At 39.7% G+C, this 72,089-nt stretch overlaps 2 protein-coding genes, 1 long non-coding RNA gene and 1 pseudogene across 3 annotated transcripts; 2 read left to right on the top strand and 2 right to left on the bottom strand.

The window, feature by feature from the left end:
- The window catches only part of LOC108901165 (NLR family CARD domain-containing protein 3-like), a 7,157-nt pseudogene extending 428 nt beyond the window's left edge, over window positions 1-6,729 (top strand).
- Window positions 6,730-6,991: 262 nt separating this feature from the next.
- On the top strand, window positions 6,992-10,598 carry LOC108901149 (uncharacterized). Its single transcript, XR_001963844.2, has 4 exons — window positions 6,992-7,049; window positions 7,871-7,930; window positions 9,054-9,177; window positions 9,322-10,598. It is a non-coding gene; the product is annotated as an uncharacterized LOC108901149 (long non-coding RNA).
- Window positions 10,599-23,310: 12,712 nt separating this feature from the next.
- LOC108901159 (cingulin-like protein 1) lies at window positions 23,311-32,197 on the bottom strand. Its single transcript, XM_051072767.1, has 16 exons — window positions 31,917-32,197; window positions 30,673-30,768; window positions 29,852-30,022; window positions 29,653-29,757; window positions 29,413-29,471; window positions 28,853-29,000; window positions 28,661-28,765; window positions 28,419-28,571; window positions 27,989-28,156; window positions 27,723-27,896; window positions 27,201-27,290; window positions 27,032-27,115; window positions 26,666-26,784; window positions 26,448-26,556; window positions 25,674-25,837; window positions 23,311-25,435 (listed from the first exon to the last, which is right to left on the bottom strand). Exons 1-16 carry the CDS (start codon window positions 31,926-31,928, stop codon window positions 25,315-25,317), a joined length of 1,878 nt encoding a protein of 625 aa, XP_050928724.1. The 5' UTR covers window positions 31,929-32,197; the 3' UTR covers window positions 23,311-25,314.
- A 1,339-nt stretch (window positions 32,198-33,536) lies between these two features.
- Window positions 33,537-71,771, bottom strand: LOC108901147 (uncharacterized). The gene is made up of 8 exons (XM_018702555.2): window positions 71,757-71,771; window positions 71,330-71,443; window positions 55,885-55,998; window positions 52,424-52,539; window positions 43,464-43,581; window positions 42,265-42,455; window positions 42,102-42,186; window positions 33,537-34,243 (listed from the first exon to the last, which is right to left on the bottom strand). The coding sequence occupies exons 1-8, from the start codon at window positions 71,769-71,771 to the stop codon at window positions 33,686-33,688; spliced, it is 1,311 nt and encodes a 436-aa protein (XP_018558071.2). The 3' UTR covers window positions 33,537-33,685.
- Between the last annotated feature and the right edge of the window lie 318 nt (window positions 71,772-72,089).

Here is a 72,089-nt window from a genome sequence, read left to right as displayed (position 1 = left end):
TCTAGAAGAAACAATTAACTGAGAATGTTTCTATATTGTGTCAGTGTGTGAATTATACTATTACTCATGTTTAGGTTTTGTCTATTAAAATAAACATGATGCAGTTTTATTTTTTCACCACTAGGTGGTGCCAAATCATCACCAATGACCTTAATGGAGCCTGGAGTGAACCACATGAATCTTTATGAATAAAAGTGTAAATGTAATTTTTTTTTTTTTTTTTTTTAGATATAACACTGCAACTCAAACATTTCTACCACATGAAAACAGTCAGATGAGTGTTTTTAGTGTTTGTTGTCACAGCTCTGTTTGTTTTTTATTTCACTGACAGGAGTGTTGTACATCCATGAGGAGACGCCATGAGACTTCAGAGACAGCCCTCTTTAAAGACAGAGTAAGTCAATTCAATTTACTCTGGGGAAAACATAATCAGTTGGTAAAACTCTCAAGTTTTATCATCCCTGATGAAGTTGAAACCTGAGCCTCCCTCATCCTCTTGTCATCTCCAGGATCTTTCAGCCTGAACCAGAAGCTGAATATCGGCTAGATCCTGAGCTCAGCTGTTTGTCCTTGAAAAGCAAATCTGAACCTCTTCTGTTTAAAGATGCATTGCCCTGTTGTGAACAGAGGTGAGCTGTTGCTAACGTTCATGTTTTAAAGCAGGCTATCACCATAAAGTTGTTTAGTTCTGAATCCGGATCAGAGTCCTTGCAAAGAACCAAAGTAGACTGCAGTAAAGAACTACAGTAGAGTCCAGTTGGGTCTGAACGTTGCTGGTTTGTGTTAGATTTAGTTTAAACCTGATGGTTTTCTCACCAGCTTGTTTTCTCTCTGCTGAGTATTCCCATTGATCATAACTGTTTTCATCTTGTTCATTTACTATGGACTAACTAGACTAAGGAATAACTTTCCTTGTCTACATCTACAGCCTCCATCAGAGACCACAATCCTGTGAACCAGATCCTGGACCTGATCTGGAACCAAGCTGTGTGTCCTTGAAGAGCAAGGCTGAACCTCTTCTGTTTAAAGATGAACTCCCCTGTACTGAAGAAAGGTGAGCTGTTTAATTCACTGTTCATGCAGAATATTTTAATCTCTGGCTTAAAGACATGAATGTGACAGACGTAACGTGAGTTAATTCTTCATGATTCCTTTACAGAGTCGACCTGGAGAGCTCAGAGGAACAAAGTGGTCCGCCTGTACAGCAGGAGCAAACACAACTGGACTCCACATTTATGGTCTGTACATATAACAACTGCACTTTTTAGACCAGTGGGTTTTCAGTCTGTCCAACATTGATCCGATGTTTGGCTCAATGGTTTTAGTTTGATTGTGTCATTCATAAAGTATTCTGTTCCAGATGCTGGAGTTGAACATCATAACTTTTATGAAGAATGAGCTGAAGAAGATGCAGAAGGTTCTGAGTCCAGATTACCCAGAATGCTTAGAGAGCCAGAGGGAGGATGAGGAGGTGTTGGATGGTGAGGATAAAGAGCAGAGGAGGAGCAGCAGAGAAGCGTTTCTGAAGATCACACTAAACTTCCTGAGGACTATGAAGGAAGAGAAGCTGGCTGATTGTCTGCAGAGCAGTAAGAGGATTTCTTATATCCCTCTTCATTTCTGATCTTGGAAATATGTTTAATGTTTGATTTGAAAAATAATGATTGGTTAGTTGTCCCAGTCCAATCAAACCCCACAGAACATGGATTAAAAAATCAAGTCAAGTTCAGTCAGTTTGGTCAAACAGTTCAGAACACCTCAGCAAAAGCAAAAAAGGTTTTAAACTCAGATGTCCAGGATGCAGATACAAACCAAACCAGGAAATTCCAGAAAGACTATTTAATTATTTATTATTATGATTAAATCCACTGTGACCTTAATCGATTACATCTGATGAAGGTACCTTACACCTTGAGACACCTCATTGTCACTTTAAAGAACCTTTTAGACCTTCCTTTGGTAGGTATTAGGCTTCACATTTCAGTGTCTTTCTCAAGTTTAAAACCAAAAATCTCAAAATTTCAGTTGTATAACTAGTTTATCTAATTGGTCCCAGTCTACAAACAAGAAAGGCAGTATTTTTGGTTTCTGAATAAAGGAAGCAATAACATTTAAAGTTAAGTGGTCATATTTTCTTGGCTGTATAGTTTACAGTGTTATTTGTTCTTTCAGGATCTCCTGCTATGTGTCAGCTTAACCTCAAATCTAATCTGAAGGAGAAGTTCCAGTGTGTGTTTGAAGGGATCTCTAAAGCAGGAAACCCAACGCTTCTGAATCAGATCTACACAGAGCTCTACATCACAGAGGGAGGGACTGGAGACGTCAATGATGAACATGAGGTCAGACAGATTGAAACAGCATCCAGGAAACCAGACAGACCAGAGAGAACAATCAGACAAGAGGACATCTTTAAACCCTCTCCTGGAAGAGATGAACCAGTCAGAACAGTGATGACAAAGGGAGTGGCTGGCATTGGGAAAACAGTCTTAACACAGAAGTTCACTTTGGACTGGGCTGAAGACAAAGCCAACAAGGACATACAGTTCACATTTCCATTCACTTTCAGAGAACTGAACGTGCTGAGAGAGAAAAAGTTGAGCTTGGTGCAACTTGTTCATCATTTCTTTAATGAAACCAAAAAAGCAGGAATCTGCAGGTTTGAAGAGTACCAGGTCGTATTCATCTTTGACGGTCTGGATGAGTGTCGGCTTCCTCTGGATTTTCACAACAATGAGATCCTGACTGATGTTACAGAGTCCACCTCAGTGGATGTGCTGCTGACAAACCTCATCAGGGGGAAACTGCTTCCCTCTGCTCGCCTCTGGATAACCACACGACCTGCAGCAGCCAATCAGATCCCAGGTGAGTGTGTTGACATGGCAACAGAAGTCAGAGGGTTCACTGACCCACAGAAGGAGGAGTACTTCAGGAAGAGATTCACAGATGAGAAGCTAGCTAAGAAAATCATCTCTCACATCAAGACATCACGAAGCCTCTACATCATGTGCCACATCCCGGTCTTCTGCTGGATCACTGCTACAGTTCTGGAGGATGTGTTGAAAACCAGAGAGGGAGGAGAGCTGCCCAAGACCCTGACTGAGATGTACATCCACTTCCTGGTGGTTCAGTCCAAACTGAAGAACGTTAAATATGATGGAGGATCTGAGACAGATCAACACTGGAGTCCAGAGAACAGAAAGATGATTGAGTCTCTGGGAAAACTGGCTTTTGAGCAGCTACAAAAAGGAAACCTGATTTTTTATGAATCAGACCTGACAGAGTGTGACATTGATATCAAAGCAGCCTCAAAGTACTCAGGGGTGTTCACACAGATCTTTAAAGAGGAGAGAGGACTGTACCAGGACAAGGTGTTCTGCTTCGTCCATCTGAGTGTTCAGGAGTTTCTAGCTGCTCTTCATGTCCATCTGACCTTCATCAGCTCTGGAGTCAATCTGCTGTCAGAAAACAAGTCAACCTTCCAGAAGTCTGAAACAAGAAGCAGTGAATATGCACAGACTCACTTCTATCAGAGTGCTGTGGACAAGGCCTTACAGAGTCCAAATGGACACTTGGACTTGTTCCTCCGCTTCCTCCTTGGTCTCTCACTGCAGACAAATCAGACTCTCCTACGAGGTCTGCTGAAACAGACAGGAAGTGACCCAGAGACTGATCAGGGAACAATCCAGTACATCAAGAAGAAGATCGAGGAGAACCCCTGTCCAGAAAGAAGCATCAACCTGTTCCACTGTCTGAATGAACTGAATGACAGTTCTCTAGTGGAGGACATCCAACAGTACCTGAGGTCAGGAAGTCTTTCCACAGATAAACTCTCTCCTGCTCAGTGGTCAGCTCTGGTCTTCATCTTACTGTCATCAGAAAAAGATCTGGATGTGTTTGACCTGAAGAAATACTCTGCTTCGGAGGAGGCTCTTCTGAGGCTGCTGCCAGTGGTCAAAGCCTCCAAGAAAGCTTTGTAAGTGTGTGGAAATTTGCATTTATCCCAGAGTGCCTTAAATGTGGTAATACTGATTCAAATAGATGAATTTCCTTTCATGTTTTCTGTTATTATTTCCTCCTCAGGCTGAGTGGCTGCAACCTCTCAGGGAGAAGCTGTGAAGCTCTGTCCTCAGTTCTCAGCTCCCAGTCCTCTAGTCTGAGAGAGCTGGACCTGAGTAACAATGACCTGCAGGATTCAGGAGTGAAGTTGTTGTTTCCTGGTCTGGAGATGTCAACAATGTACACTGGGAATCTCTCAGGTCAGACCAGTTCTCCCTGTTTTTTTTTTTTTTTTTACTGTGCTGGTTGGATTGATTTACTTGTCTCAAAATGTCCCAGTCATAATGTTAGAATCACTGCAGAGATCTGACATGTAAGGCCTATACTTATTAATTTTTTAATAGGTTTGTCTCCAAAATCATCACCTTTTTGCGGTTTTGTTATCTTACTGATAGCCTGTTCTGTGGTGTGATACACCTAAACATATAGGTAAAAACTATATCTATTATCTGCTGCTGTAATACAGCTGTCAGGGGTCACAGGGACACAGCCACAATAAAGTGGCGATTCTTGGAGGGGTCAGGTAAAACAATATACAAATGATATACTTTATTTGACCAAAACTGAATTGAGGCATTAATTTCAAGCATTTCTTGAATTTACTAATACCACTTAGTTAAGAATCAGGGAGTTATGTAGTTGTTATAGCCACTGGTAAAACAATATGCTGCTGGGATGCTTTTATGTGTGACTAAATTTACTTTTATTTTTTACTTCAAGCACTGTTGGATTTGATTGATACTTTTGGCAATTTCAAGTCTCTACAAAGTTGTAAGATGTAATACACTAGTATTTGCTATATGTGTTGTTTGTATATTTGCAGGCTGTCAGGCTGCCTGATCACAGAGGAAGGCTGTGTCTCTCTGGCCTCAGCTCTGAGTTCCAATCCCTCCATCTGAGAGAGGTGGACCTGAGCTACAATCACATAGGGGACTTAGGAGTAAAGCTGCTGTCTCAGGATCCATGCTTGAGACTTGACGATCTCAGGTTAGAAATTTATGCTGTCAAGAATAGTGTGGACACATTGAACATAACAAAGAGAAACTGTTTTTTCTGACTTCATGTTATTACCCCCCTCTTATCTTTCAGAGTTGACCCCAAAGGAGTCCAGTGGTTGCAACCAGGTTTGAGGAAGTGTAAGTGTGCTTTTTGTTGTTGCTGTGATTAAAATGGTTCCCCAAAGCTGGGCTAACTTTTGTTATCCAATTTTCACTTGACTTTTGGATCGCTGATTTCATTAATAACCAGAAACTGTTAATGATTGCTTGTCGTTCTCTCAATCAGATTTCTGTCAGCTCACACTGGACCCAAACACAGCACACAAATTCCTCAAACTGTCCGAAAGCAACAAAAGGTGACCGATCTGAGGAAAGAGCACCCATATCCTTATCACCCAGACAGATTTGACTACTGGCCCCAGGTCCTGTGTGAAAATGGTCTGACTCGTCGCTGTTACTGGGAGGTTGAGTGGGTTGGAAAGGTTTATATCGCAGTGAGTTACAGAGGAATTGGAAGGCATGGAGACAGTGATGGCTCTAAGTTTGGAGGGAACGATCAGTCCTGGTGTCTGACCTGCACTGATGGGGGATACAATGCCTGGCACAACAACAGTGGGACCCCATCCCTCTTCCCTCCCCCTCGTGTGTCTCTAACAGAGTAGGAGTGTATGTGGACTGTCCTGCTGGGATTCTGTCCTTCTACAGAGTCTCCTCCGACACATTGATCCACCTCCACACTTTCAACGCCACATTCACTGAACCTCTTCATCCTGGGTTTGGGTACGGGGTGAAGTTAAACTCCTCAGCATTTCTGTGCCCACTGTAGACCAGGACCAGTTGTAGCCAGAAATCTTAATGTGGTTCCATTAAGACAGGGACACAAATAACGACTGTTGAGCCGAGAATAAATATGATTTGGGCGTGATGATTGATGGGACCATATTGGACACAAAATCATATGGAGTGTGGTATGTTAAGATTCTATTGATCTGATCTGAGCTCTGAGAACCCCCTTTGGAGTCACGTTTGATGTAGACTGTCTTTTCTGGACCCTCTAGATGACCTGGAGAAGAGATGATGTAAGTCCAATGTTTACATATCTTAAACCTGCTAACGATTAATGCGCTACAGTAGAAAAGTTTTTGATGGTAGAAAAATACGTTGGCATTTTTTTTTTCTGCCATATGACTTAACTTGGAAGTCTGCACTATACTTAAATTTATATTAAGTGGATGATATAGTAGTGTTCAGTTCAATGAACAGTGCCTCCAGTGGTCAGTGAGTAACTGCAACATATTAGCTGACAGTATGTTACTTAAACTTGACATTACGCCTCTGTTTGCAGTCAATAAGTGTTTCCTTGTGTTGCATGTTTGTTAACTTTTGTGATATGAGTAAAAGAACAAGTAAATACAATGTACCTCACTAGTGTTAATGAAGCTATTTTGATTACTGATAAATGTAATTGTAACTCAGTTGGCAGATGACTTCATTATACTCCCCAAGAGTTTATATTCCTGTTAGTTATTAAATATTAATGTAAATTTAAATATATACTGGCAATTTACTTTGAGTTTTACATCTAAGTCCATTTTACACCCAAGATCTCTTGTGTTAGTCATGGGTACAACTTGTACTACATGTCCTGGACAAATAAAGATATATAAAAAAAGAATGTCTATGAGTCGTTTGTACAGTTAAATAGTTTCTTCAGATATTATAATTAAATTGGAGCTGTGAATCTGTAAATTACTCCCAAAAGATTATTTTACACCTGACAAATTAAAGAAATACCTGAATAAACTGTTACATACAAACTTGAAAAGATCACAAACACCTACCCCCCCCCCCCCCCCGCACAGTGGACTTTCCCTGGCGTTGTACGTTCCAACCCCCCTACTGTATAAATACCGTTGGTATCCTCCACATCCTGTTTGCCAGTCGGTCCTTCCACCAGGCGCCGGTAAGAATCGGAGCGCACGGAACAAATATTTGGTAAGTGCTGCTTAAAATATCAACACATTAATTACAATTTCAGTGTTTCTGTGTGTTCAATGTGTCAGTGCAGTTTTTTTCGTTGTTAAAAAGTGATTTAAGGCAAAACGTGATTCTTTCCTTCGCTAATTTTGTACGCTTTAGCTTAGCTAGCATCATAGCCTAGCCTAGCTACACTTGTTTTTAGCCTAGCCTAGCTACACCTATTTGTAGCCTAGCTTAACCCAGCCACTCGTGCTTCCAGTCTTTCTGTTATGGGAAAGTTAAGAAAAACATTTGTGATTTTTCTCCAAAAGCCAAACTGTTCTTCACAAAGATAGAGAAGGCCAGTTTTTACCCTCGAATTTAACCCTTGAACCAGTTCAGTACTGTCTGATTAGTCCATACTGGCTTATGATACTGACGGTCTTGTGAAAGATTTAACGTACATTTGCACAATCTTAAGGGTTTTTGTTATTTTTGTCGGCGTTAGCTCCGATCCACAGTTGCCTGTGTCATTGTGCTTAATAAAAGTTGTGTCGAAACCAGCTGGCGTCTCCTAACATTGTGACTCTGTGCCCCTCCACAATGTATGAGCTGAGATTACAGTTAGAAATCATTACACCAAACTTTAAGCTTTTAAAGTCAAAGTTATGCTTTCAGATTTGTGTTACATTGCTTTTCTCTTTTAGTACAGTCAAGTTTTATTTGTAATTGTCAAGGTGTTACTGTTTAGTTTTCACTGTTGTGTTCTCCTACACTGTGTGGGTTTTAGTGGTAAAAAGTTGCCATTACTATTTTCTTTTAGTGTGCTAATCAAGTGTTGTACTTGTGTTTTCCAGATATATTTGTTCAGCTGCTGCAGATTGGACAGACACCAACATCACCTTACACACCAACAGGTATGTGTCCAAAATATTTACCCAGTTTGAAAAATATATGTTGATGAATTGCTGTTGCTGAATTATTTATGTCAGCAATCACCTTCTGTCATTTAGTGTCACTGGGTAAATTCCAGCTCAAACCTTGGTATTTAATGGATTTAATAAGAACTGATTATTCTTGCCTATTAAATCAGAAAAAAGTACCAACTGTAATCGCTCAGAGCTCAAGGTGACGTTCTCAGATGTCTTCTTTCTCTTAATCAACAGTATTTACTATTTATCATATGACAAAGAAAACTTAAATTCTCACCTCTCAAGCCTTCAAGTCTTAAAGCAAATATTTGGCATTCTTGGTTTAAAAAAATATACATCTGAATTGTTGTCAATGTTTTGTCTGAAGACAAATTGACTGTGGCTCTCCTCACCTTCTCACCAGACAATATCAAATACATTAGAACCAACCAATGCTAAATTTTGTGTCTTGGATTGTTATTGTCAAGGATCAGTCAAAATAGTGCTGAAAAATATCTTAACTTCAGTTTGATTGTACATGATCTGAAATTCTTAATTATGTGTATGTGCTAGACACACCAGACTACACCATACAAAACAATATCAATTCTATGAGTAAAATATTGTAGTAAGTCGTTCATAAGTGTATTAACTTTAATTGTTAGTCAGAGTATGATTTAAAAATTTCTTTATAGTATATAACAGCCAGTTCTACACTTACTTTTATTAATTAATTTTATTAATTTTTCACGTAAGCTGCTGTTAAGAACTTCCTAAATTTGGTTATTCATTAAACAAAAACAACACAAAACAAAGACATTTTAAATATGTATTAAGAAGAAGGTTGAATTTTATATAAATGTTTGCTTCAGTGATTAGCTGATAGACAAACAATTAATAATCATTTTACTTTTTCCCAAATATTTGTTGTTTTTTGGTTCTTCAGGAGGTGATGACAGTCAACTGTGCATTTTCTGAAACAGCCTCTAATGTTTGTTAAATGTTCCTTTTTCAGCTGTAATGTTGAATTACACATTGAGTTACATTTCTCTGTGTTTTCATGGTTAAACTGTTGATGAGAAATAAGTAGTAGTGTATTAATCATTTTCCTTTGTGTGATCTCCTCCAGGTGTCACCACCGTCCATGACGTCGTCCACGATTGCCAAAACGTTGTCCATGACTGGCGAGACCTGGTCCATGATCGCAGAGACTATGTCAAGCATCAGAAACCATCAAAAAATGCCATAATATGGTAAGGCATAAAAATGTTTTGTTAAAATGTTCTGGTTCAGCTGTAATGTTGAATATTTATCTGCGATTTCATGGTTAAACTGTTGATGAGGAATAGGTAGTAGCGTATTGATCATTTTCCTTCATATGTTTCTCTTTCCTCCAGGTGTCACTGCTTCCTCCACAACATCATCCACAATCGCAGAGACATGGTCCATGATCAGAGAGACATTGTTGAGGATGAGGGAGACATTGTCCATATTGTAGAGACCTTTTCAAAAATGAGAGAGACGTTGTCTGCAATCAGAGACACTGCCCATGTTCGGAGAGACCTTGTCCATGATCTCAGAGTGCCCTCGTACAATGAAGACATTCTTTGAGACCAGGACAGAGTCCTCCAGGTAATTCACAAACACATTTACATCAACTGTCCAACACAGAGCACTGACAAACTGTTTATGCTCAGTATTTTATCTACAGTCTGAATAGTTCATAATTTGTCACAAAATAGACTTAACCCATTAATGACGTTTATTTACATAGTTCATGTAAGAACAGTTCTAAGAAAAAAAGGAATTTAAGGAACTATCTTAAAGCAGCCATCTTAATTTTGTTTTCCACAGATACAGATATTTGATATTTGTTTGTCCTTTTGTTTTGGCATTTTGCTATTTCAAACAGCGCAATATTAGACTCAAATTGAATCTATTGCTGTGTATATAGTCATGCTAAATACTGCTCATATTGTATATAATTTTTATATTCTATATATATATTAATTGTACTATTTTTGCTGCTGCAACACTGAATTTGCCCACTGAAGGACTAATAGAGGATTATCTTACTCTTACACAAATAAATAGTTCTGAGCACTGAATATTTTGCCAGTGTGTTTAATATTGTACAAAAGTAAATATTTTTAGCCAGAGGTTAGGGTTAGGCTTACAGTTTTTAGCTACTTTTAGCCAGAGACAGAGCCTGCAGAGACAGAATATGTTTATCACAAAAACTGTTCAAGTCCTGAAACTTTATTAAAAATAGAATTGAAGAACTAAAATGTTTAATAATCCCTCAAATACCTCTATTACTACATATAACTTTTCCTATTCTTACTGCTTGTGATATTACAAATCACCTCTTAGATTTGAGAGACAGCATGGCATTTTCTGAGATTGAACACATAGTAAGGCATGTTTTGACTATTTTTGATGCCATACCATACTATGACATTTTTTTTGACCATTTATCATGCTCTATTATAGTATGACCTTTTTTGACACCATATACTGTAACAGTTTTTTGATGGTTTTGTTCATATTTTTTTTGTGTTGTCATATATCATCTTGTTTTATACCTTGTTTATATCATATCTTTTTAAATTTTTGCTTCTGTACCACTGACTTTTTTTTCGCTGATTATCTTAGTCTTACTCAAATAAATACTTCTGAACATGAAATCTGTCATGGAGTCTGTTTAATAGTTTGAAAGTGAATATTTCTAGCCAGGGGCCAGTTATAGCTGGAGGTTAGGGTTAGCCACCATTAGCCAGAGATTAGTGTTAGGTTACAGTTTTGTTTTTTAAACCACTTGTAGCTGGAGGTTAGGGTTAGGGTTATGGCTTTTAAACACCATTATCCAGAGGCTAGGGTTAGACACCATTAGCCAGAGGTTAGGGTTAGGGTTACAGTCTTTTAAAGCACTTGTAGCTGTAGGTTAGGGTTAGGGTTATGGCTTTTAAACACCATTAGCCAGAGGCTAGGGTTAGGGTTATGGCTTTTAAACACCATTAGCCAGAGGCTAGGGTTAGGGTTATGGCTTTTAGACACCATTAGCCAGAGGTTAGGGTTAGGGTTACAATCTTTTAAACCACTTGTAGCTGGAGGTTAGGGTTAGGGTTATGGCTTTTAGACACTGTGTTAGCCAGAGGTTAGGGTTAGGGTTACAGTTTTTTAGCCACTTAAAGCCAGAGGTTAGGGTTAGGGTTAGGGTTAGGGTTATGGCTTTTAGACACCATTAGCCAGAGGTTAGGGTTAGGGTTACAATCTTTTAAACCACTTGTAGCTGTAGGTTAGGGTTAGGGTTATGGCTTTTAAACACCATTAGCCAGAGGCTAGGGTTATGGTTATGGCTTTTAGACACATTAGCCAGAGATTAGGGTTAGGGTTACAATCTTTTAAACCATTTGTAGCTGGAGGTTAGGGTTAGGGTTATGGCTTTTAGACACCATTAGCCAGAGGTTAGGGTTAGGGTTACAGTTTTTTAGCCACTTAAAGCCAGAGGTTAGGGTTAGGGTTACAGCCTTTTAAACCACTTGTAGCTGGAGGTTAGGGTTAGGGTTATGGCTTTTAAACACCATTATCCAGAGGCTAGGGTTAGACACCATTAGCCAGAGGTTAGGGTTAGGGTTACAGTCTTTTAAAGCACTTGTAGCTGTAGGTTAGGGTTAGGGTTATGGCTTTTAAACACCATTAGCCAGAGGCTAGGGTTAGGGTTATGGCTTTTAAACACCATTAGCCAGAGGCTAGGGTTAGGGTTAGGGTTAGGGTTATGGCTTTTAGACACCATTAGCCAGAGGTTAGGGTTAGGGTTAGGGTTATGGCTTTTAGACACCATTAGCCAGAGGTTAGGGTTAGGGTTACAATCTTTTAAACCACTTGTAGCTGGAGGTTAGGGTTAGGGTTATGGCTTTTAGACACTGTGTTAGCCAGAGGTTAGGGTTAGGGTTACAGTTTTTTAGCCACTTAAAGCCAGAGGTTAGGGTTAGGGTTAGGGTTATGGCTTTTAGACACCATTAGCCAGAGGTTAGGGTTAGGGTTACAATCTTTTAAACCACTTGTAGCTGTAGGTTAGGGTTAGGGTTATGGCTTTTAAACACCATTAGCCAGAGGCTAGGGTTATGGTTATGGCTTTTAGACACCATTAGCCAGAGGTTAGGGTTAGGGTTAGAGTTTTTTAGCCACTTAAAGCCAGAGGTTAGGGTTAGGGTTACAGCCTTTTAAACCACTTGTAGCTGGAGGTTAGGGTTAGGGTTATGGCTTTTAAACACCATTATCCAGAGGCTAGGGTTAGACACCATTAGCCAGAGATTAGGGTTAGGGTTACAGCCTTTTAAACCACTTGTAGCTGGAGGTTAGGGTTGTGGCTTTTAGCCAGAGATTTTATTCTCAATTATACATTTAAATTGCAAGCTGCAAGTAGACAATAGTAGGCATTTTTGCATTACAAAATCAATTTGTGATATTAGCTTGAAAATAGACAAACTCAAACGTGAAGATACAAAGCTTTATTGAGTCTGTTCTACACAACATTTAACAAACCACAGCAAAGACAGACAATGTTTAACCAGACACTTTTATTCTCTCACCCCATATATAATGGAGCACGTCAGGATACTTATACATCTCAAAACATCTTTAAGAACATTTGACTACTTTAGTTGTCCTCTTCAGGTGATGTGGTCTTCTCCTCCTCCTCCTCCTGCAGAGACAGAACATGTTAGTCACAAAAACTGTCCAAAGCTTCAAGTCCCGTAACTTAAAATTGAAGAAGAATAATACCTCTATTACTACATGTAACTCTTCCTGTCGTCGACATTGAACACACAGTATACTATGACATTTTTGGATCCGTTTTTGATGCCATACTATACTATGACATTTTTTGATGGTTTTTGACGCCATACTATACTATGACATTTTTGGACCGTTTTTGATGCCATACTATACTATGACATTTTTTGGATGGTTTTTGATGCCATACTATACTATGACATTTTTTGACCGTTTTTGATGCCATACTATACTATGACATTTTTTGGTGGTTTTTGACGCCATACTATACTATACTATGACATTTTTTGGATGGTTTTTGATCGCCATACTATACTATGACATTTTTGGATGATTTTTGATGCCATACTATACTATGACATTTTTTGACAGTTTTTGATGCCATACTATACTATGACCATTTTTTGGTGGTTTTTGACGCCATACTATACTATGACATTTTTTGACCAATTTTCAGGCCTTACTATACTATGACATTTTTTGGTGGTTTTAGACGCCATACTATACTATGACATTTTTTGGTGGTTTTTGACACCATACTATACTATGACATTTTTGGACTGTTTTTGACACCATACTATACTATGACATTTTTTGACCGTTTTTGATGCCATACTATACTATGACATTTTTTGATGGTTTTTGATGCCATACTATACTATGACATTTTTTGGTGGTTTTTGATGCCATATCTATACTATGACATTTTTTGGTGGTTTTTGACACCATACTATACTATGACTTTTTTTTACCATTTTTGACGCCATACTATACTATGACATTTTTTATGGTTTTTGACACCATATCATATTATAACATTTTTTGACCAATTTTCATGTCTTACTATACTATGACATTTTTTCATGGTCTTTGACGCCATCTTTATGCCCCACTTTTCTAAGAAATTTTGATGCCTTCATCTAGTATGAGATTACTTTGACTATCACATCTTGCTTGTAATATTGCTGATTACTATTATATTGCTATTAATACAGAATCTTTACATATTATTTTAATATTGCAGATTACTTCCATTATTATACTTTTCTGATAAACTGAACACTGAAGATAAACAATTTAATGTCAGCGTGCTGTGTTGTGTTTGATGTAAAGCTGTTTGTGAATTACCTGGAGGTCTGTGTCCTGGCCTCAAAGAACTTCTTCATTGTACGAAGACACTCTGTGATCGCAGACAATGTCTTTGGGATTGTGGACGATGTCTCAGAGATCAGAGATCTACAATCGTGGACGATGTTGTGGACGAAGTGGTGACATGTGGAGGAAAGAGAAACATATGAAGGAAAATGATCAATACACAACTACCTTTTCCTCGACAGTTTAACCATTAAAACACAGATAAACATTCACCATTACAGCTGAACCAGAACATCTGATGGTTTTACATGCCTTAGTATGACGACATTTAAAAAAAAATTTTTATGCTTTACTGTGGCGTTTTTGGACATTTACGACCACATAGTATACTGTGGCATTATTTATCTCTTATTATAAGATGACATTTTTACTCCTTTTTTGGATTACAATTACTTCTGCATTGCTTTTATATTACAGAATTACTGTTTCTACTAATATTTTTTGCTGCGTGGGGCACACACAATTTAGTAATAACCTACTGTACAATGAAAATAAAGCCTATTCTATTCTATTCTATTACTTTTACCATTACATATTACTTTTCTTGTTACGTATTACTTTTAATGTCGTAGACTACACCTAGTAACACGTTACTTTGACTATCACATCTTATTTCTGATATTACTAATTACCTTTACATTACTTCTATTGATGCAAATTACATCTATAATTATACTTTGCTGATATACAGTATTGAATACTGTAGATAGACAGTTTAATGTCAGTGCTCTGTGCTGGACAGTTGACATAAAGCTATGTGTGAATTACCTGGAGGCCTCTGTCCTGGTCTCAAAGAGCTGCTTCTTGTACGAAAACACTGTGTGATCGTGGACTACGTCTCTGTGATCGCGGACAATGTCTCTGAGATTATGGACAATATCTCTGCGACCATGGGCAATGTCTTTGTGATCGTGGACGATGTCTCGGAGATCATAGACGATGTCTCTGTGATCATCGACAATGCCTCTATGATCGCGGTCATGCCGTCGAATCGAGGAACCACAGTGTCTCTACCGATTCTTGCGCAGAGCTCTGCGAAGCATTGGACAATGTCTCTGATCATGGACAACGTCTCTCTCGTCTTTGACAAGGTCTCTGCGATCGTGGACAATGTCTCTGATCGTGGACAATGTCTCCCTCATCCTCAACAATGTCTCTCCGATCATGGACCATGTCTCTGCAATCGTGGACGATGTTGTGGACAAGGTGGTGACACCTGGAGGAAATCAAAGAGAAACATATGAAGGAAAATGATCAATACGCTACTACCTATTCCTCAACAGTTTAACCATGAAAACACAGATAAACATTCACTATTACAGCTGAACCAGAACATCTGATGGTTTTACATGCCTTAGTATAATGACATTTTTTGCCTTACTCTACAATGACATTTTTGGACATTTTTGACCACATACTATACTGTGGCATTTTTGATCTCTTATTATAACATGGCATTTTTACTTTTTTTTCAGATTACAATTACTTCTGCTCTGCTTTTATATTACAGAATTACTGTTTCCACTAATATTACATTACTTTTACCATTACGTATAATTTTTCTTGTTACATATTACTTCTAAATTTACTGTTGACTTTTAATGTTGTAAACTACATCTAGTAACACATTACTTTGACTATCACATCTTACTTCTGATATTGCTAATTACTTTTACATTACTTCTATTAATACAAATTACTTAAACATTACTTTTATTTAGCAGATTACTTCTATGATTATGCTTTGCTGATATACAGTATTGAATACAGAAGATAACCAGTTTAATGTCAGTGCTCTGTGTTGGACAGTTGATGTGAAGGTGTTTGTGAATTACCTGGAGGCCTCTGTCCTGTTCTCAAAGAACTTCTTCATTGTACGAAGACTCTCCGTGATCGTGGACTACGTCTCTGTGATCGCGGACAATGTCTCTGAGATTATGGACAAAGTCTCTGCGATCATTGACAATGTCTCTGAACGCCGGCAATGCCGACTAATCGGGGACCGAGTCACCACGAGTCATGGACAATGTCTCTGATCGTGAACAATGTCTCCCTCATCCTCAACAATGTCTCTCCGATCGTGGACCATGTCTTTGCGATCGTGGACGATGTCTCAGCGATTGTGGACTACGTCTCTGTGATCGCGGACAATGTCTCTGAGATTATGGACAATATCTCTGCGACCATGGGCAATGTCTTTGTGATCGTGGACGATGTCTCGGAGATCATAGACGGTGTCTCTGTGATCATCGACAATGCCTCTATGATCGCGGTCATGCCGTCGAATCGAGGAACCACAGTGTCTCTACCGATTCTTGCGCAGAGCTCTGCGAAGCATTGGACAATGTCTCTGATCATGGACAACGTCTCTCTCGTCTTTGACAAGGTCTCTGTGATCGTGGACAATGTTTCTGATCGTGGACAATGTCTCCCTCATCCTCAACAATGTCTCTCCGATCATGGACCATGTCTCTGCAATCGTGGACGATGTTGTGGACAAAGTGGTGACACCTGGAGGAAATCAAAGAGAAACATATGAAAGAAAATGATCAATACGCTACTACCGATTCCTCAACAGTTTAACCATGAAAACACAGATAAACATTCACCATTACAGCTGAACCAGAACATCTGATGGTTTTACATGCCTTAGTATAATGACATTTTTTTGCCTTACTCTACAATGACATTTTTGGACATTTTTGACCACATACTATACTGTGGCATTTTTGATCTCTTATTATAACATGGCATTTTTACTTTTTCTTTTTAGATTACAATTACTTCTGCTCTGCTTTTATATTACAGAATTACTGTTTCCACTAATATTACATTACTTTTACCATTACGTAAAATTTTTCTTGTTACATATTACTTCTAAATTTACTGTTGGCTTTTAATGTTGTAAACTACATCTAGTAACACATTACTTTGACTATCACATCTTACTTCTGATATTGCTAATTACTTTTACATTACTTCTATTAATACAAATTACTTAAACATTACTTTTATATAGCAGATTACTTCTATGATTATGCTTTGCTGATATACAGTATTGAATACGGAAGATAACCAGTTTAATGTCAGTGCTCTGTGTTGGACAGTTGATGTGAAGGTGTTTGTGAATTACCTGGAGGCCTCTGTCCTGGTCTCAATGAACTTCTTCATTGTACGAAGACTCTCCGTGATTGTGGACTATGTCTCTGTGATCGCGGACAATGTCTCTGAGATTATGGACAAAGTCTCTGCGATCATTGACAATGTCTCTGAACGCCGGCAATGCCGACTAATCGGGGACCGAGTCACCACGAGTCATGGACAATGTCTCTGATCGTGAACAATGTCTCCCTCATCCTCAACAATGTCTCTCCGACCGTGGACCATGTCTTTGCGATCGTGGACGATGTCTCAGCGATTGTGGACTACGTCTCAAGTGATCGCGGACAATGTCTCTGAGATTATGGACAATATCTCTGCGACCATGGGCAATGTCTTTGTGATCGTGGACGATGTCTCGGAGATCATAGACGATGTCTCTGTGATCATCGACAATGCCTCTATGATCGCGGTCATGCCGTCGAATCGAGGAACCACAGTGTCTCTACCGATTCTTGCGCAGAGCTCTGCGAAGCATTGGACAATGTCTCTGATCATGGACAACGTCTCTCTCGTCTTTGACAAGGTCTCTGCGATCGTGGACAACGTCTCTGATCGTGGACAATGTCTCCCTCATCCTCAACAATGTCTCTCCGATCATGGACCATGTCTCTGCAATCGTGGACGATGTTGTGGACAAGGTGGTGACACCTGGAGGAAATCAAAGAGAAACATATGAAGGAAAATGATCAATACGCTACTACCGATTCCTCAACAGTTTAACCATGAAAACACAGATAAACATTCACCATTACAGCTGAACCAGAACATCTGATGGTTTTACATGCCTTAGTATAATGACATTTTTTGCCTTACTCTACAATGACATTTTTGACCACATACTATACTGTGGCATTTTTGATCTCTTATTATAACATGGCATTTTTACTTTTTTTTCAGATTACAATTACTTCTGCTCTGCTTTTATATTACAGAATTACTGTTTCCACTAATATTACATTACTTTTACCATTACGTATAATTTTTCTTGTTACATATTACTTCTAAATTTACTGTTGGCTTTTAATGTTGTAAACTACATCTAGTAACACATTACTTTGACTATCACATCTTACTTCTGATATTGCTAATTACTTTTACATTACTTCTATTAATACAAATTACTTAAACATTACTTTTATTTAGCAGATTACTTCTATGATTATGCTTTGCTGATATACAGTATTGAATACAGAAGATAACCAGTTTAATGTCAGTGCTCTGTGTTGGACAGTTGATGTGAAGGTGTTTGTGAATTACCTGGAGGCCTCTGTCCTGTTCTCAAAGAACTTCTTCATTGTACGAAGACTCTCCGTGATCGTGGACTACGTCTCTGTGATCGCGGACAATGTCTCTGAGATTATGGACAAAGTCTCTGCGATCATTGACAATGTCTCTGAACGCCGGCAATGCCGACTAATCGGGGACCGAGTCACCACGAGTCATGGACAATGTCTCTGATCGTGAACAATGTCTCCCTCATCCTCAACAATGTCTCTCCGATCGTGGACCATGTCTTTGCGATCGTGGACGATGTCTCAGCGATTGTGGACTACGTCTCTGTGATCGCGGACAATGTCTCTGAGATTATGGACAATATCTCTGCGACCATGGGCAATGTCTTTGTGATCGTGGACGATGTCTCGGAGATCATAGACGGTGTCTCTGTGATCATCGACAATGCCTCTATGATCGCGGTCATGCCGTCGAATCGAGGAACCACAGTGTCTCTACCGATTCTTGCGCAGAGCTCTGCGAAGCATTGGACAATGTCTCTGATCATGGACAACGTCTCTCTCGTCTTTGACAAGGTCTCTGTGATCGTGGACAATGTTTCTGATCGTGGACAATGTCTCCCTCATCCTCAACAATGTCTCTCCGATCATGGACCATGTCTCTGCAATCGTGGACGATGTTGTGGACAAAGTGGTGACACCTGGAGGAAATCAAAGAGAAACATATGAAAGAAAATGATCAATACGCTACTACCGATTCCTCAACAGTTTAACCATGAAAACACAGATAAACATTCACCATTACAGCTGAACCAGAACATCTGATGGTTTTACATGCCTTAGTATAATGACATTTTTTTGCCTTACTCTACAATGACATTTTTGGACATTTTTGACCACATACTATACTGTGGCATTTTTGATCTCTTATTATAACATGGCATTTTTACTTTTTCTTTTTAGATTACAATTACTTCTGCTCTGCTTTTATATTACAGAATTACTGTTTCCACTAATATTACATTACTTTTACCATTACGTAAAATTTTTCTTGTTACATATTACTTCTAAATTTACTGTTGGCTTTTAATGTTGTAAACTACATCTAGTAACACATTACTTTGACTATCACATCTTACTTCTGATATTGCTAATTACTTTTACATTACTTCTATTAATACAAATTACTTAAACATTACTTTTATATAGCAGATTACTTCTATGATTATGCTTTGCTGATATACAGTATTGAATACGGAAGATAACCAGTTTAATGTCAGTGCTCTGTGTTGGACAGTTGATGTGAAGGTGTTTGTGAATTACCTGGAGGCCTCTGTCCTGGTCTCAATGAACTTCTTCATTGTACGAAGACTCTCCGTGATTGTGGACTATGTCTCTGTGATCGCGGACAATGTCTCTGAGATTATGGACAAAGTCTCTGCGATCATTGACAATGTCTCTGAACGCCGGCAATGCCGACTAATCGGGGACCGAGTCACCACGAGTCATGGACAATGTCTCTGATCGTGAACAATGTCTCCCTCATCCTCAACAATGTCTCTCCGACCGTGGACCATGTCTTTGCGATCGTGGACGATGTCTCAGCGATTGTGGACTACGTCTCAAGTGATCGCGGACAATGTCTCTGAGATTATGGACAATATCTCTGCGACCATGGGCAATGTCTTTGTGATCGTGGACGATGTCTCGGAGATCATAGACGATGTCTCTGTGATCATCGACAATGCCTCTATGATCGCGGTCATGCCGTCGAATCGAGGAACCACAGTGTCTCTACCGATTCTTGCGCAGAGCTCTGCGAAGCATTGGACAATGTCTCTGATCATGGACAACGTCTCTCTCGTCTTTGACAAGGTCTCTGCGATCGTGGACAACGTCTCTGATCGTGGACAATGTCTCCCTCATCCTCAACAATGTCTCTCCGATCATGGACCATGTCTCTGCAATCGTGGACGATGTTGTGGACAAGGTGGTGACACCTGGAGGAAATCAAAGAGAAACATATGAAGGAAAATGATCAATACGCTACTACCGATTCCTCAACAGTTTAACCATGAAAACACAGATAAACATTCACCATTACAGCTGAACCAGAACATCTGATGGTTTTACATGCCTTAGTATAATGACATTTTTTGCCTTACTCTACAATGACATTTTTGACCACATACTATACTGTGGCATTTTTGATCTCTTATTATAACATGGCATTTTTACTTTTTTTTCAGATTACAATTACTTCTGCTCTGCTTTTATATTACAGAATTACTGTTTCCACTAATATTACATTACTTTTACCATTACGTATAATTTTTCTTGTTACATATTACTTCTAAATTTACTGTTGGCTTTTAATGTTGTAAACTACATCTAGTAACACATTACTTTGACTATCACATCTTACTTCTGATATTGCTAATTACTTTTACATTACTTCTATTAATACAAATTACTTAAACATTACTTTTATTTAGCAGATTACTTCTATGATTATGCTTTGCTGATATACAGTATTGAATACAGAAGATAACCAGTTTAATGTCAGTGCTCTGTGTTGGACAGTTGATGTGAAGGTGTTTGTGAATTACCTGGAGGCCTCTGTCCTGTTCTCAAAGAACTTCTTCATTGTACGAAGACTCTCCGTGATCGTGGACTACGTCTCTGTGATCGCGGACAATGTCTCTGAGATTATGGACAAAGTCTCTGCGATCATTGACAATGTCTCTGAACGCCGGCAATGCCGACTAATCGGGGACCGAGTCACCACGAGTCATGGACAATGTCTCTGATCGTGAACAATGTCTCCCTCATCCTCAACAATGTCTCTCCGATCGTGGACCATGTCTTTGCGATCGTGGACGATGTCTCAGCGATTGTGGACTACGTCTCTGTGATCGCGGACAATGTCTCTGAGATTATGGACAATATCTCTGCGACCATGGGCAATGTCTTTGTGATCGTGGACGATGTCTCGGAGATCATAGACGGTGTCTCTGTGATCATCGACAATGCCTCTATGATCGCGGTCATGCCGTCGAATCGAGGAACCACAGTGTCTCTACCGATTCTTGCGCAGAGCTCTGCGAAGCATTGGACAATGTCTCTGATCATGGACAACGTCTCTCTCGTCTTTGACAAGGTCTCTGTGATCGTGGACAATGTTTCTGATCGTGGACAATGTCTCCCTCATCCTCAACAATGTCTCTCCGATCATGGACCATGTCTCTGCAATTGTGGACGATGTTGTGGACAAAGTGGTGACACCTGGAGGAAATCAAAGAGAAACATATGAAAGAAAATGATCAATACGCTACTACTGATTCCTCAACAGTTTAACCATGAAAACACAGATAAACATTCACCATTACAGTTGGACCAGACCAGACCAGACCATCTAACAAAACTTTTTTGTGCCTATGACATTTTTTCACATCTTTATGCCCGTTTCAGAAAATGGAACAGTTGACTGTCATCACCTCCTGAAGAACCAGCGACAACAAATATCTGGGACAAAGTTACTAAATGAATCATTAATTATGTATCTATCAACTAATTCAACCCAACCAGTCAAGTCAAATGGCTGTCCACCCTGAGTCTGGTTCTGCTCGAGGTTTCTGCCTGTTAAAATTAAGTTTTTCCTTGCCACTGCTGCCTAGTGCTGCTCATGGTGGGAATTGCTGGGTCGCTCTCTGTGAATATCATAAAGAGTACAGTTTAGACATGCTCTATATGAAAAGTGCCTTGAGATAACTTTTGTTGAGATTTAGCTCTATATAAATAAAATTGAAATGATCTGATTTAATCATTGAAGCAAATATGCAGTAATGGCCAAAAATATTGGTACCCTCCACTGAAGCACAATCACACTTTTTTCACACTATTTTCAGAGAGAGCATTATTTAAGATAAAAAAAATTCAAAACATAATTTTCACTTTCAAAGCTTAAATTTAGTTCTCTTTAGGTTTGATGTAGTTATTATGGAAGTCCAAATCTAATATCCCAATCTGTATTTAAAATAACACTGTACTCAATAGTATCAAATCACCACAAACAAATTTAAACACTTAAATACACAACATAGGATCAATGGATGACCATGGTCAGATACTAGGCACAGACACAAAAATACAAAGAGACACAGTACAGAGGCAAAACAAAGCAAAGACGCAAATGTGCCACAACGAAACACAAACCTGAGACACACAGTAATGCAAAATGAACACAAAGAGACAAAAAGCTGACCATACAAAGATGCAAAACGATCACAACTTGATGCTAAACTGCCACGAATGGACTCAAAATGAACAAGATGGAAGACTACGTTACAGAGAGACACAGGATGTCTGTAAAGCGACCGCAAATAAACAAACGACCGCCGACATTTCATCCGTCCACCTTATGTCTCGGCCATTTTAGCCGGAGAAACAACATAAACGCACTTTTACCAGCTCTTAGAGAGGACTGAGGGAGGACTTAAAAGCGCAGGCTAACGCTTGTTAGCTTACCTCCGCGCTGCAGGTTTGCCGGGCGTCCGGCTTCAATCGTGTTGGAAAAAACAGCTCCAAAGGTTGTTTGAAGACTCAGACTTGTTCTCCGTGCAAAAACACAAAGCGATAAAGTAACGATTCAAACGTTGGTTTTACTCCTTACTTTCAGTCGTTTTTCCGACATTGTTTGTCCGCCGGCTCTGCTCTGCTCTCCCCGCCGCCGGCCATATTCAATGACGCCATGCGTCGCCGTCAATGACGTAACACGTCAGCCAACATCGGTAGAGAAACGCTGATTGGTCGGCTCATTGTGCTCCGCCTAGCAGCTGGTTCTGATTGGTCGAATTACCGGTATGTATATCGAAGAAACATTATAATAGAGACGTGATCATGATATGATCTTTATGATACATTGTTTAACTTTATCAATAACGATACCTTTATTTTCACTCTTTTTATAAATGTGTATTTTAAGATATTTTTTAACCCAGTTACATCAAGAAATAAACACACACATAATACCGAGAATTCACAGTGGAGAAGAATTTATTTGCATTTTGTACTAAGAAACTTCTCACCAAAAGAGAGAATAAGAAAAACAAAACAAAAATAAATACCTGAGAACAGAAGAACCAAATGTGAAGTGAAGTTACAAAAATAAGTCAGTGTATTTAATTTCTTTTTACAAATCTGTAGACATAGCCACTTTCTTTTATGAGAAAAGATTTAAAAAACACTAGTGTCACTGTGTAGTAATTATATTCCCAACAGCTGAAATATGAAACTTGTGATTTATGCTCCTCTTTCCAAAAAGCAAAATACACCAACATGTGTAAACATACGAACATCTGAATATTAGCTTCATGTTTTTCTAACAGATGCCAAGCTTCAAACAAAAAACATGCAGAAGACTGTTAAACCAGAATGAGCCTCGTTTTCTACTGATCTGAATTTAACAACCCAGCCCTGTCACAAAAAAAGAAGTAATTTCTTCCAAAATAAGAGCATAGAGAACATTAAACAGATGGTACAGAAAACCACATAGCATATAAACTGTGTTTCTAACACAATAAAATATTTTTGCTTTTTTTTCCCTCTTCCACACATCTCATATCCAAAATTATTTAGACATTTATTTATTTTGGATTTCTGCCCGTTTTAACTGAATTTGGATAAAATACAATCAATGGACATTATTATAAAGTGTGACATGAGATTTTCTTTTTTGGTATTCTTTATTGATACTAATCTTATTCCTTAAATCTTATGAACAGATACTGTATGTGGGAGGCACAGTAAGTTACATTAATACAGCAGCAAACCCCCTAAAAATACCTGCTCTAAAATCATTTCATAATCTAAAATTATTTTTTTCCCCACAAGCAATTGCAAATACAGAAAACTCAATAATCTTTAAATCCTAAAAACAACATAAACACATAAAAAGAGTTCAATATAAATTAATTGTTTGTGTGTGTGATTCAAAAACAGCTCCAATCGCAGCCAAAGTCCCCGGTTCTGCAGCTAATCCTTGTTTTCTGTCATTACCCTGGAATACGTCGACAACCAGTGAGGAATATGTTCAAATACTGCAGAAGAATGTGGTACACGTTAAACTAAACACTTTTCTAACAGAGAAAATCCCTCCTTATGAAAGAGCGGTCAGCAAAGCTCCATTGGATATAAACAAAAGCTGATAGCCAGTGATTGTCTGAGTTGCGCTTTCTTTTCTGAAAGTTCAAAACGTAAGTGAAAGTGACATCCCAGTCTGAACAACATCAAACTGAAGTGTCCATCCAGAATTAAGGCTTGGTCGACACACTCCAAAACTACAACAGCAGATTCAAACCTGCATGGCACCTTAATCAAATCTCCATCATCTCATTACTGTCACCAGTCGGTTTCCCCTTCACTGTATCTGTCAGTATCTCTCAGCACAGAGCGCATGCAAATTTATTTTCATGTAAAAGAAAACAAGAAAATCACGATTCTAGTGAGAAACAATGATGTCCGGCTTCTCTACAGTCACTTTTTATGATTTTTAGTAAAATTGGTTGGTGTTTTATTTCCTGCAGGTCACCAGGAGAGTCCTTAATTTCCAAATAAATTCTTTAATTTCCAGGAAAGAACCATGTATTTTGGTGCTGATTATAGATACAGACAGACTTCACTTCCACTTAATTAATTCCAATCAGTTTCAAGTGTAACCACTGCTACACAGAGTGGGTGAGTTAAACAACATTGTCCACAGGGAAGCACACAATTCAACATCAGTAATAGTATTGATGATTAAATGCAGCTACTGGTCTCAAGAAGTGCCTCTATATAAACTACAGTCAGCACCAAATTCAAAGTTCTTTGTGGGGAATTTAGCACAAGAGAGCCAGAAGAGATCATCTGTGTAGAACCATACTTTCTTTTTTGGGAGATTTCACTGTCAGTGTAAAGATGTAGTTGGTTTTATGCTTTTAAAAAAATAATAAACATATATACAGACGTGTTTTGTGCTGAGTGAATGTGGAGTGTGAGGGTTCAGACTTTGGTGACACTGTTTGTTTGCTGCTGCGGCTGCAGATCGTCGTCTTCGTCGTCAACGCTCAGGTCCAGCCTCAGGTTATCCAGAGTCTGACGAATCGTCAGAGTCTCCTTACGCCTGTTAGAGAGACAGAGAGATGATGTTTGATTAGTTTTTGTCATGGAAACTATGTGACAATATGTGTGAAAAAGAGAGAGGGAGACAAATATAAATAAAGAGACAGATCTCAGATCTCAGAACCTGGAGTGAACCAACCCTTCAACGACTCGTAACCACAGTCAAGCCTACAGGAGACGACTGCTTAACCCTCAAACTATAAAACACGCGTGTTCATGTGTTTGTATGGAGTTCGTACTTTGTCTGCAGGTGTTGGTCGAGCAGCTGCCTCTGCAGCCGGCCGCTCGTCTCCCTCTCCTCAGCCAGCTCCCTCTGGGTGTGACGGTACTGCGCCTCCTTCCTGCTCGCCTCCTCCTCGGCCTCGTTCAGCTGACGCTTCAGAGAGCGGATCCTCTGCGTCATCTAGAAGATCACAGAGCTCCGGGTTAGTTCGGACAAAACGAGTCCGGCAACAGTTGAGGCGTTAAAAAACAAACTCTGGGCTCATTTCTTTTGTGTCCAAAAACAGAAAGCTAAAAAGGGAATACTGCAGAAAGAAATGGCCCTAAGATGCTCACAGGATAGTGATATATTCCTAATAAGGGAATCTACTAAGAATGTCTAAAAACGCAGCAAAGCACAGCAGCCTTGAAGGAAAAAAATAATATTTAAAGGGGAGGGATACAAGTCTTACATTGGCTGTTATTAAAAATGCTCAAAGTGATTTCATTTTGAAAGAAAATCTTCAAATGTGTAAATATGTAAATCTATGACAATAAAGAACCAGAAAGAGCCAAAATCTAAACCTTTGAATTGAAGTTTTTACAGTAATACACACTTTTCTTCCGGCGGCTTTATTCTATATTTATATTTTAGAACCAATCAGTGAATTTGCTGCTGCTTCTAAAAATCCTTCATATTTCTGATTATCTGACTCATGATCATCAGCTCTGCAGCACTCTACTGCTCTCATGTGGGCAAAGTGTGTATCTACGCTTCTATCTCAGTGTGAATGTGTGTGTGTGTTTCTCACCAGGTCTTTTTGTTCGGTCGCTATCCTGTGCTCCTCCTCCATCTGATCACTCAGCTCGTTGATCCTCCTCTCCAGTTTACTGATGGTGTTTGTCAGGACGGCTTTGTTCCTGCACAAAACACACAAACAATCAACCGACAACGTCCTGTTCCCCTGCACTTTACATCACAGCTAACTTGTGATCAGAGAAGATGACTCTAAAAGGTCACATGACTGACCTCTCCTCGGTCCTCAGAGAGTTCTCCAGCTCTTTGACTCTGCTCTCTGCCCTGGAGATGACGTCCTCCTGAACCCTGGAGCTCTGAAGCTCGTCCACCTCCAGACGCAGCTCACGCAGCTGCACACACGGAAAGAGATGAAATTAGAGATGAAGTATTTTCAAACACTTGTCTCTCTTTTCCCCACTTCCGCTGGTTTATTGTCTCCAAATGTCTCCATCTTTATCTTTAACATGAACCTGAAAAGTTCAGCACACGTCCAGACAGTTTGAATAAGACAGAAAGTGATTCAAAGATCCAACAGTGTTAAATTTAGCCCAGAAGAAGAAGAAGAAGTAAAAACTGCTCATCACACACAGACAGTACCTGTCTCTCCATGACAGCCTTCTCAGTTTCCAGCTGGTCGTTCAGATCTTTCTCCTGAATCAACTTCAGCTGCAGCTGCTCCGTCTGAGAGGAAACACACAACACGTGTCAATAACCAACTAGAATGATTATTTATAGTGAACTCATTTCCTGTTTCCGCTGTGTTCACCTGTTCGATGGCTCTCTTGTGTTTGGCAGCCCATCTCTGCTCGCTGTCGTGCAGCTCCTCCAGATCGCTCTCCAGGTCGATCATCTTCTCCTGAACGAGACAGAAAGCGTGATGAGTTCAGCTTCTGATCTGAGGTCAGTCCTCAGGATGAGGATGGGGCAGATTATCTTCAGAAATAGGGACATGATGAATATTTGGGTTTATGGAATTAGCGCAGTGATCGCTAAACAGGATTTGCATAATTAATGCTCCATTAACCCCAAAGTCTGATGGTTTTCACGACTGATTAATTTAAGTGGACATCTCTGTCTGAGTCACGCATGCTATTTAAGGAAGAAACGTGCAGGAAATTAAAAAATATAATCCAATATATATCTTTTTCAGTCACTGTCAGCCAAGCTACAGGTCTGTAGTCCCTTACAGGCTGATACTAACAGGTAGTTTTGTGTTATTGCTGATTTATCAAAGGAAGAAAAGGATTAGCATCTGAGCGTCACTGCCTGTGTGTTAACCCATCAGTACCTGAGCCTGTTTGAGTTGTTTGGCCAGGTCGTCTCTGGCCTGGTTCGTGCTCTGCAGCTCCATGTGGAGGTCGTCCACCGTCCTCTCCGCCTGCTTGCACTGCAGCTGTATCCTCTCTCTCAGCTGGATCTCCTCCTCCAGAGTCTGCTCCTTGTCAATCAGTTTACCAGAGACCTGCACACACACACGTAACAACATACAGGGTTAAATATGTTGTGTTAAAGTGCGGCTGAGGCTCCGTCTAAACGTGTCTGACAGCGTCTGACCTCTCCCTGCAGTCTGCTGACGAGGTTCTGCAGCCTCTGCAGCTCCTGGTCCTTCTCCAGCAGAGACTCCTCCAGCTCGTCCACCCTGTGCTGGGCGTCTTCACGCAGCTTCTGCTGCAGGTTCATCTCTGCTGAGGCCTGTGTGGATGCCTGCAGGGCCTCGGCCAGCTGGAAACACACGGGTTGTTACATATTTGTATGTACACACACCTGCTTTTATCTATGCATCCAGGCCAGTGAACATCTGGGGTAAAGTTTGCAATCATAAATGAATATTTAATTAGGTGTCAGATTTTGCAGTAGTCAGGATTTTAACTCAAGTAATTCTCAACTTTGTGTTTGTTTTTTCTCTGATTTCGTTCTTCTGCAGGTGATTTCAGGGGAAACCTGTAAAATAAAAGCCAGACGTCTGAAGACAGAGTGTCTGTACCTCTGTCTCCAGTCTGATGATGGTGCTGTTGAGCTCAGACGTCCTCTTGTCTTTGGTGTCTTTGTCGACCTCCAGCTCCTCCAGCTGTCTCTCTGCCAGCCACAGCTTCTCAGCCAGCACCTGAGCGTGCTGCGTCTGCCTCTCCAGGTTCTCCTGAAAACACACAACACAGTTCAGAGCTCTGGAGATTCCCACGATCACCTGAACGCACCAACAGATGACGAATAATTCTGTGTACGTACGTCAGCGTCCTGGAGCTTGTTTTTGAGCGACTGCTGGAGGAAGTTGAAGGCGTACTCCTGAGTGTTGGCCTCCACCATCATGTCCCGGGCCTCCTTCACCTCAATCTGCACAAGACAAGAGTCATCGTTCATACGTACAGTTACAGCTACAGCATCATTCTGTCTATCCATCCATTCATCCATCCTTCACACCTCCATCTCTCTGTATCTCTCTCCCATGGACTGGTGCTCTCTCTCCATCTCCAGCATCTGCTCCCTCATCCTCTTCATCTCATTGTTGAGCTGAGTGTTGGTCCTCAGCAGGTCCTCGTTGTTCACCAAAAGACCTCGCATCTCAAACCTGCAGAGGGAGGGAGGAAGGGAGGGAGAGAGGGAGTCAGACTGCAGTGGGTCAACACTAGCTATGGAAAGAAAGAAAGAAAGGAAAAAAGAAAGAGAAGGAAACAAGAAAAAGATGAGAGAAAGAAAAAAGAATGAAAGAGAAAAAAGAGAAAGAAAGAATGAGGAAAATAGAGAAAGACAGAGGAAAGAAAAAGAAAGAAAGAAAGAAAAAGAGAGAGAAAGAAGGAAAGAAAAAAGTGAAAGAAAGAAAAGAGAAAGAAAGAATGAAAGAGAAAAAAGAAAGACAGAAGGAAAGAAAGAAAAAGAGAAAGAACAAGAGGCAGAATGAAAGAGAAAGAGAAAGAGAGAAAAAGAGAAAGAGAAAGAAAAACTGACAGAAAAGAAAGAAAGAAAGAAAGACAGAGACAGACCTGATCTGGTTCCTCTCCTTCTCCATCTCTACACTCTCTGCCTCCAGGAACTGGTTACGCTGAAGACAAAACACACATCATCCAAAATATTAGATTCATATTATATTAAACTAACATTACTAGAATATAAAATCAGCTCAAATCACAGCTGCTGTATGTGTCTACTAAAATCTACTTTAAAATCCTCCATCATCAGGAATCACACTGTCACAGCAGAGCATCAGCCTGATAAAGACCGACCTTCTGGCAGGTGTCCAGCTGTTTGGTCAGCTCCTCGATGTAGTCTTTTCTGTTAGGCGCCCCCAGAGTGGCAGAGCGCATGCTGTAGTGGGTGGGCACCACCTGCTGTAAATATACACACACATACGTGAACATGAAAGCACTTTATAAAGTGTGGAAGTGCCGGTGGAGAGTGTGTGTTATCTGTCTGCAGACGTACGGTGTGTGTGTTGTTGACCTCGGCCCTCCTCTTCACCAGAGTGTCGTAGGCGGAGAACCGGGGGCGGGGGGAGGTGAGGGTGGGCGTGGGGATGCCCACTGGACTGGTGCTGCGACTGTTGAAGCTGTACAGGTTCATCTCCGAGGTGGAGGGAGACAGTCCACCCTGAACCTGGAGGGGAGGAGAATCTGTGATCGTCAGTGTAAACTCCACATTTATCTGACTGGTTTACCATGTTTATATGACATTAAGATTATTTCTAACAGTATAAAGAACTAAAACAAACAAAATCATTTATACAAGTTGAAGTTTTAAAGTTAAAGTTCTGCAGAAAGATCTTCTCTGTGACTGATTTTACCACATTAGCTGCTCAAGGTGGAGCTCGTTTTAATAGATTTATTAACAGTTAGCAGCTATAAATCTTAAGGGTTGTGAGATGATTAATCAAAGTGGAAAAAAATGTTCAAATAAACACATTTATTTTCATTTGTTGGTCTTTTCTCTTGTGAAATATTGGACAATTTGACTTCTAACTTCTAACAGTTACTTAAATTAAAACATCTAATGGGAAATGTCAGAAGAAATCAGAGAAAAAAAGACAAAAATGTTTGAACTACTGCTTTAATCTTTAATAATGTTTTGTATTTTACTATGTTTTTTATGTAAAACCTTAATCTTAAAAGAAGGAAAGAAAGTATATGTGGTGGAATAAAAAGTAAAATATTTGTAGTAATGTCTTAGGAAGTATAAAGTACCATAAGATGAAAATATTCAGGTTAACTTTGAGAACTTTTTGGGAGTAATAAGAAACAGCTGCAAACCTTGAACTCTGACATTCGATACATGGGGTTGTAGTCCATGGAGGCTGCTGTGGCGTACGGACTGTTGAACACTCTGGGAGGGCTGTCAACACCAAACTGTAAATAAACAAACAAACAAACAAACAACATGAGATGATGTTACAGCTCCAATCAGTGAGGAAAGGACACAAAAAAATAAAGAGGGAAGTTTAAAAAGGCAGCGATTTGCCAGACAACAAATTCAGATGCAGCTGTGATTGCTGGTTGGCATCAATAAGTTGGGTTCAACATAAAACAAAAATAAGCATCAAGTGTGGCTGCAGCAACGACAACCCTGTTAATGTAATGAATTGAATAATATTCAGTTTTATTTATTACTTTAACAGGATGGTTACACTTAATTACATGTGGTAAATTACTGATGAGTTTATTTATTTGCAGCAGATGCACATATATGATAAAAAATAAAAAGGTTTCAGTGTCGTGTTGTGATTTTGCATGAAAGCAGTTGATCAGATTCAATTTAAAACAGGATAAAAAAGCTTCTGTCACTGTGGAATTCAGAGTTTCTCAACCGTAATTTAATTAAACAAATCTTTCATTGTTTGGGCTCTGGAGAGTTACAGGATTTAAAAAACAGGGTACAAGTTGAGGAACTCTGGTGTAATCGGATCTTGTTATAACCAGGTCGGATAAAGAGAAACCTTAAATCTGTGTTTTGTCCAAGAGATGGCTCGGTTCGATAACTGGAGAGGAAAAATGTAACTATGTGAGTGGCACATATGACATTTATGACTTTCTGATGTTATAAATTGTAAATTACAAAGATATAAATGAGCTAAAAATGGTTGATTTAATTAGATATAATACGTTTAAAGACAAAAAACACATTAATCCTCGAGGTTTTTGAGAACTTTGGGATCTAAAAGGTTTGAATAAAGTCCACTTCACAGAATAATTTGGTTTTATTGAGTCCTTGGAGTCTTTTTTAAATAACCCTAACAATTAGATAATTTAAACCTGTTTTCAAGTCTTTTAGATTTCAGTAATGAAAATGCAGTTTATGGGCAAAAACAGATTTTAAGTCTGTGTTTTGTCCAGAAGATGGCACTGTTGAATAACTGGTTCTGTGTCTCTGGATTTACAGTAATCCAGCAGTAACACAGCATCTGATAATCATGAAAAGTCTCTTATGTTATCTCTTATCTCCCTGATCTGACTCACACAAACACCCATACACAGAGTCCATGCTCTGCCTCACCCACCCTGTCAGACATAGTGTCCCAGTCCCGTGAGGCTAGGGACTCCAGGGACCCTTTGTAGTGGTTCAGCCCCAGCCGGTTGGTCTCCCATCGGGCCAGCCTGGGGCCATTCTCCCCGACTGACCCACTGCCTCCTGGACCATCTGCATCCCTGCCACTCAACCCGTTGGTCTTGTGCTCGTTGTTGAGGAACAGCTGATATTTCGGGTTCTGGGTGGTTTGATGTGGCTCTGGGCGTGGACGGCTCCTCCTCTAATGGGCTGTCCAGTGGCTTGTTCGAATCGAAATTCAGACTCCTGGAGAAAAAGGACAGAAGGTGAGAAAGGAAGGATGAAATACGCCTGAATAAAAGATGAAAATACATCTGCTGGATGGGCGAAATCACTTAGCATGTCTGCAAAAGAAAAACCTGATAAACCCAGGTACACACACTGAAAAGGATTTGCTGGCGTTGGCAGGGATTGACAGCTGAGAGAAGATGAATATATGATTGAAAAAAAGGTAAAACAAAATAAAGACAGACAGGAAAGTTATTTAGTTAAACTACACAGGAGCAAATTATAAAAAAAAACCTACTGAAAGAGGAGGCAAAGTGAGAATTAACACACTGATTTTGATATTGGTCAGGAACAAAATATGTGCTTAAATAAATGAAAATCAAGTTGCCCTGCTGTTCTTCAATTTATTCCCAAATATTCCCAGCTGTAGTTGCTAACTGGGTTTTCTTTAAACATACATGAAGTGTCTTCTTTGGCCACTAGGGGGCAGAAGAACTCCACATTAGCTGGATAACAAACACTGTTGACATCAACAAATAAGTTGTTACTGCTAACATATTGGCAAACAGGCTAGTTCCCTCACATCTGAGCCAATTTTCAGTCTCCTTTTAGCTTTGGTTTGGTCTTCACCAACTTTGACTCTTTAGCTGCTTCACAACGTTCACCAGCTAATCACAATCGTGCTGTAAAACAAAACTATGAGTCAAGAGAGACTCAAATACTCTAGACTCCATCATTCTTTACAGGTCTAGAACTAAAATGCTAACCTTGGTGAAGAAGCTAAAAATATTCAGGAATAAACAGAGTATGTTATCATGAATCCAATGATAAAACACAAAAAGACCTGACTTTGACAACAATGACTAGTGACTTCACTTGGACTTTAACCTTTTGACTTGTAATGACTTGACTCCTTGGGTACATTATAAAAAAGTATGTAGCGAATCAACTTAAACTTTTTTGGACAACAAATATACATAGAATCAATCCACCAGCAGCATGTTGCGCAACAAGGGAAAGACGGACTAATAATACATTTGTCTACGACCTGAAATACAACGTTTGGACTTGGGCTTGACTTAGTCTTTAGATAGCCACTGATTTCATCCCAACTTTGCACATACTGTAGGTAATAATATACCACAGTATCAGACAGAAAATCAAGTGAACAGAATGCACGACAGTTCAATATGTCGCAATCACTTCATGCAGTAAAAATCAACACAGTCATAGCTTGAAGGTTGTTATTGTTTTAGTCCAAAGACACACACTTCCAACATGTGAAGCTCATTTAAAAGAATCAAAGAGAAGAGAGACAGAGAGTTAGATCTGTGAGGCCATTTTGATTAGTACGATTGAAGAGGAAGTGCTTTAGAGTCTTGCTGTAGTTTTATGCGTTCGAGTCATCATGCGGATTGAGAGCGGTGCTTTAATCATGCAAAGAGATGCATACAGTGCCATGCCGTGTCAAGGTTTTCACGTCATGCAAAGACATCAAATCGGCCGGTCATGAGTTTGTTTTTTCTTCCTTACCGATCCCATTCCTGAGTCAGCCACTGAGTCTCTACCAGATTCTGTGGTTTGAGTTTTGCTTGGTTGGGAATCAGTGTTCTCAGCGCTGCCCCCTACTGGACAATCAATTCTCGCAGTAATCTGACTACTCTTGGTGCCTCTCTGAGCCTCGTTCTGATTGGTTCCTCTGAGTGGAGGAGTCACGGTGATGCTTGGAACTGAACCCTCGTCTGGTCCAACACTGCTTGGCGTGGACGGACCCGACTTTGGAGACAGGAGAACCTCTACAGAAGCAGACTTCAGGGCTCGTCCTATTCCAAAACCAGGACTTACAGGGGAACCAGAAGGTGAGACCTGATCCGGACCGGAGAATTTATTGATCAGGTCTTTGACGCTTCCGGTTCGGTGCAGGTTTGTACTACGAGACAGGCTTGTAGAAGTTTTTTTAAGATTGGATGCCCAGGCCTGATCTGCCTCTTCTCCGTTGGTGGTCTGGTGGGGACTAAGTGGTGATTTGGTGGGAGAGGACTCGGGCGTGCGCTGAAAGAGGTGAACACAATAACAGATCCCCAAAAAACTGTTAAGCAAGAGTATGAGTAGTAGATGTACCAGCTTAGCGATTGGTAATATGGCTGTGAATATAAATTTACATTATTACTTGAATAGTTCCGGGTATTTCAGACCATTGCGTGCAAGAGTGACAACAATTACAAATGGTATTGCAGGATAATGTCACATTGAGTTTTCTTTCATTTCCAAAGAATGATTTTACACATCTGTCTGTTGAGAAAGTTGGACAAAGCCTTTTGTGTCTCTAGAGGGAGCTGTTCAAAATTGGATAAATTGCGATAAATTTGAAGAAAGGGAAGAAAATGTGAAACAAAAAAGACAATATCTCTGGTTCTGCTGCATCAATTTCAATACTTATTTTGAACTATCCATTGTAAGTCCAGTAATGTTACAGAGATACATTGCTAAATGCCAAATTTAGTCACCAACAATCATGTCTGCTGTTCAGATACAGTGTGCTCATCTACTTCTTGTTTTACCTTTGTGATAAAACCATTTAAATATTTTACTGTGCCATGCTAAAAAGTCAAAATTGGTCAACATTAGCTATTAGATAAAATAAGGTTGTAGTGGCAACAGGAAGATTGTGTTACTTCTCTTACAAAAAAGCTACTTAGTCTTGTTTTAAACTTTTAAAGCGATTACTTTACACAAACACTTAGTAAATCTCCAATGAGCTCTCTAAGATCCAAAATCACTTCAATTTGAACTTTTAATTATTCCTTGAGAGCAGCATGTTAATGGTTAAAATCTAGTCTCCAACTCTAGGACCTTTCTGTGTGTGTAGTGTGTAGATGTTGTTGACTGTTGGAATGCATACATAATGACATGAAGCCTAGTGTGTGAGTGTGTGAGTGTGTTCCTATCCTGACATAAATCCCCCTTGAGAAACTGCAACATCTGCTCATTCATCTGAAAAAAAAAATCACCACCCTCCCCTGAAACACAGCATCCCACTTTCTCACACATAAATAAAAATGGCAGATACAATAGATAGACAAACAGACGGAGAATCCAAAACTCAAAAACTCAACTCAAACACAAGAAAAAGAGGAAAAAGGACAGAAAATGGCAGCATTTATTTTTTTCTTTTTTTCCTTTTTAGCCAAAAAGCCACTTGAATAAATCCAACTTTAATTAACAATCCTAACAAGAAGGCCGATGCCACTTAGAAAAATGAAGTGGCGAGCATCCAGGGGTTTAACTTTCGGGTCTCGAGGGTCCAACGCACCGAGTGGCCTTAATCCAGGGACTCGCCTGGCCGCCTTCCCCAGGGGACACTGAGCTGAGGCTGGGGTGAGGGGAGAGGAGCCGGGGGGCCTGGGAGGGTGGGTGTATGTGTGTCTGGGGTTTGGGATCACTGCTAATCACCGCGGTATTAAAATGTTTACAGGCCGTGGTGGGATTAGCTCTGAGCTGATGATTTTTAATGTTATTATTTTTGCCCCCGTGAGCAGGGCGCACTCAGTTTGGACTCTCTGAGCCTTGTGGAATGAGGAGACGAGGATGCGGCGGTTGGCGATGAAATGTGTGTGTGCGTTCTTGTATTACTGTACATTTATTGTGTTGAGTTTATCAATATATGGCTCAAGATCCCACATGGGGTCACTTGAGAAGCTACTAAATTAATCCTAGTTGATATGTTTTGAATAAACTATGATGAAGATATGTTTGAAATTAATCATTTCTAATCCATTTTGATGCTGCAACTTATTTTCAGTCAGAGACTTTGCACCATTTTACACCTTAAATCAAAAAAAAAAAAAAAATCAGTCAACTGCTATTTAAACTGTGAATATACAGATCATATTCATTGTAGCATGGGTTGTGTGACATTAGAAGGTTATTTCCATTTTTCTGGTAAACACAGACAATTAAATACACATTTTTACATAATTTTAGACCCAGTTTTCTCATAAATTCGTTGCACATGGACACCCAGAAGTTAGGCATTGAGTCTTCAGATGCGAAGGATGAATACTAGGTCATTGTTCAGTACAATCCAGCCTGAACGCAATAGTGGTATTTCCTTAAGTTTAGGGAGCTACAGCTGCTGTGTTAAGGTTCAAGAAAAATCATCTTCAAAGTTTAAAAAGAAATCAAGGCTGAGTTATAGAAGGAGAACCGGGTTCATCCATCAACCCTCAACTTTTTTTGAGTTGGAATCAGTTTTTCTGAAAACCAGTCTCAAAACAGGAAAGTGACAGATGTATGTCAGTTTTTAGGAGATGGAGAAAAAACATTTGAGCTTCATTCAGGAAAACCAGGTCCATATTCACCAAAGTCCCTGGACACACTCACATACACGATCACACTCATTGGTCGGACATTCCCTGTGGCCTCACTACAGTACAGACATATGGCGTAGAGCTGTACACCATCTGACCCAGATATATGACAGCGATGCACCCTGGGAAATACAGTGAATGCCTCGCTGATATTTGGTGCACAAGCGCTCTGGGTTTTTCAGCGGACGTAGCAAGCAATACTGTGACTGTCTGAACCAGACTCTGGAGCTTTTTCTGTTTTTACCCAATGTGACAACTGAAGACTTAAGAATTTTAGACTTTATTATTACTTTCATGAGAAAGTACTTTATATTCTCTGTATGAACTGCAACTTAACAACATGGCTTTGTTGGACCTTTTGAAACTGCACAACTCCAGTTGGTAACGCAGCCTTTATGTTAAACTTTGCAACCTCCAAACCCAAGCTGAGACAACCCTGATGGCACCTCCATCATCTTGACTTGTAAATTACTACTGATGAGTAAAATCCCCTTTACAGTAACTGTACACCATCCTGTGGAAGGTGTTTGTGAAATTTAATGTGGATTCATTTGACAGGCAGGCTGGTTTACTCAGAGATCACACTGAGATTCAGCTCATGACCATCTGCACAGCAGACAATAGAGAATAGAATGAGAACTTTTTTTTGCAACAATAAATTTGATCAACTGTCAGGACCAAACCTGCCTCATCCATTTTTAGCTAGAAGAATTCCAAACATTTCATAACTTTGTGGCCACCTGACAGACCAGAGGATGGCGGCAGAGACATCTCAAACAATAGATGACTGGGGAAGGGTGTTTTCTAATGACATAAGAAAAGTTCTTGATCTGTGTTTGTCTAAGTTTCTCATGGTTCTTTCCTTGATCTCAGGGGTTGTTTCCAACTTCCTGTTGTTTTCTAGCTTTGTTTCTTCAGCCTGTGTCCAAGCTTCTCCTGGTTGTTGTCTTTTAGTTACTCATGGTTGTTTTACCATGGTTATGTTGCAGTTTTATCTGGTCATTTTTTAGCTTTGTAGGTTTGTTGCTAACATGGTTGCCTTCCAGCCTCTGGTTGTTTTCTAGCTTCTTTCTGTTTTTCGAGCTTCCCCTGATTGTTCTTTATGATCTGCTGGTTGTTTTCACACTCCCTTGTTTGTCGGCTTGTCTTCCAGCTTCTTCTGATTGTTCTTCAGCTTCCTCAGCTTGTTTTCTAGGTTCTTTAGGTTGTTCCTTAGCTTCTGTGGGTTGTTTTAATGCTTTTCATGTAATTGTACACTCTCTTCAGGTTGTTGTTTTCTAGCTTCTCCTGGTTGTTTTCAAGCGTCCAGGTTGTTTTTTATCTTCTCACAGCTATTTTCTAGCTTCTTTGGGCTGCGTCCAACCTCTTTTGTGGTTGTTAGCCTTAGTTTGTTTTAGTTCTTCACATTTTTTTCTTTATTAGCTTATATAGGTTGTTTTGTAGCATCTTCATATTATTTTCTATCTGCTATAGGCTGTTTTCAAGTTCTTTCAAGCAGTTTTATAGCTTTTTAATTTTGTTGTATATGTTCTTGTGGTTGTTTTCTAGCTTCATCAGGTTGTTTTAGATACCTACTGGTTATTTATTATTTTCTGCCTTTTTGGGTTGCTCTCAAATGTCTCCAGTTTGTTTTCAAGTTTCTTTAAGTTGTTCTCTAGCTTTGTCAATTTGTGTTTGTTGTTTTCTAGCTTTTCAGAGTTCTTTTGTAATTTCTCCTGGTTGTTTTCAAACTCCATTTAGTTGTTTTTCATGTAATATATTCTAATAAAGTGCTTTACACAGCTGAGAGAGGATGAATACTGTGTATGTTATATGTGTATGAGATTCTGCTTCCTTTCACAAACATGACTTTTGCTTCTTCAAGCTCACAACTTTTCTTACTCCACATTTCATTTTCTTCTCCCATCGAAACTTCCCACAGTCGGAGCAAGACACAAGAATAACCCTCACATGAAACGGTGTGAGGTGTTGTCCAAGTTGTCGTTGTGAGACACACACATGCAAACAAGCAGATGCACTTTAATGCCACACCAAAGCAGAACTGTCACTGCATGAGAGAGTGAAAACAACAGCTCAGTAAAAAATAAAATAAATAACCAATTAGTGGCAGCAGCCTCGTGTTGGACACGTACGTCTCACAGAGAGCAAAACGTTGAGTTACATTTGGCCCGAGGCAATCTGTTTGGCAATATGTTCCTGTGTTGTTGTTGTTGTTGCCCCCCTCCACTCCCCACATCCTCCCCTCCCCATGGCTGTAAATAAGAGAGATTAAACAACCAACCACCGCTCTGTCCTCGCCTTAAGGCCTGCCCGCTTTTACACTTTGTGCGTACCCGACAATAATCCCTCCTCCGACAGGAATATTTGTTACAAATCGGGCTGAAATCTGCTAAAACTAATCCTGGATGTCTCTTTATTTAATGTGGGAATGACAAAAATGATCACTGGGTTTATTTTATTAGTGTAAGCCTACCAAATATGAAAAATCTATGAGTGATATGTTAAATATGGGAAATTAAAAACAGATTATTATGTTGGTCAAAGGTAAAAAGCATAAAAAACAGTGTATAAATTTGACTTAGATTTTTTTAAAACTGTTGCTGTGTTCATTCAAAAGTGTAATTAAAATATTTTAAAACAAAAATCAACCCAGACTGATCTTTACAAAACATATTCTCCCATGAGCTTAAAGTGCTGCAGAGGTTTTGTCTGATTTAACCCCCCAGACGTCCTCAGCCAACAACTGATCACACCTGTGCCCAGCCTTTAGGTTTGCAGAGGTTTATGTGCTTCTGTGAGGTTCTGGGGAGACTGATGTGTTTTTGATAATTACTCAGAGCTGTTTCTGTCTCTCAGTGCAGATTGAAGGAATGGGGACAGTGTAGTTCATCCAGCTGCTCCTCTCAGAACATCCATAAACAAATGATTGGTCTTACACTATAATTTACCTCATATCAAGTCTGTATGAACTTCATTTACCTCGTGTTTTAGCTTCTGTCTTTGTGAGATATAGAAGATTTTAAAATCAACAAACAGAGCCAAAATACAACTGATAAACAACTGGAGTTCAGATTGAAGGTTAAAAACTGAATTATAGTTTTTATAGGTTTGATCGAACCATAAAATCGTATCTTCTTTTAGAATAATTTAAATTAACTATTAAATCTTTTCAGTAAAGTTCTGGTTTGATTTGTTTGATTTTTGGTATTATTCTTATTATTTCATTTTTATTTATTTATTATTCTATATTATTCCTCTTCGTTCTGTGTCTGACCTCAATTATAATTTATGCTTGAGACTTTGAGTTTCGTCTCAATGAATGTGTTCATTGGTATTTACATAAATATGTTGACGCTCATTTTACAATTAACAAATCCAGGATGGATCACTGAATCTACAAAAACCTCTTTATTCAATTTAATCTAAATCTATTAAATTTATATCTAATCAGAATGATGTGTGATTATACAAATCCAGGCTCATTTTCTGACAGATTAACCACAAATAATCAGATAGAGAGGTTACCGAGCCGCTCTCAGGACAGAGCGGTTTGTGTAGGTTGGCAGGACGAAGCGTGAGACTGTGGGCTAAAGATGTCGAGGGTTTGAATCCCACGCCCACCCAAAACAGAAACAGCAGGAAGTCGTCTGACTCTTGTTTTGTGAACAAATTATTTTGAGGATCAGGGTTAAAAACTGTCAGCTGTAAAATCCACTTTTGACCTATTTCCTTTTAAATCCACTTCACAGGTGACTTCAGCTGTCAGGACGTTAAATCAACAACCAGGTGACAGGTGTAACTGTTGATTTATGTTTTTGCACATTACACTTTGTCCCAGTAACATCTAATTTTGAATAACATGCTTCTCTACGCCGTTTAGGAACAGCAATGACACAGTGGAGTGTTTCTTTTACAGCATGTCATGAAAGGAGAGTTTTCTGGAGAAAGTCAAAAGGCAAATCTTCACAGTTGCAAATACTGTGGGTCCAAAGGCCAAAACTACAAAAAATACTTCCACTAAAAAAATCATAACCCATTTGCAAGCACTGAATCAAAGTTTCTCTCTGTGTGGCCAATTCTCTTCAATCGGTGTACAAATAACACAACCTTCAGATGATGTGTTTTTATTTTTAAGGATATCTAAGGATAGATGGTGATGGTGTGCGACCTTGCAGGACAGCTCCTGTTTGAGACCAGAAAACTGATATTATTCCGTTCATGTCAGGTGTTGTATTGCCGTTAAACAGCATTTTACTGTTTTAATTCAAACCACAGTCTTTTCCCTAAACCTAACCAAGTGGTTTTTGTTCCTAAACTGAACCATTTCAACCCAAACGACGTGGAAAGGAGCGGTGCTAAATAAAGTACAGGTGTCTGTTCTGGCCTTTAAGACTCTCACGGTGTAAAAATGAAGACTAGACAGGAGCTGATAAGTTTCTACATATGTGTTGATTCTTAATTACCTGTTGTGATCCACTGTGATAACTGATACTGAATGAATTCAACAACAGCAGCTGTTGAATGAGAAGAAGGAAAACTACAAACTGCCGGCTTTTTAAAATCCGAGCTTTTAAAATCTGCCTGTTTTTTAAAACGAGAACCCGTAGAAACATGCGTTTTCCGCGCAGGAGATGCGGCGTGTTGGCAGCCGGCCTGTCTCCTGTTTGTGTTTAAGCTTCACGAGTTAAACTGTGATGACACTTTGACAGGTTTTCTGTTATAATAAGACTCCGAACCAGGTTTCTTCCCTCGTCGTTTCCTGTCACAACTGTGTCAGTTTATTATAGTTTTTTGTTTTTTTTTTAAGGGGGAAAAGATGCTAAAAGAGAGAGAGACACACACACAGGGAGAGAGCGAGATACAGAGTGTGTGTGTGTGTGTGTGTGTGTGTGTGGTTGTATAGGTCTGCATCTGTGTGTGTGTGTGTGTGTGTGTGTGTGTGTGTGTGTGTGTGTGTGTGTGTGACAGACAGAGCCAGATGAGCAGGCAGATGTTTCCTCTGTCTCTACTCCGACTGTCTGAGAAAGACTGACAACAGCTGGACCAATGCCAGACACACACACATACACACACACACACAGGTAGACAAAAGTGTGTGTGTGTGTGTGTGTGTGTGTGTGTGTGTGTGTGTGTGTGTGTGTGTGTGTGTGTGTGGGTGGGGGGTGTAGCATGGATTCATCGCTCTGGTCCAGGAGAAGGATAATAAAATGTCTCCTGCAGAAATATTACAGCGAAGCTCCTGAACAAAGACCTTCAGGAGGTGAATACAACGTTTGTGTGTTTTTATTCCCTTTTAACCAATCAGATTACTCCTTTTATTTTTGCACACGACCAGGATGTGCTGCTTCTGAAACGTCTGTGTGTGTTTTTGAAGGTAGGACAGGCAGGGTTAGGAGCGTTAGCTTGGTTATAGACTCGTGTCCTGCCTCGGCTCTGTTGTTTAGTTTTGACTGGGGCAGGAACGAGGAAGCAGAATAAACCTGAAGTGAGACAGAGCAGATCAGAGAGAAGACGAGTACAGATGTTGAGCTGGACCGTACCATGTTGCTGTTTTGTTCCGTCTCGTTCTTTCCCTGCATGCTGTGATCGCCCAGGCTGTTGGCGAAGGTTTCCTCTCCGTCCGACCTGGAAGAAACAACGTCGCAGCTTTAGTCAAAAGTCATCCAATCTGAGCTTCCTGATGTTGCTGAGAATGCTGGGTACCTGTGCGATTGTTGGACGACTCTCTGGGTGAAGCGGGTCAGTCTCTGGATCTCCTCCCGGTACCTGTGCAGGTCTTGGGTCAGCAGGTTACGGAGCGAGCGCAGCGCCTCCTCCTGGAACACCAGACCCTCTGATTGGACCGAACGCTCGGCGATGGAGGCCTGAAGCTCCCGACAGGCGCACAGCTGAAACTGAGGAGAGGAAACGATGAACAACAAAATAACCTCAACTCAAGCTCCACTTACTGCCTTTTTTCAGAGCTTTCAACCACATCAAGAGCTTGTAAATGAACCTTGAGTTCAGATTATTTCATCACGTTTTTAGATCAATGTTCAATGATCAGCTTTTGTTGGAATAAAAAATAAAAAATATTTATTCTCATTATTATGAAAGTTTTTTTTAAAGATAATTTTCATGTGCTTTAATGTGTTCTAATATATTCTATTATTTCTACTGTAATTTTCATTGTGTTGTTATTAGTAGTAGTAGTAATAGGAGTAGCAGTAATATTGGTAATATATATATATATATATATATATATAAGTACCAGTAGAAGTGGTAACAGCAGAAGTAGTAATAGCAACATCAGTAGTAGTTGTACTAGTAGTAGTAGTAATATCAGTTGTAGTAGTAGTAGGAGGAGGAGGAGTAGTATCAGTAATATAAGTAGTAGGAGTAGTGGTAACAGCAAAAGTAGTACTTGTAATATTAGTTGTAGTAGTAATAGCAGTATCAGTAGTAATATCAGTAGTAGTGGTAACAGCAGAGGTAGTAGTAGTATTATCAGTAGTAGTACTAGAACTAGCAGTAGTAATAGTATCAGTAATATAAGTAGTAGTAGTAGTAATATCAGTACTATCAGTAGTAGTAGTAGTAGTAGTATCTCAGCCACCTAATAAATGTTGAATATTAATGATATAGATTATAGATTATAGATGATTTGTAGCTGTGTATCTCTGGGATGTTTGTAATATGTATCAACAAACCCTGATGTTTATTTGTTTACTTTCTGACACGATGATGTTTTCAACCTGTTGTTTTTAAAGAAGCGTCTTTATTTTTTTACATTTATCAGACAGTGAGAGTAGAGGGAGGCAGGAGAGAGGGGGGAGGACAGGCTGGATTTGAACCTGGGCTGCAGCAGTAAGAGTACACATAGTACACAGTACACATAGTACATAGTACAGAGTGTCACTTACAGAGGATGTGTGGAGGCTGGAGCTTCTCCTCAGCTCCTGTTCGGTCTGTTTCTTCTTCTCCTGAAGATTAAAGAGCTCGGAGGTCAGCAGCTGTCGACGGCCTTCGATCTGAGAGAGTCTGAAAAACACAGAAAGACTTCAGTTTACGAGTGAAGTACCTCAGCTCTTCTTCTTGTGAACGCACACAGTGGAAGTTTTACCCTCAGGTGACAGGATGAACCTTTCTGACCAACACTGAACTTTAGAATAAACTTTGACACGTTCGTTTTCAGGATAGGGATTCAAACCATCAACCCTCCGGCTTCGCCTCCACCCCCCCACCCCTCCGCTTCCTCTCCCAAACCTGTGACTTTCCCACATCAAACGCTCCCTTCCCGTGGGCTCCCCGTCACATGACTCGGTTCCTTCCTTCAACAAACATGGCCGTGTTTACACAGACACACATGGAGCTGAACAGCTGATGCAGACTCACTGATTAATTCTGCTGCTTAAAGTCAACAGCAGCCGAATATTCAAAACCACACGCAGCTACAGTAACAACAGGTCATGTGACTGCTGTTACTGCGAAGTCACAGCACCGAGTACTGTCGTGTACATCAGGATTACAACGTATCAGCTGCTAGTACTTTAAAACTATAGTGTAAAAGTACAGAGTACAAATGCAGTACTAACACTAGCAGGAGCAGTAACAGTAGTGGTAGCAGTACTAGCAGTGATACTTGTCGCACTTATGTAGCAGTACTATGGTTATAGTACTAGAAGTAGTACTAGAAAGAGAGACAGTAGCATATAGTATAACATATGGTAGCAGAAGTGTAGTACTAGTAGTAGTAGTATTTATAGTAGTTATCACAGTTGACATGGGAGCAGTAATAGTACCACTTAAAGCAGTAGTAGCAGTAATAATACTACTGGTAGCATCAGTGTTTTAGTGTCAGTAATAGTAGCAGTAGTAGTAGTATTACTTTAAATATTACTCAGTAACATAGGAGTAGTACCAATAGTAGTACTATAGTAGTTGTAGAGACTGTGGTAATAATACATGTAGTAAATAGTATTCAGCAGTACAAGGTCTTGTACTAACGGTATTACTAATCGTGGAGGTGTATTTATGCAGTATTTGTAGTATTAGTATTAGTATTAGTAGTAGCAGTATTAGTATTAGTAGTATTGGTAGCAGTAGCTGTAGTAGTATTAGTATTAGTATCAGTAGTAGTACTAGCTGTATTAGTATCAGTGGTATTAGTAGAATCAGTATCAGTAGTAGAACTAGCTGTATCAGTATTAGTATCAGTGGTATTAGTAGAATCAGTATTAGTATCAGTAGTATTAGTATCAGTGGTATTAGTAGAATCAGTATTAGTATCAGTGGTATTAGTAGAATCAGTATTAGTATCAGTAGTATTAGTAGAATCAGTATTAGTATCAGTAGTATTAGTAGAATCAGTATTAGTATCAGTAGTATTAGTAGAATCAGTATTAGTATCAGTAGTATTAGTAGAATCAGTATTAGTATCAGTGGTATTAGTAGAATCAGTATTAGTATCAGTGGTATTAGTAGAATCAGTATTAGTATCAGTAGTATTAGTAGAATCAGTATTAGTATCAGTGGTATTAGTAGAATCAGTATTAGTATCAGTAGTATTAGTAGAATCAGTATTAGTATCAGTAGTATTAGTAGAATCAGTATTAGTATCAGTAGTATTAGTAGATCATGTATTAGTATCAGTGGTATTAGTAGAATCAGTATTAATATCAGTAGTATTAGTATCAGTAGTATTAGTATCAGTAGTATTAGTAGAATCAGTATTAGTATCAGTAGTATTAGTATCAGTAGTATTAGTAGAATCAGTATTAGTATCAGTGGTATTAGTAGAATCAGTATTAGTATCAGTAGTATTAGTATCAGTAGTATTAGTAGAATCAGTATTAGTATCAGTGGTATTAGTAGAATCAGTATTAGTATCAGTAGTATTAGTAGAATCAGTATTAGTATCAGTAGTATTAGTATCAGTAGTATTAGTAGAATCAGTATTAGTATCAGTAGTATTAGTAGAATCAGTATTAGTATCAGTGGTATTAGTAGTTGTATCAGAATCAGTGGTAGTTGGTGACAGTGCGTTGGTGCAGGTGTCTGAGCTTCAGACTCAGTGTAATGGAGCATCTGTCCACTGGGAGCCACTAAACCTCTGTGACTGAGAGAGAGAGAGCAGCAGGTGATGAGAGGCACACGAGTGTTTTGTTTGTGAGGAGGAAGACGAAGAGGAGGAGGAGGAGGAGGAGGAGGCTCATCTGAGGGAAGCCTTTGATGAACTAACTGAAGGAGCGACATCAACATGTGGAGAAAAGGCAAATTAGCAGAAACGACACAGAAAGACAAAAGGGCCTCTGGGAAATATCTTAACATTGTGTTGATGAGGTTTGAAGGAGCCCTCTGCTGACTCCACTGTGTGTTATAGGAGGAACGATCCGATTTAAATTCATTACATTTCTGAAACACTGATGAATTAAACAAAAATTCTCAATATAACATCAGTATATTGATGTTTTATGTCGTCTTGTCCTGTTTAAACACTTTTTTAAAATTTGTTTTTCCCATAAAAAGTTTTTACTCACAGGTGCGTTTTTTTCCTGCGCTGTGTGTGTGTTTGTAAATGTCATGTAAATGATAGCTTTTGATATTTTGAACATTTTGGCGTTAGAAAAACTTCACTACCAGTCAGTTCCTGTTTTTAAAGTAACAGTACGTCCGTTTTTTTAAAATATTTTTATTTAGTTTTGTAGAAATATTCATCTTAATACAGAGAGGAGCCGTCAGAGGATTCAGTAATACTCACCCCCGACCAATCAGAGAAGGCCAAAGGAAGTGAAGGGCGGGAGCTCACGGCTGTCAATCAACCGGTGAGCGCGCTCAGTGCGTTTGAACTCTGATCTCCCATTACACATGCAAACATCATGTAACAGTCCATCAGGATTATGTAGAAATACGATGTTTTTTCTTTTTATGTATTTACCTGAGCAGAACAGCGTTACCGTGGCAACCTGTGTGTTACCTGCCATAGGGCCTGTTGCTGTAGGATTGTGGGTAACCCCCCCCCCCCCCAAACTGTACTGGTAAATAACCTACGGTTCAGCGTTCAGAGGAAGTGCACGGCGAGGGCTTCAAGACTCTGAGGGTCATAGCGAATGAGCTACAGTGTCACCTGTCAATCAAAAGTGAGCTCAGCCAATCAGACGGCTTCGTTAAAAAACTGTGTGTGTGTGTGTGTGTGATGAGTGATAAGGAACATCATCCATCATGAAAAGACAGTGATTACCAATGAATATCTGTGTGTGTGTGTGTGTGTCAGAGTGTGTGTTGTTGACAATTTGAGAATCTCTCACACACACACACACACACACACACACCTCGCCAGCTGTCGGTGTGTACTGAATAGGTGCTCACATACAGAAAAGCGTGAATAGAGCTCCGTAATTACGTGAATGTATGTGACAAACACATTTCACTTCATAATTGCAGGAGGGAAAAAAAATATGTGTGGGTGTTATTTATTTTATTTATTTATTTTTCTCTCTTTACATTAATGTATCTCTGCACTGGCAGCCTGTCACATATAATTTTCAGCGTGTGGAGGTTACACAGGATGAACATACACTCTCTCTGTGCGTTTACAGCACGAACAGAATTCATTTTAAAAGTATTTCTGTCATGGACAGAGGTGATGGAGTAAATGAATGTAAATGAAAATGAATGTTAATGTTTGGCTCCACTTCTACTTCAAACTGTTAGTGAGTTAAAAATCTGTTTATATACAGTTTAGTTACACTTAGAAATAAAACTGTGAGTGTAAATAGAGGTTACAAATGATTCATTTAAAATAAATTCCTGACATTTTACAGATTAAAAGATAAAGTGATGTTAAAATAATGAATTTAAAATAACTGTTGCTGCAGTTTGACATAAAAAATGACAAAAAATCAAAAAGAAAAGTGGAAATGAAGAAGAAGAAATAGAAGAAGAGCGTGGGAGAGGATAAAAATAAAAATAATAAACAGTCGACAGAGAGGGAGGGAGAAAAGACGAACATCTTGAAGCAAGAGAAAGTGAAAGGAGGAGGGAAAAGGAGGGATGAGAGGGAAAAATGTTTTGACAGGAGGAGGAGGAGGAGATTCTGAGGAAAAAGGGAGTGAAGGAAAGAAAAGTCTTGTTTGGTCTTGTTTAATTAAACAAGCGACGTGTGGTTTTTACAGCCGAAAGAACAAAAGGTGAACGAGAAAGTGAAAGATGAGGAATCAAAAAAAAAGAGAGAGGAAAAAGAAAAAGACAAATAATAAGAGGCAAGAAAAGATGAAAAAATCATTATTATTTTATAGAAACTAAACTAAAGGTCTGCTTGCGAGCTTTCAGCGCATCCCACAGTCTTCATCAGCAGGTACCAATGAGATGTGGTTGAGAGCTCCAGAAAAAGCAGCTAAAGCATCAGTCAAACTGTCAGTGCCTTGCTCAGAGGCAGCAGGTTATCAGGAACAAACAGACTCATTTCTGATCAGAAACGATTGGTCGTCTGTTCCGGGATCAAAGCGTGACCTCTGACCTCTACGGTGTTGCTTTTATCTGGATCGGAGATTTGATTCGACTGATTTCATGGTCGATATCAGAGGAATGAACAGATTATCCTTAAAGAGACGGCGATGAAGAGAGGGGTTGACAGAGTTCAGCTGGGTGTTTTCCAAACTGCCAGTCCGCCTGTTAGTCTTGGCAATGACACCAACTCTCCTTGCATAACCAGACTAGAGACTGTTTCAGTCTATCTATGGGAAAATACCACTGAAAACGACGCAGATAATCCGTCTCAATCTGACTTCTTCTGCTCCTCAACCTGTGCTGCTGTTTGTTGGCTGCTCTCAGACCATCAAGCTGCTTCTAAATAAAGCAGGTTTGTTTTGTGACACTTCGTTAAACCTCTAAAGGGAAATATCTTCATGAGTCTTTCTGTTTTCTGCTCCTGTTCTTACAAGTGTATGTTAAATATTAAAGGGCCAGTTCACCCAAATAATCCCAACAGCCTCTAATCATGCAGATAGTTTTAGTTCTCCTCATAGATTTGAGTTTTTGAGAGATATTTTACAGACAAACTGAGTCTTTAAGAAGTAAGCATGTTGTCAGACTGCAAGAACTAAACAGGATTCCTCATATCTTTGCAGATATTTCAGATTCTGGACGAATAAAACCAGACTTCTCTGCAGAGGAGGAAGTGAGAACATGTTTTTCCTCCTTTTAAGACGCCTTGTCTCTGGCTTATATTTACAAATCTTAAATTACTGCTGGTGTTTCCCACTCCACAGGCAAACAGGAAGGTCAAAGGTCGGACACTCATGTTAATAAAGAACCACTGTGACCTTCTGGTTTCCGGAGCGCCTCGATAACGACTCTGGACACTTCCAGTAATAAACACATTGTGTATTTATAAAGCAGATTTGTGAGAATGCAGAGAGGTAAACATAAACGGGACATAATTAAAGGAGGAGATTACATGTTGCTGTGTATCGACTGATTCACTCAGATTCAGTTTGTGGACTAAGAGAGAAAATAAGTTTCTGTATTTTTATCTGAACACAGCAGATCTGTTTCCCTGCTGTCCTTCTTTGGTCCAGAACACGAGCATCTCTCTGCAGCCACCTTCTCCTTCTTAGGTTGATTTTTATACAGCTGGGAAAAATGACAAAATGCCTTATTCTGAATTTAGCATTTTCTGATTTCTGCTCGAGGTTTCTGCCTCTAAAAGGAAGTTTTTCCTCTCCGCTGTCGCCCAGTGTTCGGTCTCCAGACCTGATCTGAACTTCTGTTGTGATTCGACTGATAAAGACATGTGGGATATGTTGATATTTTAAAGGTTTTTACTGCAGTTTGTGACACACGACTTTTGTTGTTTGTTTAGTTTGGAAAGTCTGGGGTGGAAAAAAGCTTCATTTCTGATGTGCCTCTTTCTCGTGGGGGGTGTAAAACGTGTACACATGGCTGCAGCTAAATAAAGGCAAAAGTGGAATATTTTCTGCATGTAAATGTAGAAAAAGTTAATTTTGTTCATCTTTTAATTCCAGAAGTTACACTGTGTGAACTCTAAACTGAGATAAGTATAAAGAATTAAGAGAGAGTAGCAGCACTTCATAGAGGTGATAAATCGTAGGATTAGGAGGTGAGTTAACTTGATTTATCTTATTTCATTTCTTTTCTTTTTTATTTTTTTACCCTTTAAAGATGCAGGTGTGAGGCCGACACACAGTAACTGTGATTTTGTTTGAATTCTGAAGAAGTAATGTTTCAGTAAAGACTCATATGTCAGTTACATGATGCTCCTCGTCCTCGCTCTGTAGCCTGGTGTGAGAAAAGTTTGGTGGGAAAGAGCATTAAAGCTGCATTAGCTTTAACATGGAGCCGTGACGGTCGCTGCACGGTTTGGATTAAGTTCTCACTTCTGTTGTCAGAGGAGGAAGAACACGTTTTAAAGGCTTCATTATCAACATGACAAAGAGACTGAACTAAAAGTGAGAGTTCCTGAAGTTCTTTAGTGTGGAAGCTGCTTGATTCCTGCAGCTTAACAAGGAAAAAAAAGGGCAAGAATGGCTTATCTCTGTTTGTAATGTGCAGAGTCTCAGCTCTATCCTCTTTGTCGAAACAGAACCCAGCCCAGTGTTGTCGCTGACATTACCACATAAGACTCGCTTAAAGCCGAGGAAAACCCCGGTGAAATGAAAGCAGGGTGACGTCTTCTTCCAGTAAGCCAAGTGGATGTGAGAAGTGGGTATCATGTTGGGCAGGGCGACACGGCGAAGACATGTAAGGGTTCGTATTAAAGAGCTATTCATTTCCTCTCATTAAGCCTTTTATCCGAGCTGTGACAAGAGACGATCAGACTGTTTTTTTTTTTTTTTTTTGGCGGCGAGAAGCAGCAAAGTTAGGGAGATTTCCTGGAATATCATCAGAATAATGTGTGTGTTGGTGGGTGTGTGTGTTCTGCTCGCACACCTTGAATCCCGAGATGTGTTTTAGCTTGTCTCGTCTGACAGAAGTGAGACCAGTTGAAGTGTTGTTCTGCCAAACTGCTCATCATGGCAGGAGTACAGAGAGTAGGAGCGAACAGGGTGAGGCAGCAGCCACCTACCACCATCTGAGGATTTTACTGCGTGTCAGCACGCCACAAGTGGTAACAGAATCTGCTAATTCACCACAATCACAGCCTATTAGAGAGAAAACAATCTAAACGGGAACATTGTCTGGCTATGTAGGGACTTTTACCGCTTCACCAGGCGTTGGCATTATCGATCAGGTACTTTAACATCTGTGCACACCTGGGCTGAGGTGGGTGTGGTTGTCAGATTCCCAGTTTTCGGGAAGTTACAGAAATCGTTGGATGCAGCAGCTCACAGCTTCCAGCGGTGGAAAAGGTGTGGGAAGACGCATTTACTGTAAAACTGAAGAAATTCACATTCCCTCCTTCCAAAGATAAAACTAGATTTACACAAGTGTTGGTCTCTCTCTTCCTTTGAACACATCTGACGACACTTGATGAAGGAGATTAGTTTAGAAAACAAAGACTGACCCTAAATTCTCAGCAAACGCCTCCTTTTTTAATCAGTTTTCAAAATGTACTTTTACTTTATCTTGTTTTGTAAAGAAAGTTTTTGTAACTATGGTTTGAAAAGTGCTGTCAAAGTAAAGTTTCCTCTTCGTCCTCTTCTTACATCTACAAACCTTTAGACTTAAGGAATACTCTGGAGAGCTTCATTGTTTAGCCAGTCTGATTTTGGCTTGTGGGATAATGGGTCTGTGTAAATATGATGCATTATAATGGCACTTTATAAACCAATTTAATTAAAGTTTGAAGCCAAAAACACATGTTGGAGAATCTCCACTTATTGTAAAGACATGATGTTTAACACTGGCTTTTAATTTGGAGCTTAGTTTTTAACTTTTAACCATATTTATTTTTATCCCTTGTGTTTTTATTTGTTTGTTTTTAACATTTTATTGTGTTATCTTTCTGTGTGGGACATTTTGGGCTGCATGTTTGTATGAAAGGTGCTGTATAAATAAAGTTGAGTTGAGATGAGATAATCTGCTCCGCACAGACAGATTTAAATCTGAGAGGAAAAAAAAAAGATAACTGGGATCAGGGCAGAACTAACGACTGAGTCAAAAAAAAAAACAACGGAAGTGCAAATAAAATGGAAGATAATCTACGACTGAAAGCTCAGTTCGGTCCCTATGAAGATGGATTTACAGGAACACAACCACAAATGCATAAAAGAACCATTCACTTTCAGTTTCCGTCTTTTCCCATCTCTCATGCTTTCCAAGCCACACAAACAGAAACAGGCCAGATCCTGTTGTTTTCTCCAGCAGAGCAGAACCTGCTGCCGTCATGAGATACAGTGAAACTCCCACAGTTGTGTTTCAGCTCCGTGACAAAACCCCACAAAAAAAAAAAAAAACAAAACAAAACAACATGGACACACGGAGCTGCCTCCCACTCACATGTTCAAATGCCACACAAACATGGTCCTGAATTTATAAAGAGGAAGAGCCCGGCCTCTCCAGATTTTCACCTTATAAGGAATACAGTGAATATTCTTCAATGAGAAGCACCAGGGGTTGAAAAGATGGAGGAAAGCTTGAGAAAAGAGGTGTTTTTCTTTAGTAAATTTTGCCTATGGTGATTTTTATGTTTGTTTTTACTTTACTAAATCCCTCACTGTATTTCCTGCTCACAGAATCAATATTTTGAGAGTCAAAAACTAAAATTCATGACCTGAAACATACAACAAAGAGACGGTTGTGAACCTATGGAAAGGTATCAGCACAACTGAATTTAAATTAAGTTAAATGTAAAGACAAAACAGATCTGGTTTAGCTCCAGATACCCTGAAAGCATCCAACAAACATCATGTCTTTGACTCACTGTGTCTTTATGTTGCTGAGCTCCTGCTCTGTCTGTCTCTGCAGCTGCTGGAGGTCAAAGGTCAGCTCCTCACTCAAAACCACAAACCTCCACAGTCCGTCTCTTCCGGTGTTGCCCTGGAGACAAGAGAAGTTACGTTAGCTTCTGATTATCATGCTAACATACAGCAAGTTAGCATATTAGCATGCTAACATGAAAGCCACTGTCTGTAGCATGCTAACAGTTTGTTTTTGTCTCAAACTGGTAGACCACACACACATTACCCAGTTGTTAGCTTACATTGAACACATCTGGGAAGGGATGAAGCCAACTTTTGTTGCCTTAACCAATGCTATGTTAGCTAGCAGGTAATTTGCAAACTCTGCACATTGGTACATTAGCTTACCAGTAGCGTACCTGTATTTCCAGGATCCTAGATTCTCCGTTTCAATATTCTGTTAACACTCATTAATGCCCTTGTTGTGTTCAGGTCAAATTTGTCCTGTTTCAAGTTAAAATATTTCACAAATATTTTTTTAAAAAAAAAAACATGGGAACAAGCCTTCAAAACAGCTATATAACACCAGCAACTCTAACCCTATTTGATTAGTTCCCTTGAGTGTGGGCCTCTTTATATAGAGATCCATGGGGCAGAGCTGGGGAACAAATTCCCACAACAGCCCATGTCATATTAACATATAAATCTGAATACAGAACTGGGGAACATCGTTTTCTGGTTCCCATAATGTGCTATATAGAGCTGGGGAACACAGGAACTTTGTCCCATTATGTATCATTTAGATCTTGGCAACATTGGACCCTGGGAACATAGAACCCTGAGAACATAGGATTCTGGGAACACAGGACCAAGGGAGTGGACACATGTAGAACTAGGGAACATAGTCCCAAGTTTTGTCATGTTCCCATTTTGTAACATAGAAATCTAGGGAACACAGGGCGCTGACAATGTTGGATCCTGGGAACATAGGACCTTGGGAGGGGCCACGTGTCGAACTAGGGAACATAGTCCCCATTTTGTCACATTCCCATTATGTCTTGGGAACAAAGGATCCTGGGAACATAAGAATGACTCAAAGTACCTCTTGTGATTTGTGTAAAGGTTGCTTTAAAATAATAACAGTGGCATAACAGATGTTCCCTTGACTTAGCTTATGTACTAAATTAGCCTTTGGCTAGTTTGTTGAGGTTCCATGAGATGATGTTTGTGTGGACAACAACAAACGTTGGGTGACTTTATCCAAAGGGTGAAACACATCCATCATGTTACCCCACATAGCACTCAAACACACCTTACTGACAGAAGAAGGAGAGGTCAAGATACAGAAGTTAGCATTAGCTATTATCGACTATTACAGTTCTACCTCCTGAATGGCACACCCAAATAATTACCAGGGTTGAAAAGAAAAACTGAATACTGCAGCCAATAAAAAGACATAACAGACACAAAAAGTCATCATATATTATTTAGTCTGGAGAGTACTTGATATGAGAAAGTACTCGTGGAATATCTCTCAGTAGTCTGCTGTCTCACTTTGTCAGACATAGCAACATGTTGAGTAAAACAGAAGAGAGTGATGAATCACCAGCTGAAGGAGGAGAGAGGGAGAGCAGGCAGACAAGAGAGAAAAAAAACCCAAAAGAGACACTTGAGGACATGAAGAGTAAAGATGAAGTTGGAAGAAGTGAAATCTAACATGGCGTGTCTGAACTCGCCGAGGTGATGGGAGTCTCTTCAGAGAGCGGCTGTGGGCTGAAAGACAACAGACCGACTGAGTCATCCTGGCAGAACACAGCGCTCACCCTCATCCTCCCCTTCGTCCGTCTGTCTGTCTGTGTCCATGTGACTCAGTCTGAGAGACAAACTGGCACTATGTTCACACAGCAGCCAAATCTGATCTGTTCCTCAAACGTGATCTTTAGTCCTCACTGTTCACACTGAAAACTTAGAAGCGGTGGAATGAAATGTGTATTTTCGGACATTTTAAATTATTTTCTCTAGTAACAGTGGAAACAGAGACAAAGACGAAGGTTCCATTAGAACCATTTATTCACAGATTCACGCAGTGGGAACATAATCGGCCACAAATACTGAACACACCCACTGATTTAAAGATCATATGACAGGATATCCAAATTCAAAGCAACAGGAGTTGACCATAAAGTGCTTTAAAACTGAGGCAGAGGGATTAGAAATCCAAGTGTAAACATTCATAAAGGAAGAAGTAGTGCAAGGATGAAATAAAAATCAATACAGGAGATCTGAGCAATCTAAGACAAACTGAATAAAACCAGTAAAAGACATTAAAAATAAGGTAAGAAAATAAATTAAGAATGGACACTGACAAAATCCCGAGGCAAGATAAAAAGGTAGTGGTGACTTTTCCACAGAATTAACTAACATAGTGTTTGCAAACATTTCTATGTCATTTTGAAATAAGTTGCTGTGATCATAGCCTGAAAATACAGGGCTTTCAAGGCCATTTGAGAGTTTTATTGGCCCACTTTAAATTACTTCACACATCCCATCACATATATAAACATTTTTCATAAGGTTCTCTTATTTTATTAATGATTAAACCCAAGAAATGTACCGGGCTGGACATTTTAGAGTTGAAAAATGTCTGCAAACTGTTTAAAAACTTATGTTTAATCATATATGACAGGTTCCATTGACCTGGCAATTAAACTAATTTCTGCTGCTTTATTGTCTCTTGAATGTATAGCAGAGAGTCATAGTGATAGTGATACATGACCTGCGGTTAAGTAGGGAAACAAGGTGTTTGTCACTTTTATCACAGGGAGGTTTGTGTGAGACTTTAACGTCAAACGAGGGGTCACATGAGGGAAGTGATGTTAAAACCCGCTGGCAAGCGTTTCAAAACCAGGTTTAATTTGATTTTTCTTCAGTGTTTCATTGTATTTTCACAATTAAGCCTTCAGAAAAAAGAAGACACTTGACAGTGGAGCAGGGCAATAAATTGGATTTGAGCTGCCTGTCTGAACATGGCCTCAGGAGAGATCAACAACGACGGAGAGGAAAGACAGAGAGAAACAGAAAGGCAGAAAATCAAGCAAAGACAGCTACGATAAAAACAAATCCCTGAATAGACGGTTGGGAGGAATGACATTAAGGCAGTGCTGAGCAATTAGCCCTGTGCCCTGTGGCAAAGATTCACATTTTAAAACGCAGCAGCAGCTAACTCCAACCTCAGCAAAGACAAAATGACACTTGATGCCTCTGTTACACTGGTGATAATCATCTAACAGTTTTTTACTGGAGGTGTCGTGATTAACATTCCAGTAAAGCTGCTGTGGAACAAGTTCAGGTTAATTTGTGAGGATTTAACTTACTTAATTTAAGTATTGTCTTGATTTTTTATGACTTTCTTGTTGCAAATAACCAATGAGAACTAGGAAACTCTACATAAGCATTTGTATATTTAATTTTTCATGTGATTTACCTGGTGGTTCTCAGTGACGGACGACTGCAGGACGTGAACTTTATCTTCTATCAGCTGCCGTAGTTTGTCCACAGAAGCAGGAAAGGCCTCTCTGTTTCTCTGGAACTCTGGAGACTTTGGAAAAAGAGAAGGAGACAAAATATTTTTAGTATTTTATGACCTTTCATCACAGTAACCATCATACAGTAAAATATGACTCATGTTTCACAACCAGCAGCTTTGGCAGCAACCAAACACCACTGGGAGTCTGATCCTGAAGTAGAGAAAACATATTTTTAAACCTAAGCGTGTGCATGTGGTTGCAGAGTGTTTTGAAGGACATGCTGCAGATTGTTTTGCCTGAATGTCAAGATGCCATTAAGGCAACACCCAATTAGCAAAACATCCACCTCTGATTCTTTGACAAACATTTTCATTAGTGTGGAATGGAGAGAGACAGGAACGATGGAGGAAAGAGAGAGAGAGGTTGAAATGTAGTGAATCCTGCCCTCTGGACTGAACTCGCAAGACTTCAAAGATGTGCACTTTAGGTTTCTGCAGCACAGAGAGGATGTCTTAAATACCAGCACACAACTGTTTCTGATCTGAGATGAAGAAACACACAAGTGGACTAAAGTTTGTCTGTGGTTCAGTGTAAGGCAGAAAGAGAAGTCTGATTAAACTACAGAAACTCAAGTTTAAAACACTAAAGTAAGAAATCCTGCAGTGTATAATGACACCCAAGATCATTTATGATATTAAGCTACATAAATACAATTAACTCAAGATGACTGGAGACATAGGACACGCTACCAAATACTGCAAATGTCTGGGTTTGTCCAACCAACAGTCTAACCCCACCACACCAAAAATAACATCAATTGATAATAATATAAAACATCAAACCCTGACATTTGAGGAGCTGGAGCCAGAGAATTATGTTTTTGTTTGATTAAGTTTTGTTTGATTACACCAGCGATTCAGCAGTGTACTTTCATTAAGTTGGGTGATTCACATGAGCCAGATTAAATACAAATAATGGTTAAAATCAAAACAGAGGAAGCAGAGATACAGTATATTCACTTTAAGTCATGGAATGAGTCCTACATTTCCCATAAATCTTTCATCCGGCCTTCCCTGACTGTACATTAAGAAACCAAAACCCAACCTTTACAATTACGCCTAGACAGTGCAGTTGGTCAGGTGACATGGGTTTTTGGAAGGACTGTGTCCTGGAGGAGACTTCCATTTTCTACCTTTCAGTTTGTCAGGTGAGTGACAGGAAGCAACAGGTCATGTCAAAACTTTACCCTCTGCTCAGTGTTTACACTGATGGATTAACTTCGCTCTGTGGAAATTAGCACATCCTGTGCCTAGTCTGCCTCAAATTTAAAGAAGAAGAAGAAAACAAAATGATACAGACTGGGTCTATAATGTGTAACAGACAAACCAAATCATCTAAGATGTATGATGGACTCGTAATTAATCTATAGCGGCATTTTCAGTCAGTTGAATCCTCCGAATGTGGTCTGAGCGATCAGATCTACAATGCATCCTTAATGCGTCTTGGATGCATTCACACCTGTACCCAGAGCTGTCAACTTGTGATGGGACCAACCAAGGTCTGAACATGGCCAATGTTCAAATCCGAAGCAGAATGAGTGGCAGCAATTGAACTCACAAACACAAACTCTAAAGTCTCCAACGACTAGAAGCAAAGACGAAGAGCTTATCACACATTTTTACGTTGGCTTCAGCAGTTAAATGTCAAAGTGTAACTCAATAGTCTAACGTCAGAAATGTTCAGTACTGTTCTGAAGAGGAGAATTATAAATGGGAGGTGTTGGTAACCACAGTACAAGCCTGCCTACTGAACAGACCCCTCAGCTGGTGGAAACATCCCACCCACCACAGTTTGAAATCCACCACAGAGAGAACCATTGTACGACTGAGCTGAAGCAGTAAACCCAGGCAGCTCATATGTACGTCTTCATCTTAAAGGAGGAAATCTTCATACATACTGTATATGAAAACTACAGATGGACAGCAGGCAATTAATTCCACTCCTCACCATATGAGTGGATGCATTCATAACACTGAGTGGGCTGGGTGTTCATGACACAGTGAGTCTGTGTTGTCTGATTAAATGTAATCAAAATAAATCCATTGTGTTTTAATCCCCCTGAGAACGATTACATGCATCGACAGGAGCTTAAGGGGAGCCGAGAGGAATTTCTAGTTGCTTCAAGGATGATGGAAGAAAGACAAAAACAAAAAAAGACATATACAGTGTTTAAGTAGCAGAGGACCCAGAAAAGTCCTTTCTTTTCAAAAAATCTCATTATAAAGTAAAATAGTGCCTTATGAATGTGGGCTGCTGTAATTCTCTCTTCATTACTTTTTAACCCTGTCTCCTAGAAATTACATTTATATTCAGCTAATTTGTTTTTCCAATTATGTTTACCAGCAAAACATAATTGGGAAAACAAATTAGTGGTATATAAATGTAATTTCTGCAAGACAGGGTTTTAATGTCAGAATAACATAACCTGACAGAGTCTAGATTTTAAATGAAATTGCAAGTAAAACATTCCTGTACCAATACAAATGCAGTTATCTGTATCACCAGTTCTCTAAATCTTGGAAACTGCAGTAACAGTGCACAAAGAAAGTATCCATTGTAGGCACTAAAAAAGTCTGGCTTAACCATGTCTCCCAGTCCAAATGACCAAGAATGAGTTAAAAGTCTCAATACTGTACTGTTAACTGTAGCTACGTTAGCCAAGTGAGGTGAAATGTTCCAATACTAATGCTTTAAAAAGACCAACTTTGACGAATTTTCTAATGCTACTGCTTTAAAAAGACAAACTATGGGTGGAGCTTCCATTACTGAGAGTTTACGACATATAAATTCACCAAAATGTCCCAAAACTATGGACTTTTTTTGAAGAAATTTACCCAGCTAAGGTTAGCTAAATGTTACTTTTAAGCTAGCTAGCTGGATCAATTAGCGAGCTAATGTTCGCATATGGATCCTACCCCCATATGGACGGTACATTTTCCCTAAAAAAAGAACAAACAACATCACTTGTTGTTTCGTTGCTCTGATTTCTTGTAGGTCTATCTGACTGCATCCAGTGACATTTTGGTGTGCAACCATTAATAACGCCCCACGGAAACTAAACATGAACTGAGAGGTTCCAGTCTGCCATTGCCAGGCTACTGGAAATGACCAAGGTGTTCCAATAATAAGGGTTTAAAAAGACCAGCTTTAGCAGCACAGGATACTGTCCTGCTATGTTCCTAGCATTACATTTTCACATTTCTCAAACATTTTCATCCCACTTCCTGTACCCTGACTACTACTTCTGGCTGTTTAAGCAACAAAACTAAACTTTTTAGCTAAGTCGCAGTTAGACTTAATTCCTTACTGACCCAAGTCATTAGAAAAGACTAAATTAGCTTGGTAACCTGCTCAACACACCAAACGTTCTGACTGTTCTGATGGTATTTAATATCTTCTGAAGCTGTATAATGTCTCTAAAGTACTCACTGCAGGACTTGGAAGGAGAGGAGAGCTCATGGTGACAGACAGACCCAAAACTAATTTCTTGACTGAGCTCAAACCACAGGGGGTTTTTCTGTGTGTGTTAGTGGGTGGGCTGCACCACACTGTGTACATGGAGATGACCCTAGCTACAACCCCCCCACTGACCAGAACAGAGAGACAGACAATGTGAGTTTGTTAGTTAATATCCGGCCAGAGTTTGTCAGGGTTTCTGTGCTTGACTGATCACTTTACTCAACCTACTCTAAACCAAGTGTAAACAAAGAATGTGCCCTAATTTCAAATTCTAGGCAGGTTTTGAGTGTGCAGTGCCAAAATGGAGTATACTCACAAAACCAGTCTACATTACACTTGATTTATGTTTGTGCATTATGGGCACTGTCACCTCATCTGTTGCACTACCTTTGCAACTAAATTGTGGATGTTGGCAAGCTCTGACTTCCTGGAAAGTCGTGGAAAACAACAACAAAAACACATCGAATTAAAGAAAACTTTACTTTCTCTCAGTGAAAATTAATTGGCAGTCTGTTGGTGCATTTATTGTGTTAATTCCTGTTAGTACAACACAGTAATGTATATGTATACATTTATTCCTATGGATATGTGTTTGTGTCTGTGTGTGTGTTTAATAACCCAGTGGAGGCTGTTTGTTGTGAAAGGTTTTTTGTTATTGAAATAAGATAAAAATATTGTTGGAAAAAAATAGTCATGTGACAAATGCAGCTGGAATACAATAAAATAGGTGTAATGTGTAATATTGAGGGGTATCGAGGTTCTGTCTTCCTGTATTGAGATACAAGATTGTGGATATTTGTATCGCAGTTTTCAGAATCATTACACCCTCACTACAAAAAATTACCATACACAATATAGTACATAAATATATGGTATAACTATGGAACTATGGACAGCACAAACCATACATTAAATGTACTAAATAAACAGTAATTAATAAGGCTTTAAACAGAGCATATTTGGCTGTTAAAACTCATTATGAACTACAACCCACGGTTTTCAAGTCCAAGCAAGTTGGCGTTGTGGCTAAATAAACCATGACTAAACCCTGAGGTTGGGTTGCATCACAGTCCTCAACTTCCCCCCCAGCCCACCCAAGTCAGCAGAGCCCTAATTCCCTCCTCAGGGTGTGTCTAGGTGGGGCCTGATGACTGTGGCAGGTCGCCAGGTCAGACACACCTTGATAAGCAGGCAGGTATGAGGAGGGTGGAGCCTCACTGCATGTCTGCAGTTTTCTCTGCCTTTTTTGTTGACTTTGTTCTTTTCAGGCCGTGTTTCTGTCTCGCTTTATCACACAGAGGATTTTATGTAACAAGATTAAAAGACTAAAACAACATGACACAGCTGATGTAGTCAGCTGATGTGTGTAAGTCTGGGTGGTGAGGGGTTCATCCTCTGGGGAGGAGGAATTATATCAGCTAATTTCAAGACAAATGGAGCATTGCAATTGAATATTTTGTGGGTGAAAAATCCGGTTAGTAGTGCTAGAGGAAAGTTCAGCGGGTCTCCAAGAATTATTAGGATACTTCCTCTGGTGAACATGAATATTACAGCAAATTTTATGCTAATCTGGTCAGTAGTTCTTAGAGATATAAGACTGAAAAAGTGAAATTACTCTTGTTGGAAAGTACTTACAGCTGCATTAATCATTTTTTTTCTGGCAGCTTGCAGGAAATTACATTTACTATGTCAGAAATCCAAAATTATGAGCCTAAAGAGGCTAAAACCTCCTTTAGCGCCACAGAGTTGGTCAGAGTTTTCTGAGAGTTTGTCATAATGAGTCAGCTTTTCCACACCAGGCAGTGACTTTTCACCTTTTCTTTTAAATATTCAAGTACTGACTTCTGTAGCTGTAAGTAAAAGTGCTGCAGCTACTCTAATATTAAGAGTTTATGATGATACAGCAGGAAAAGGGGATTCTTTTAAATCTGGACGAAATATTTCAGTAAAAATCCGACCAACCAGTCACCCTGCACCAAAGAAGAAATCATCATTTTTTCTTCATCATACAATTTCCTACCAAACTGACTTAATGATGAAGGAACTATAAAATAACTCTTTCAGTAAAAGTAAGGGGAGAGGAGCGTTCATTCTTTTCAGATGTGACACTGCAGACTCTCCCTGTTTGAACAAATAACATTATGCAGTCAGGTGAGGTTTCTCCTCCACCCGCAGGAAGTTATGAATCACACAGTCTTTGTCATGTACATAGTATGGTTTTACACTGTATATCCACAAGATCCTATTGTTTTTGTTCTCTCAGATGTATAGGAATGCTCGCTGTTGTGGAACCACACTTGCTTTTGTTTTCTCCGTCTCTCATTTCACATTTTGTAAACTTATTGCTTATGTTTATCTATTTATTTACACAATTTCTTGATGCATTAGTGTATGAATGGTCAGTGTATTTTAATTATAATTCTGGGACTAGACATGCTGCATTCATCATCTGTCACTGAGACTTTAAGGCTGATAAAAGGTCAGAGGTCAGAAGCCTGTGGACCTGTACCATCATGATAATGACACATCATTACTCAGCAAAAACTGTGTGTGCGGAAAAGCTTGAGTGTTGTTCCTCACCTGTAAGTCACTTTATATAAAAGCTTCAGTGAGTAAATGGAAATGATAAGCTTCCCTGCCCAACATGCCTTGCTCATGACTCACAGCTTTGGTATGTCACCTTGTGTGCTGGTGGACTTTGAACCAGCAGGAGCTTTAAACTGGGAGTGAACGGCAGGAGACGCCCTGCAGGCTTATTTACAGCCCAGGGATGTTTCATCACAACGGAAACAACTTTTAACTGCACATCTGAGTTCACTAATGCTGTAAAAAATTTTGTGGATTTACACAAATTACAAAAAATATTACTAAAACTAAAAGTTCAGTTAGACTGCGTTCAAATTTTTCATAATTTCACAGAAAAGTTCCACATAAAATGATTTTCTGTTATTATTTGAATTTAATGTAAAGGAAACAGGTAGAGCTTGTTCGTTCCTACATTTTGCCACAAACATATATAATTTTCAAGTCTGACTGACAACTATGATCCCCACCCCTGATATATTAAACCAAAAAAAAAAGAAAACTCTATTTGTGAAAGTTCAACACTTGCTGCTTTTCTCGGGAAAAGCTGCTTTAATGGCCTCCACTCATCTGGTTTCAGTGTTTCCACCAGATGTTTAAACCTGGCTGCAGGGATTTGTTCCCGTTCAGAGCATCAGTGAGGTCCAACACTGATGTTGGCTGATCAGGTCTGCCTCACAGTTGGTTTTCAAGTTCATCCGAAAGCTGTTGGACAGGGTTGAGGTCAGGCCAGTCAAGTTCTTCCACAGCAAACTGATGGAATGGAAACCCACCTCTTTATAGTCCTGGCTTCATGCATGTGGGCATAAAACATGATGAAAGTGCTGTCCACATACTTTTGGCCACATCTGGAAAGAGTAACATTAAAAAATAAAAAGACGTTGTTCAAGTAAATTTCACTGCTCCTCGCTACATAACAAGAACAAGGCAGGTTGGTTCCACCAGATTAGCTAATTGTAATTCAAACTGGATTGTGCAGTGTGCTCCCTCTCTCTTTATAAACACAGACTTGGCCTATATAAAACAGCAGAACCAGTTTGTGCTTAATGATCCAGTGAATAAACAACATATCCCCTCTCCTGTATTTACTCTCTCCTGTTGATCGAAGCAAAGCCCGAACTTCCTCTGTATTCAGCACTTACATGAGTTGAGGATCATGTCTCCCTCCACTATCATTATCCACGTTAAACAGAACAAAAGTTTCTTTAGTCTCTGTGCCTCTTGAAAAGCACCCACACAGAAAATGTGCTCAGCTCCTCTGTGTCACATTCAAGGACAAAAAATGATTAATTATTTTCATGACAAATCCAAAGTATGGAAGGTAAACTGTGCCAAAAAAATCACAGCTATTAAAAAACAAGAGACACATTCCTGTAACATCACACATCTCTCGCATACCGTGTGCACTAGACTGATTAATGGCATGTTTTCATTACATACAGGTGGTACCACAGGTTATTTTAGGGTTTGGTGCAACACAGTTCTCACCACCACCCAACCACATCCCACAGGTGTGCAGGGCTGGGTGGCTGCAAGCTACTTTACAATGAGCTCCTCCCAAAGACTTGTTCAGGAAAAAAAAGGATAAAAATGTCTTTGAGCTGTCATTTGTTTGACAGCTCAGGACAGGTAGACAGAATAACAATGACAGAGCAGGTAGACAGCCAAACATGCAGAGGGAAATAGATACACAAGCAGACTCATTTATGGTAACATAACACATTGTCTTAGTGTCCTGCATTTCTGTTTTCTAAACAATCAACCTTTGGTAGTTTGAATAATCTTTCCTAGTTCTGTTGAACAATTAAGTTGATCTGTATTTTTAACCTTAACTACGTTGTATCAGTGTTTTTAGAAAATTCAGATGAGCAGTTTCCAACTTATTTCATCATTTAGGTTTGAGGGCTTCCATATTGGATGATTCTTTCTTGCTCAGTATTGTGGTCTTTGCTAACGTTCAATGCCAAAGCCTGAAGCAGTTTAATGTTCACTAAGTGTAGTGATGTGTAATGCTGTGTTTCATCATATGGGAGGAACTAATGTTAGGTCATGTAGGTAATTAAACTTCAATTTAAAGGATGTAGTACTATAACTACCTTGAACGCTCACACCTTGTAATTTCCCACCCTCCATCCTTTATCATGGATGACTGTATAATTCATTTGACCCCTTTTTAATTATCTAATCTAAAACCACATAGTTTTATTTACCCAACATTAAATATAAATTAACCATAACCACAGTCGCCACATTTAGACTTTCTGGGATTATAGAACTGAAAAACACTCATTAAAGTAATCTACTCTAGCCAAAACATTTAATATTATTTTTGCGGAGTTGGTGAAATGACACTAACAAATACTCTCATCACTATTCAGATATAACTGTTCATACATCTTTGGCAAAAAATTGTTTAACTACCCTCGAAAGGTTTAAACTAAACTAAAACTACATTTTAGAAAATAACATACAATAACACAATTTAATAGAGGTACATTCTCTGAAATTAGACAAAGTCTAAAACAAAATATCAAATCAAGACCCATAATTATAATGGAGATCTAATGTACACAAAAATAAGCAGACAGACAATGAAGACTTCCAAAATCTTCCACTTTCTTGTTTCTTACTTTTGTTTCAAAACTAGAACATTGAGAAAAACAACAACAACATCTAATCTCCAAGCACTGCAGCCCCCACCCAGCACCCACCCAGCCTGCACCCACTCGGCCCTGCGACGAGGCTTAATGAGTAATAAGCACTGGGTGACCACAGTGTTGGAGTCAAGCCAATTTTCCCAGATGCCAAATTGAAGCCTGGAGGTACTTCATAATGCAAAACAACACTCATTAAAACTTGGAGGAAAAAAAAAAACAAGGAGCTATAAAATGCAAAAAAATGCACCGAGATGCATTTCAGGAGAAGCTTGGTAGCAGTTTCTAAACGACAGAGATGAATAATTAGGATTTTCAGGCGTCCATTAGTGGGAGAAATTACAAGATGTAGGAAATAGGCTCCAAAACACTTTCATGACCTTAAAACCTAAAACCGTGTGGCCTGAACATTATGTGAGAGGATGATGAAATCAGATAAAAGTGATGCAGGAACATATTGTGAAGCTTTCAGATGAGTTCAATGAGATTATCTGTCAGTTTGATGAAGTCAAGAGAATGTGGGTTTTCTAGGAAACATAATCGTTAGCTAGATATCCAGAAGCACTTTCATTTTGGGATGGATGGTGGATGATTTTTATCCCCTGATTGTCAACACCAGCTGAACCATAAAGAGTTGGGACCATCCCAACTCCCAATTAACCCTACTACTTAGCCCTACCGATGGTCCGAAGGTAGGGTGCTGTTTCTTTTGGGGATTGTTCTACCCAGTCAAGGACACTTCCAAAACAAGGGTTAGGGCCAAGTGTCTTACACTTTGTCTTGAAAAGTGTAAATAAGAAGCTAGAGCCAGCCTTGCATGAAGAGCATTAAGGAAATGTGGAGCTGCCGGAAAGTGAATTTTTTCTCTTGAGCCAGGCTAACAGTTGCTGCTTCCAGTATTTATGCTAGCTAAGGTAACCAGTTGCTGTCTTTAGCGTCACATTTACAATGTCATTATGAGTTATAGGTTATTTGATCAAAACCAGGGCAAAGTGTTTTTGTTAGTGATTTAATGACCCTACACCTGAGTCCTGCCTCCAACTCAGGCCTCATTTTGTTTCTGATATTGCCACCAAATCTGTGTTGGGTGTCCAGTCTTATGGAGTGAATACCTGAATGCAAATCACCTGCAAATGAAACATAAAGTCCTATAAGTCTGTAAAGTTCAATGCATTCCGGGAGTTATTTGATATAGACATGCTTCTGCTTCAGATTTATAGAAGTGCCAGTACTGTACATCAAAAACAGATTTGAGTATCAGTGTTCTCTTTACTTCACCCCCATGACTGAAGAGCACTACAAAATACCAGAACACTGTGTTACTTCAGGTCGTGAAAGATCTTATCGAGTCCTTCATTTGTCAATTAAATCTACTACACATGCTGCAGTCCCAGAGTTGAGCGAGGAACTCTGATTAACAGGGCAACTCAACAATGTCAACACACGCACATGAATGGAAATGTTCAGAGTATGCAATGTTACCATTCCAAACAATTTCGCATGTGTTAGCCTAACTATTCGAGGCTCACACCCTCATTCCTGACATACCTGCCATCTCCATCCACCTTCCCACCTTTCCCATGATTCACGCTGTTGAGGTGCAGTTTGTGACGTCACGTATTTAGTAATAAAATCGGCATGTAGGATGTTTTTTTTTTTTTTATCGTGTTCATGCTCAGTCTGAGTGGAAAAACTCATCCACACGACATGTGACCTACATAACCCTTCTGATGAGTCATAGTAGGCAGCAAGGAAACATGTTAGTCCACTGTGATGAGTGACAGAGGCCTGAGCGCTAACACCTAAACACCAAAACAAGTAACATCCTCTCTGTGAAATGACAGCACACACCGGGCACTGAATGCTAACACTGACGCATAAAAACTAATACTGTAGCATAACAGTTTAGCAAGATCTATGCTAATGGTTTACCATCCACTGTGTACATTTATACTCCATGCTAACCGTTTAGCATTTACCATGAAACAAGCATTCGACTCTTGAAAATACGCTCTTAATTTGTATCAGCATTTCTTAGAAAAGTAAGGTTTCTCAATCTCATCAGTAAGTTTATTTTAATATTGATGGATATTTTTTTAGGGTTAGGCTGCAGACCACATGGGTGCTAATGCCCTGTGCAGCAAATATGCAGATGTACTCCCAACTGGCTGAACTGTTTGCAGCTTGTCATCCTACTCTCTTTACAGTGTTTCCTATTTGCCCTTATCTGTTAAGACTGTTAAGAATCCATCCATCCATTATCTTTACCTTACCTGTTATCTATATCACCTGACATCAGGTGAGAGGTTGGGTACACCCTGGACAGATCAGCAGTCTATCTCAGGTCTGACAAACAACAAACTGTGGCTCATAAGATGCCTAAAAAAATAGTAAAAAAGAGCATTTTTAGCAATACATCTTCAATTAAAATGTAATTACTGCATGTTATTTTTCCATGAAGTAAAATTTCAGTTGAAGACAGATGTCAAATTGTCCCTGTGCAGCTCAGTGACTAATGAACCACACACAGAGATTTTTTTTTAAGGGTTCATGAGAACTTTCTCTTTCCCCTGCTGTAAACAAATTCCATTTTGTTAATGACTGATGGGCGCCAGATGCCACTTTGGGGTGTTTCACATTCAAGATGACTTGACATTTGAATTTAATAGAAATGAATGTGGCAGCACAATAGGCGGCTTGTTCAGTAGAACTTTGGGGCGGCAGATGATAAAAAAAGATAAATACATATTCTCTTATCACAGCCGAGCCACACCCCAGACGAGCACAGCCACCTTACTGGAATTTACCTGTAGCATAGCTGATGGTGGTTATATTAGTCTTTGTTTAGAGGGTTATTGTACATAACAGTTTTCACAGCACAGGTATCCTCTGTATGTCTCTGCCAATCACTTCTGCAAACATGAATGGAACTAGAAGTGAAGCTTGGAAAAGAACAAAGGCAAACACAGACATACTTTCTGAAACATCCTGACAGCTGACAGACAACACCCTGAACAAAAACTCATCACACACACACTGCAACATGTACAATACACACTTGTCTTTGTCTCACAGTGAGGAAAATTAAATGACCTGTGCAGAAATTTGATCCCCTGAGTAACTGCACCTTTCTCTGCATGACGGTTTTTAACAGATCAGATGAAGTATTCATTTTTAACATATCTGACATTCCTTTAAATGATCAAGGAATGACTTTAGGAGTCTAAGGTGTGTTTAAGGACTATGGGAGAGGAGAACACTGTAGAATACTACTCCACAACGTGCCTCCTATAATTTTGTGTTTTCAGGTACATCTGTCTGAATGTGTACAAGTAAACTGCTGTGTTTGTCCATGTGTATCTGTACGTCACCTCAGTGACAGTGGTGGTGCAAGTCACAACCGTTCACTATCAAGTGTGTTTTGACGCCAAGACTGAGATCATCATTCCACTTTTTATGGCATAGCTAACTGTTAAGGTAATGGAAGTTTCGGTTAAGAGGACAGGTACCTGCTGGATGTGAACAGTGACATCATTCATTATCTTAGTACTTATAAAACTTTCTCACACATACTCAATAATTCCCTGATGCCTGGCCCTAGATTCAGGACCGTCACATCCACTGTGTGGGAGACAGTCCCGGACGCTTCCCATAGAAAAGCTGAGTTCTGCTCTTTAAAAGAGGTGGGGGAGTTGAAGAAGATGCACATATGCCAAACCGCACATTTAGTCCTTATTTTTGAAGCTCCCATCTCTTGTAAAACCAGAACACGGTGTCGTAAAACACAGACGACAGAGAATACATCTCATTTCTGTGCAGGTTTGTCCGAGATGATTTCTTGTTGACTTAAAGAACGAGGACTGGGTGTTTGATTCGGCTAATGCACACCTGCTTCTTCCTCCTGACTGTTCCCACAGATGAGGCAGTCCAAAACTGAGCTGCCATGGACCCAGTTTCAACCAAAAACCAAGACTAAACCTCAAACAGCTCTTTGTAAACTGAGGACCAGAACAAATATCCTCATTTTCCTAAAAACGTCCTCACTTCTGCAATTTGAAACTCAAATCTTGTTCATGTGTAAGGCTGTTTAACGCAACTAAATCAACTTCTCAACTTTTTGCCATGGCCACAAAAAAAACTACATGTAACCACAGCAACAATAGCGATGCTTTAAAAGGCCTGGTGACACAGTTTGCTCGTAGGGCGAGTAAACGGCAACAGTGCAAAGAAAACAAAGCTGCTGTGACTGACATGTTAACAGCTGGTTGGTGGTCAGCAGGTAGAAATCGATGGAGAGTCTAGAACCAGGTTTTTTCGTCAAAGTACGACATCGAAACAAGTACTGACAGTCCTGAAACTGAGCTTAAGAGGGAAATACCTCGTCTACTGGTCTGCATTACTTCTGACTTTTATGGTAAAGGTCAGTAGACGACAGGAAACCCCCTTTTTTTTTTTTACACGACTCTATTTGTGGACTCCTTCTTGGCGAGTGTATGTGAGAGACTGTGAGGAGGCGAAAGAGAATGAGCGAGAGACATAGAGAGAGAGAGAGAGAGAGAGAGAGCGAGAGAGCGAGGTGGGTGTGTGTCGGGCAAAAACTGTGAGAGAGAACGTTTGTGTTTTCTCGTTGGTCTGGTTGGTTAACTGTCTAGGCCAGAGTCAAGGGAAAGAATGTAGTCCCATTAAAACACATTAAAAAGAGAGAGAGAATGGGTGTGTGTCGACAGAGAGACAACAAACTGTCATGTTGAGATTTGTTGTTGTTGTTGATTAACACAAACTCCTCTCGCTCCTCTGCAGATAAAAATGATCTGAATTCGAAAGAGGAGCAGATAAGGAAGGATTTAATTTACTAAGAGGAGGAGAAAGTGTTGCGGAGAAATGAAGAGGAAGTAGGTGAGAGTGATGAGGGGGAAAGAGGAGAGAGGAGGAGTGACGGAGGGATGAGGAAGGACAGAAAGCTGATGGATCGCTGTCAAAGTTTGGCTCCAACTAAAGTACAAAAAAATAAACTGGAAAACTGGTAGAATTAAGAAATACATAAATACAATGAGAATATAATGACAAAAATATAGAAAAGTAAGATGAAAACAATGAAAACTGAACACAAAATCAAAAGAAGAGTGGGTTTACTGCAGAGAAATACTCAAATAACTACAACCAGAGGGAAGTGACAAATAAATAAAATATATAAAATGCTGAATAAAATACTCAATAAAAATAAACTCCTCACTGAGACCTCCTGCTGTCACAACTACAGGGTGAAAGTTAAAGACAAGAAAGCAAGAGAAAGAAAGAGGAAGAGAGGAGAGAGTGGAATTATGTTTGGAGGAAGATGAAGAGAAAGTGTGAAAGAAAGAGAGAAGGAGGGAGATAAAGAGCAGAAAAAGATGGACGGAGCGATAAAACAGAGTCAGAGATGCTAACAGTCGTATTAAGTCGGAGTTACAGCATTCCTCAGCCTGGGAAAACACTTGCACATGCATGACTGACTCCTCTGTTTGTTTTAGAGGCCGCTGAGATAACAGCAACACAACAGTGTTTTACACGCAGAGGAGTCGACGCACACCTGCACAGGTACACCTGACTGTTTTCATCGGCAGTATCAGGACGAGCAGACGAAACAGAGGTACAGTTTCTAATTTATCTAGGTTTACACTTTAGCAACAAGCTAGCTAGCTAGGTTTTGTTGTTGTTATTATTGTAGTCATTAATTAACTAATATCTGACAGTGTGGTGGAGCATGTGTAAGTGACGTTAGCACCTCTCCGCCCAGCTGAAATGAAGATAACATCTCGTCTCTGCAGCGGTCTTATCAGAGAGCTCGGTGCAGAGTACAGTCCGACTCTCCCTTTTGTCTGAGCTCAGGGTCAGAGGCTATTTAACAGCTACAAGTTTGGTCCTGCAGAGATTTTCTGTTTCTGTTTCAGGCAGACGGAGTTTAAAGCTACATCGACTGAAACGTGGGAAACAACGAAGACAATACAACAGTTATATCACATTTCTATGGTTCTTTATGGCTCGTGTGTTTTTAGTCTCTTATTCTAACATCCTCTGCTCCTCTGGAGAAGCTTTCGAGATTTTCCACCTCATCCTAAAGGTGTTGGATGAGGAGCAAGCAATGATGGTTGGACTTTAAATTAGCTGTTACTGGCTTTTTATTAATTTATATTAATCATACTTGATTTTTATCACCTTTTACAGGACTTTATGGACTTGGAGTGAGTCTATCTAAAAATTTAGGTGTAAATATCGTGTCTAGTAAAGGATATGCTTGTACACTGATGTTGACAATACTTTGATGATATTTCTATCCTCATTAGAAATGTTTAAATCTAAATAAAGACTAATAAATAAACTGTGATGAGACACTCACCTTGTTGCCCTTTGTTCTTATTTCGCTCTGGTGGTTTCAATCTAAACTGTGACTGAGCTGTTTCCCTGCAGCAGGTGTCTGTTCACCAACATTTAAACCCACTTTCCTAAAACTCCAGCTCCAGGAAACGGGGCCGTGAACTCACCACGGTAACTAAAAGCACCAACGACCTCGGAATCAATATCAACAACAACCGAAGGCGACGCAGCAGCAGCAGCAGTAGTCAGGTTAAAATCCAACAAGTGTCCAAGTAAATCATCAGCCACTCACCTGTCCACGCGCCCTCCGTGGTGTTCTGTTGAAGACTGACAGGCTGGAGTTTCTCTGCTGACAGGAGTTTGCCTTGTGGGCGGGTCCAGAGGAAGGTGTGGTGGTGGTGGAGGGCTACACCTGCAGCGGCAGCAGTAGAAGCAGCGACGGCACACCGAAGCCGTGCGTAATGAGGTGAGAACGCGCAGGACGTCGCTGACGCACGCAGAGTAGTTGTCGCTTTTACCTGGCACCACCTGTCAGAGCTGATTTACAACTGCAGGGAAGAGAAGGAGGGAGACGGAATGTGAGAGAGAAAAAAATCCACTTGTCAATGGATTTGTGCCAGCGACACAAATCCATTGACAAGTGGATTTAAGGACGCATGTGAACCCACCACCACCCTCCTCTGCCCCCCCCCCCCCCTCTCTCTCTCCCCACCTCCTACTCTCTCTCGCGCCATTTTTGGAGATGTAGAGCACCAGTTTCTCACCCAAATGCAACTATTTGAACTATGCCAGGAATGTTCGCCGCCCATGAGGCATCTTTGTTTCCGTGTTCTGATGTCACTGCAGCTAAAACTGCTGAATCGCTTCCTGTCCAACCTGAGCCACGTGTTCATCACTGTAACCATGACAACGTAGGTCGCCTAACATTTAAAAAAAAGGTACTATATACAAATATCGACACAGTGTGAAGAGTTTACAGTTTTGATGTGACGTCTGTAACCATTTAGAAAATGTTTAACAGAATAGTCCGTTAACGACAAAGATGGCGGTTG

The sequence above is a fragment of the Lates calcarifer genome, linkage group LG9, assembly GCF_001640805.2.
Source record: "Lates calcarifer isolate ASB-BC8 linkage group LG9, TLL_Latcal_v3, whole genome shotgun sequence".
NCBI lineage: Eukaryota > Metazoa > Chordata > Actinopteri > Centropomidae > Lates > Lates calcarifer.
Note: the sequence above shows the minus strand (reverse complement) of the source record. Positions and strands in the feature narration are given on the sequence as shown.

What these genes read in the sequence shown, in the direction of transcription:
- LOC108901159 (XM_051072767.1), bottom strand. An exon ending in AGAGATACAGAGAGATGGAG is followed by an intron (nt 28,766 to 28,852) that starts GTGTGAAGGATG and finishes TGTCTTGTGCAG; the next exon opens with ATTGAGGTGAAGGAGGCCCG. An exon ending in TCATCAGACTGGAGACAGAG is followed by an intron (nt 28,157 to 28,418) that starts GTACAGACACTC and finishes GTGTGTTTCCAG; the next exon opens with CTGGCCGAGGCCCTGCAGGC.
- LOC108901147 (XM_018702555.2), bottom strand. An exon ending in CCAGCCTCCACACATCCTCT is followed by an intron (nt 42,456 to 43,463) that starts GTAAGTGACACT and finishes TCCTCTCCTCAG; the next exon opens with TTTCAGCTGTGCGCCTGTCG. An exon ending in GTCGTCCAACAATCGCACAG is followed by an intron (nt 42,187 to 42,264) that starts GTACCCAGCATT and finishes TGTTTCTTCCAG; the next exon opens with GTCGGACGGAGAGGAAACCT.